This window comes from Emys orbicularis, chromosome 5 (assembly GCF_028017835.1).
Source record: "Emys orbicularis isolate rEmyOrb1 chromosome 5, rEmyOrb1.hap1, whole genome shotgun sequence".
NCBI classification, from domain to species: Eukaryota; Metazoa; Chordata; order Testudines; family Emydidae; genus Emys; species Emys orbicularis.
In genome coordinates this window covers 131,275,657-131,347,745 of record NC_088687.1, presented here as the reverse complement: position 1 = coordinate 131,347,745, position 72,089 = coordinate 131,275,657, and the positions used below count along the sequence as shown (strand labels likewise).

General features: G+C 45.2%; 1 protein-coding gene across 1 annotated transcript; it reads right to left on the bottom strand.

The window, feature by feature from the left end:
* Positions 1 to 31,141: 31,141 nt before the first annotated feature.
* ATOH8 (atonal bHLH transcription factor 8) lies at positions 31,142 to 54,129 on the bottom strand. The gene is made up of 3 exons (XM_065405787.1): positions 53,479 to 54,129; positions 36,545 to 36,736; positions 31,142 to 31,234 (listed from the first exon to the last, which is right to left on the bottom strand). Exons 1-3 carry the CDS (start codon positions 54,127 to 54,129, stop codon positions 31,142 to 31,144), a joined length of 936 nt encoding a protein of 311 aa, XP_065261859.1.
* Positions 54,130 to 72,089: the final 17,960 nt, after the last annotated feature.

Here is a 72,089-nt window from a genome sequence, read left to right as displayed (position 1 = left end):
ATGTGAGTTTAAATCCAAACAAGTCCTTCCCCAGCTACACAGTTTCTTCAGCCCCTTGCTGGGCTCAGCAGTTCTTTCCCAAGAATGCAGGTGCTGCTGCCTCTGGTTTTCCTCAAGTCTCTTCCCTCTTAAGTCTTCTGCCTCTGCCCCTCACTGCAGGTAGGTCCAGGCAGGCTTCTCCATCTAGCTGGTATGGAGAAATTTTGCCTGTTTTAAGGCTTCTTAAGACCATCCTTCCTCTCTACTTAACGTTGCCAGTGGTTTGTGGTCTTTAGGACTGTATTAGTGACACAGGAACCTCAATGTAGAATCATAGAATATCAGGGTTGGAAGGGACCTCAGGAGGTCATCTAGTCCAACCCCCTGCTCAAAGCAGGACCAGTCCCCAACTTAATCATCCCAGCCAAGGCTTTGTCAAGCCTGACCTTAAAAACCTCTAAGGAAGGAGATTCCACCACCTCCCTAGGTAACCCATTCCAGTGCTTCACCAGCCTCCTAGTGAAAAAGTTTTTCCTACTAGTCAACCTAAACCTCTCTAAACCTAAATGTATTCTGAGGTTTAATTCACTTGAGCGAAATAGCCACAGTTCAGAGGTGGAGGTGAACATGGCTGAAAATCAGTCTGGAAATATTACAAGAATAGGCTCTCTTATTGGATTTCCAGTGCATCTGCCAAGCTCCACAGCTGAATCTGGCCCTATCAAGGCTAAGGGTCATTAGTAGAACTTGTTACAAACATGGGTCAGTGATATTAGAATAAAATTTCTTTTAATCATGAAGACTTTAAATATTATGAATCGATTGTGAAGGGCCTGTTGTTGTTTTTTTCCTTCAAAGACGCTGACCTCCTTCAGTTCCCACTGTCTGAAACAGAGTCTGTGGGAGGTCAGCACCTCTGCAAATCAGACCGTTAAGTAATCAGGGACAGGTTTTGTCTTCCATTACAACAGTGCAAGCCCATTGGCGTCGACAGATTATCTGAGGGCAGGATTTGGCCCTGGTAGATTTTAATTTCTTTCAGACCCAATAGTGATCATTGGATGGAGTGTTTTTTGGGGATAGGGTGACCAGATAGAAAGTGTGAGAAATCGGGACGAGGATGGGGGGGTAATAGGCGCCAATATAAGAAAAAGCCCCAAATATCAGGACTGTCCCTATAAAATCGGGACATCTGGTCACCCTATTTGGGGACCTTCTCACACGACTGTGTACGCAAGCTGGAGATGAAGAGCCCGATTCAGATCATTTGCTTTTCTGATGCTGTACACCTATCAGGGCTATATGTCTTCTACAAATCGAGTTAGCTGGCATGCCCAGTACGCTTGCTAATACAGTTTAGCATAGGCTGTTTCTAGGCCTCATGCAAACAGACCACAGAGGAGCTTTTAATCAAAAAGTGAATGAAAGGAACTGGGCTGAAAGCCCTGGAGATTGACAGCTATTACGTATCCCCACAGTCGGTATCTTCTCCCACACCACATCACCAGTCAGAGGCACTGATTGACTGTGGGTGCTCTGGGGCTCAAGCACCCATGGGGGGAAAAAAATGGGGGTGCTCAGCACCCATCAGCCATAGCTGTTCGGCGGTGCTGCCAATCAGCTGTTCAGTGGCTGGGGGAGGTGCTTGGGGGAGGGCGGAGAGAAGCGGGTGGGAGCCTCGGGGGAGGGGATGGGAAGAGGTGGGGCCTCGGGGGAAGGGAGGAGAGGGGATGGGGCCTCAGGGCGGAGCAGGGTTGGGGCACCCCCAGGGAAAAACAAAAGTGCCTCTGTCACCAATAGCTTTCAACCCTGACCTGGCTGAAATATTGAAATACCTCTATGGAAGGCAGGATAGACTAGTCTCCAAGCCCATTCGATCCTTGGCCTCCTGGCTGACACTGCCAACTCTGGTGACAAATAGTGGTGGCGGGGGTTGTTTTTATGTGGTTGTGTTCAAAGCAGGTCTGAGACCACCGAGCCCATTTCACGCTGGCCACTGAGCAGTTGTCAAAGGGTGATGACTTTTGACCACTACTGTTTTTGTTAACAGGAAAAATAAAACCATATGTTGCATAAGTAGATGTACAAAACTTTTTTTCTCTAAATCCCTACAGACAAACTGTCAGCAGCAGAAGTATTTACTTTGGTAATGCAGCTGGGCTCAGTCCCAGGCTCATTGTGTTTGTGCAAGCCTTTTCACCACCGCGCTTCAATAACACACTGATTGCCAGGAGGGCGAATGAATGCATGCTGTATGAGTTCTGTTATTAGGCCTATCAGTTACAGCACGAGACAAAAGGGCCGGAGTCAACAAAGGTAACATTACATAGATACCGCTCCCGCATTGAGTCTGATGGAATTAATGGAATTCCTAGTCGTCAGTGCCTTCAAGAGCAGTTTGGCCCGAGTGAGGACTGTAGGATGTGGCCTTCTGGACCAGATCTTCAGCTGGTGAGAATGGGAGTAAATGGAGCGGTGGCTGAGTTGTTGTGTGAGTGGTGACGGAACTAGAGGGGGATGAAGGGAAGGTGAATCCGGGTGAGTAGTGAGAGAATGGTGGTGTGTGTGTGTGTGTGTGTGTGTGTGTGTGAGAAAGAGAGAGAGAGAGAGAGAGAGAGAAAGAGAGAGTTTGGCGTCGCATGTGGTAGGTCCCTGTCTTTCTACGGGGTAAATTGAAACCTCAAGCTCTGAGCACGTTTGGATCTGGGGCCAAGCTTCGCTCTACTCACGACATCAATTCAAAAATGTTACATTGGTGTCACAGCTGCCTGACATCAGTGTAAATGTACGGCCATGAAATCAGGACTTCAATGGACGGGCTAGCAGCTGCACCGTGTAGTCTGGTGCCGATGCCATGTCAATAGCAGTGTATGCAAGACATAGATTGACTATATGCTATGCTGTTATAGCGGTATTATGATGTCAGTGGAGCTGGGGTGAGTGAAATCCCATTGTAACATGCTATTGCCATTGCACTGTATGCCCCCTCCATAAAACAATTATGAAAAATCTGCTTTACAAAGTGATCTCCTGGAGCTGTTTTGTTTTATCTTTTCCAGTGAGGAGCGCCACCTATCCACACCAAAAGCTAAGGAGCTATCATGTTTTAGATTTTTTAAAATGGAGCGCTTTTAATATAGCTACAGCTGCATGTAAAAAAAAAAAGGCAGCTGAACTTGTGAGGAAAATCTATGTTGATGGCCTCTCTACACCTTAAAAATACCATAGCTGATTTGAATTCTTTCTTAGAAAACACATTTGTGTTGGGCTTGGAGGAGCTAAGGCCAAGTTTTGGCTCATTGCAGATCAATGTGTTGAGAATCCTAGGAACCAGTGATGCAAAGCTAATTTCGGCGGCTAGCAGGGCCTTATCCTGAGAAGGGCTGTGCTTCTCTTGAAAAGCACTGAGGGCTCCCCTCTTCAAAGGTGATGAATCAGTTCCAACAGAGTGCTTGGTGCATTGGACAAAGACATAGAAAGCCCCTGTCCTGAGGAGCCTACAGTCTCCAAGATAAATACATACATAGAAGATGAGACACTGTGAAAAATCCAGGAATGCAGCTAACTTTGACAAAACATTTTAATTGGGTGGAGTTAGGGCTGGTTGGATATTTTCCACTGGAAATGTTTTTGCATAGAAAATTGGGGTTTTGAATAACAGATTTTTTTGTGAAAAATTTCTGCTTTCCATGGAAAATTTCAACGTTTTGCTGGAAAACTGAAAACATTGGGGATTTTGGCTGAAAATGTTCAGGTTTTGGTGCAAAAGATATATTTTTCCATTTTGTTTAAATTGATCATGGGGGGGAAAACCCCATTTTCCAACCAGCTTTATGTGAAATTCTCAAAAGACTCAGCTTTGGCTTAACTCTGTTCCTATTGAAAGCCAAGGGCGTTTTTACCTATTGACTTCAACGGGAACAGAGTTAGAGCAATGCTCACCCTAAATAATAATTTCATGGAGAACTCTCTGCCACCCATCCCTAATGTGTTCAGGCAGGGCCGGCTCTAGGATTTTTGCCGCCCAAAGCAAAAACAATTTTGGCCGCCCCCCCCCCCGCCCGTTTTTTAATTACCCCACCCCCGGCCCCGCCTCAACTCTGCCCCTTCCCCAAATCCCCAGCCCTGCCTCCTCCCCCCAGGCTCTCAAGCCTAGGGCTTTGTCTTCACTACCCGCCGATCCGGCGGGTAGCAATCGGTTTATCGGGGATCGGCTTACCGCGTCTAGTGAAGACGCGGTAAAATCGATCCCTGATCGCTCTGCCGTCGACTCCGGAAATCCACCTCGGCAGGAGGCGGCAGCGGAGTCGGCGGCAGCGCGGCAGCGGTCGACTTTCCCGCGTCCTCACCGCTAGGTAAGCCGACCTAAAATACGCAACTTCAGCTACGGTATTCACGTAGCTGAAGTTGCGTATCTTAGGTCGGACCCCCGCTGTAGTGTAGACCTAGCCTAGGAGGGAGGGAGGGGGAGAAGCTGCGCCCGCGCCACGGCCACTCAGGATCTCCCCCTCCCTCCCAGGTTTGAGAGCCTGGGAGGGAGGGGGAGACTCCGAGTGGCCGCGCCGCGGGCGCCGCTTCTCCCCCTCCCTCCCAGGCTCTCAAGCCTGGGAGGGAGGGGGAGCAGTGGCGCGCAAAACGGCCGCTCGGGATCTCCCCCTCCCTCCCAGGTTTGAGAGCCTGGGAGGGAGGGGGAGACCCCGAGCGGCCGCGGCGCGCGAAACAGCCGTTTCGCGTGCCGCTGCTCCCCCTCCCTCCCAGGCTTGAGAGCCTGGGAGGGAGGGCGAGAAGCGGCGGCCGGGGCACATTTTTAGGGGCGGCATTCTGGCGCCGGCCATGCCGCCCCTAAAAATGTGCCGCCCCAAGCACCAGCTTGTTTTGCTGGTGCCTAGAGCCGGCCCTGTGTTCAGGTGTATGAGTAATAGAGTGACTTGGCTGATCTCAACACTATGGCATTGGCAGACAAGTGAACTCTCAGCTAATCAAGATCTAAATAATGCACTGCAGGGTATGATGTGTGTGTTTGCAGTAGGGCTCAACAAACAAAGGGCTTGAGTGCAAACACTAGGCAGCGCTGCTTCATTCATGATCATGTATTTTAAACCATTTTAAAGTCTTCTCATTATTTGGCTTGGTTTTCGTTGCTAGGAGAGATTCTCACATAGGAGAGAGTCTGCTTGCATGAAAATAATGAATGAATTAAAATGTTACATGGACATCCTCTGCCCAGCCCAGTGACTGTAAGGGTATCGTGCACTATGATACCATCCATGCTGCATGGAGAGCTTTCCCGAAAGCAGCTGGCAAAGAGAGTACCTGCGTGAGTTTGTAAAAGCCTTTCCACAATGTCTCGGATTGAAACATCCTTTGAACATTCATCATGCAGAATTTTTTTCAATGACATCAAAATAAGCATCAGTCAAGTCAAAGGAATTTGGAATGTATTACATGCACATTTGTGCATTGTTACGAATAGGATTTTAACAGTAGTAGAGACTGGGTCTTCAAAAGTATGGGCCATGGTGCATTCCCCCTTAGCAGATGTAGGCTGAGATATTCAGAACCAGTGAAGAAGGATGGAGCTTCATAGAGGCAGTCATGGCCTCCTACAGATCCCAGAGGATGTGAGCTAGATTCCCAGTCTGTCCCGTATTGGGGGAAAATCCCAGCCTCCACCCCCAATGGAACAATTCAGGAGTAAACACCGGTGACGGTGTGCTTAGGACACCCAGAACTGTGAGCCACTGTTACCCCTCTGACTTAGCAAGAGCTACAGCCAAGCTATGGGTCAGCTCTCTGACACACCAGCCTGCCTGCCTTTCCAGCAAACTCCTCAGGACTCTGCCAGTCTAAACCTTGCCCTGCAGGTAACAATCAGTGAAACCCAGTTCCTGAGCTCCCCAGAGACCACTCCCTGCAGTGTCCAGACCCTCCCACGGGACGCTCATGGAAATTATGTTCCCTGCCTCCAAAGAAGCAGAGCACACCCCAGCCGGTGGGTTTAGCTGAAGGCTCACACGTCACTTTCATACACAGCACTGAGATGGTGTTGGGATACAACAAGAATATGTTTATTGAAAAGAACAGAGGTTTAAGTGATACTGAGCGTCAGGAACTCAGCTGCCTCTGAGCTCGGTTGCCTAGCGACCCAGTGAAATCGGCTGGGCCCAATAATGCCTCACTAAGTGACTGTGCTCCCTGAGCAGGGCCGGCTCCAGGCACCAGCTGAGCAAGCTGGTGCTTGGGGTGGCAGATTGTTCGAGGCGGCATTCTGCCCAATCCTAGGGCGGCACGGCCGCTTTTTTTGTTTGTTTGTTTGTTCCGCTCCGACCGCCCTGTAGGGGGCGGCGGCGCGGAGAACCAGAGCACCCTGCAGGGCAGTCCTCTTCCTTCCCTCCCCGCCGACCGGAGCAGAGCCCTCGCGGCAGGCAGCAGCGCAGCGGGAGGGGCTGCGTGGCAGCGCCCCTGCTGTAGCCCTGGCAGCCCCCTTCTCTCTCTCTCCCGCCCGCTCTCCCCCTCCCCCCAGCCGGTCCCCCTGCACCCGTGTTCCGGCCGTGCCGCAGGTTTTTTTTGTTTTTTTTTGCTTTGCCGTTCTGGCCGCCCCGTTTTTTTTTTTTTGCTTGGGGCGTCCAAAAAGCCCTGTCCCTGAGCAGTCAGAAACCCCACCAGATCCCCATTTAATCCCCGTAGCAACCGCAGCATATTGGCTGCTCAATGCCTGCAGCTGCGCCAGCCCTGCTTCTTGTCTAGCCAGGGCTGGCTCCAGGCACCAGCCCACCAAGCTTGTGCTTGGGGCGGCACCTGGAGGGGGGCGGTGCGGTGCTCTGGCTCTGGCCGCCGGGGAGAGCGGAGCCCCGGCCAGGCTCTCCGCCCTCCTCCCAGGGCTCCGGCCGCCAGCGGAGCTGCGGCTGGCTCGCCGCCCTCCCCCCGGCGCTCCGGCCGGTCGGGGAGAGCGGCCAGCGGCCGGGCTCGGTGCCCTCCCCTGCCGCGCTCCGTGGGGGTGGGGCGGCAGGAGGCTTTTTTGCCTGGGGTGGCAAAAAAGCCAGAACCGGCCCCGTGTCTAGCCCTTGCCTCAACCCTTGCTCCAGCCCTAGTTCCTGCCTAGCTTTGAATTCCTGGCTCCAACCCTTGGCTCATGCCCTGACTATGCCTCCGGTCCTGCCCTCTGAGTCTGCTCTGACCACTAAGCCAGACTTCTGCTCCAACCACTGGGTCTCACTGCCCAGACCTCGGTGTGTGACACTCAGCAAGAGAAAAACAAAACAAAATAAAACACGCTTTCTAGTGACTAAAACGTAAACTTAGGAAGTTACAGTCTTTGCCAAGCAGTTTTCTTTCTTACGTCAAGTTACCAGCATCCCTAGCCCACCAGGCTAAGGGGTCCAACTTTCACAGGCTGGAAGGGTGCTGTGCCATGTGTTCCCACGGTGATGGATAAGTTGATTAAAAAGAACAGAGATTTTGCTCCTCCTATATCTCTGCCTCAAGAGCCAGGAAGGCTTCCTGGGGTGCCGATTCTGTCCCCCGACATGATTGTTAAATGTTCTTCTCCGCCACTTGTTTAGCTTGCTGGCTTTGTTCACCTTATATGTAAATGTACTTTCATTGTCCTCTGTAACCAAACCGGTAAAACAGGTGAATCCACATTCCTTTGTCTAGGGCAGGGTGGGTTCATGCTCTGCCTCCCACACACATTTTAAGAATATATTTCCAGCACACATCTGTGACTCTTTGTACACAATCCCTGTATACATCACACAATGATTTTTCAGGACCAGCATGTCACCAGTTTACATCTCATAATACCTTACATGATGTCTTTAAGATGCATATGACACCAGCATGTTGGGTCAGTGTGTGTGTCAAGCCTGAGGTGAGTTACAATAGGGGGGCCCCTCTGCCAGTTGGCATTGAGGGGCTCCCAGGGTCACAATGCCATAAAAGAAACCTTAACTGCTGCTGCTGCTGCTTTCTTTATTTGTATCACCATGCTGCCTAGGTGTCCTAGCCATGGGCCAGGAACCCACAAGAGGGGGGTTTCCAGGCCCTGAATTTTGCTGATAAGAGGGCAGACCGACAAACAATCTCACCCGTGCAATCACTACTCACGTGAGTAGTGTGCTTAGATAGCACAGTGAAGGATGGACAGACTGATCTTTTGAGTTCAGTAGGACTATTCACCTGAGCAAGCATTGATTCCATGAGTCTGCAGGTTCAGGCCATGGATAGAACGATCAGGCTTCCAGCTATTTGCAATGGGGCTTCCAGATCCTTTGTGAAGTTGGCAAGGTTGTACTGTGCGTGCAGCGTGACACTATGCAGATACAAGTTTGACAACTTTCAAGTTCATGAGTCTTGTGCAAGTAAAATATTATTTAGAAAAGCTGCATTCATATAGGGTTTTTTGTATAATTTACATCTTTTTGAAGAAGAAAAGAATAAGGAAGGAGCTAGTGGATTTATCTGACTGTGATGGTTGCATTTGGTTGGTACTATGTTATTTAGATTGTAAGCTCTTTGAGGCAGGGACTGTTTTTGTTCTGTGTTTGTACAGCGCCTAGCACAATGGAGTCCTAGTTCATGTCTGGGGCTCCTAGGCGCTATGGTAATACCAATAATTAATCATCATCATAATTATCTGCTTTGTTAAATAGTTAATGCTAATAAAAAGTTTGAACTCAGAACAAAAAACCCATAGTTTGCATGGTTTGGGATTGTGTCCCACCTTATAGAACATAGGAAACTGAATAGACAGATAGAGCAGAAAGGTTTCAAGAGGTGCCAGTCCTCTGCTGATATTTTCTGGTAGGGAAATAAGTGTCTTAGAGTTAGCAAGATAGTATTAAAAATATATTTATACAAAGCCAAACCATTCTTCCTTCCTCGAACACAATCTTTGCTTCCTGGCACTGAGCACCACCTCTGTTTTCAAAGCAGTCTTTACCTGCTCTCTAAAATCACAGGCAGGCACCATTTTTCAGTTCTAGTATTTTGAACATGCTAACCCTCAGATTCATGCTCTCAAATCGTACCAAATGCAGCTTGTTTGAATCTGCTGTAGGCACCTGCATGTGAAGACCTTTGCACCACTCCGAAGTGGAATCACAGTTTTGGAGGCAGCTTTGGAAATATTGGCCCTATGTCACTTATTTCCCATGCAAGTTGTTTAATCCATTAGGGAAATTTCAGTTAGTGCTACATGATTGCGTCTTCATTATCTGGGAATAGGGGAGAGGCTGTGAGCGGGGGATAGCTGTCCACTCCTACGTAAACCCATCCTGAACTGATTAGTTACCAGAGCAAAGGAAATCTTCATGATTTTTACATTAAGGATCTAAGGGTTTGTTTTTTTTTAATTTTTAGTTTGTGCTGTTTTAAATGCTTGAAGTGGAAGAACACCTTTCAAGTGTGTCAAGCACATGCTGTCCAGATATATTCAACTACAGGCATCTGAAATCCCCAGATCTATCATTAGCAGGTGGCTCAATTTCCTGACAGCCCCACTGTTTCTTTAAAAAAAAAAAAAAATCCATTCCCTTGTTCTTTATTACAAGCCCTCAGTGGTGAAAGAACAGGTTACGGACTATTTAGAAAAGCTGGACATGCACAAGTCCATGGGTCCAAATCTAATGCATCTGAGGGTGCTGAGGGAATTGGCTGATGTGATTGCAGAGCCATTGGCCATTATCCTTGAAAACTTGTGGCAATTGGGGGAAGTCCCGGATGATTGGAAAAAGGCAAATAGTGCCCATCTTTAAAAAAGGGAAGAAGGAGAATCCGGGGAACTACAGACTGGTCAGCCTCACCTCAGTCCCTGGAAAAAATCATGGAGCAGGTCCTCAAGTAAACCATTTTGAAGCACTTGGAGGAGAGGAAGGTGATCAGGAATCGTCAACATGGATTCACCAAGGGCAAGTCATGCCTCACCAACCTAATTGCCTTCTCTGATGAGATAACTGGCTCTGTGGATATGGTGAAAACAGGGGACGTGATATATCTTGACTTTAGCAAAGCTTTTGATATGGTCTTCCACAGTATTCTTGCCAGCAAGTTAAAGAAGTATGGATTGGATGAATGGACTATAAGGTGGATAGAAAGCTGGCTAGATCGTTGGGCTCAATGGGTAGTGATCAATGGCTCGATGTCTAGTTGGCAGCCGGTATCAAGCGGAGTACCCCAGAGGTTGGTACTGGGGCCGGTTTTGTTCAACATCTTTATTAATGATCTGGATGATGGGATGGATTGCACTCTCAGCAAGTTCACAGATGACACTAAGCTGGGGGGAGAGGTAGATACACTGGAGGGTAGGGATAGGGTCCAGAGTGACCTAGACAAATTGGAGGAATGGGCCAAAAGAAATCTGATGAGGTTCAACAAGGACAAGTGCAGAGTCCTGCACTTAGGATGGAAGAATCCCAGGCACTGCTACAGGCGGGGGACTGACTGGCTAAGCAGCAGTTCTGCAGAAAAGGACCTGGGAATTACAGTGGATGAGAAGCTGGATATGAGTCAGCAGTGTGCCCTTGTTGCCAAGAAGGCTAACAGCATATTGAGCTGCATTAGTAGGAGCATTGCCAGCAGATCGAGGGAAGTGATTATTCGACATTGGTGAGGCCACATCTGGAGTATTGCGTCCAGTTTTGGGCCCCCCACTGCAGAAAGGATGTGGACAAATTGGAGAGAGTCCAGCAGAGGGCAACGAAAATGATCAGGGGGCTGGAGCACATGACTGACGAGGAGAGGCTGAGGGAACTGGGCTTATTTAGTCTGCAGAAGAGAAGAGTGAGGGTGGATTTAATAGCAGTCTTCAACTACCTGAAGGGGGGTTCCAAAGAGGATGGAGCTAGGCTGTTCTCAGTGGTGGCCGATGATAGAACAAGGAGCAATGGTCTCAAGTTGAAGTGGGGGACGTCTAGGTTGGATATTAGGAAAAACTATTTCACTAGGAGGGTGGTGAAGCCCTGGAATGGGTTGCCTAGGGAGGTGGTGGAATCTCCATCCTTAGAGGTTTTTAAGGCCTGGCTTGAGAAAGCCTTGGCTGGGATGATTTAGTTGGTGTTGGTCCTGCTTTGAGCAGGGGGTTGGACTAGATGACCTCCTGAAGTCTCTTCCAACCCTGATATTCTATGATTCTATGATTATTGATGGTTGATTCTTAATTTATGTGAGATGGTGGCACCTGTACTGTAGGTGTGTAAATGCACATAATCTGCTGAATTCAGTACAGATATGAAGTGGTACCATCCCTGCCTTTAATATACATATATATGTGCTACATTATCCACAACTAATTGTTATCCGCAACCACATCTGAAGTTAAACAGCACACAGCAAGGTAATGTCACAGTTTAAGATAGGAAGTAACAAATTCTGCACATAGTTGAAATTGCAGGAGGGATATATGGTTTAATTCTTATACTAAAAGAAAAACTTCCACCATTTAATTGTAAATGCACATAGATATACCTGTAAAGGTCTGTTTATTTAAGTGCCAGTTCTGCATACACTTATGCATGTGCTTAACTTTATGCATGTTAGAAGTCCCTTTGATTTCAGCAAGATTACTCACAGGCATAAATGTTTGCAGGATCAAGACCTTAGACACTGATCCTCACTTGATAGATAGCAATGACTCCAATGGTGTAAATATATTTTACAGTGCATGATAGGAGCTTTTAGCAGTTTGTTAGTAAAGCGTACTGTCCATGTAGTTTATTGATGAACCTCATGGCCAAACTCTGCTCTCCCTTTCACTGACCAGTGTACATCTGGAGAAAGACCACTGAGATCAGTCGGAGTTTATCTGGATTTACACAGGTGTGTCTGAGAGCAGAATTTGGCCCTGAGTACCTGGGCAATTTTGGTCACTCTTAAAACAAAGTCACATTAAGATCCTTGGATGATAGCTGCAAAGTATAGTTACTGATAATGAAACAAAAATGTAACTAGGAGACGTCTACCTTTTAAACTGCTGCCTGACGTAGCTGGAGAGACGTGCCAAAGACTCCATAGAAGTCCATTAGGGACTTTGCTATTGCTATTGATTTTTATATGGAAGGTGCCCAGATACTATGGTGATGGGTGGCAGGATAGAACTTTTAGAGAGATGGTCTTGAAAAACTCTCGACTCTTGGACAGAGAGGATAAATTAAAGTCAGTGCTAATATTTACAACTGATTTACAAAGGCCTGAATACACATTCAGGTTTAATGACCCCGACAGACTTTTGATCTAGAATTAACATTATAAAATATTTTCTTTTTAGGGTTTTTTTTTTTGCTTGTTTTTATTTAATGTGGTTATTATGATTTTTTAATCCTTTGGAGCGGACCAGTGAGCTTGTGTCATTAAGACCTAAGGCAGAGCAAGGCTTAATGGTAGTGGGCCATCTGTCCCAGCTCCTGCCAGTGTGATAATTACTGAAAGCAACTTTAGCAGAAACATTCCTCAAGTCTAATTCTACCTGGATCACTACCTCTGTCACTCCCCCAAGTCCTGATGCATGTTTTACTCTCCAATCTCACTCACTGCCTTCCTCTCATCATTACTGCTATGTAATCAGATGGGTTTGGGACTCTCTGATGATCAAAGAACAATTTGCCTGTCCCCCTAATAATGGCTATTCTCTGGTAGTGAATGCTCTGGTTGGTCTAGGGGGCCCTGTATGTAGCATAATTTTCTATAATTATCTCAATTTACACCGCAATCCCAAGGCTATTATATAGGGTGTAGTATGTGATTACATATATAACATATTTGGACTTAAGAACAGCATATATATCATTACACAAATCATTCATGTAACCATGCTGGTACCTTTTTATATAGGGTAAGTACATAAATTGCTAATCATTACGATACAGTTATATTACAGCTGCAGTGTAATTAGTGCCCCTGTGACATATAAAAGGAATAAATGAACTCCACGTAAAAGCTACAAAGACCATTGAAGTCAGAAATACTTTAGAGTGTGTGAAACATTCAAGTAATGAAAATCCAGGCAAAATAATATACCCTTACATCACACATAAATAATTGTATACATCATACTAGTCTCGTTGTTATATTTTGCCCTTCTATCTATTTGTTGTATTTACCTGTTGTGTCTCATCTTACTCTTAAATTGCAAGCAGGTTGGGGCAGGGACTGTCTTTTTGTTCTGTGCTTATACAGCACCTAGCATAAAGCAGGGGTTCTCAAACTGGGGCTCGGGACCCCTCAGGGGGTCACAAGGTTATTACATGGGGGTTGCGAGCTGTCAGCCTCCACCCCAAACCCCGCTTTGCCTCCAGCATTTATAATGATGTTAAATATATTTAAAAGTGTGTTTAATTTGTTAGTGGGGTCACACTCAGAGGCTTGCTGTGTGAAAGGGGTCACCAGTACAAAAGTTTGAGAGCCACTGGCATAAAGGGTTTGGCCTGTTAGGTGCTACCACAATAGAAATAATAATAATAATTAGTATACAAACTGCTGTTAGTAGGTAGTGTTCTGGCAGCTAATTAGTTCAGTGAATGACCAAACAAGAAAACAGGGCTGGTTAAATCATGGGTCAGCTCTTCCAGTCTGTCTAGGCTGTGCTTGGCACAAGATCCACTCTAGATGTGGGGGAAAGGTGGTTTTAAGGCATTCTTATGCTCCCTTGCATCCTGGCAGTGCAGATGCCCGTCTGATCCTTGGCGAAGTTAGAGCAGCTTGTGAGAGGCAATGCAGCTGGCATGGGACCCAGGATCTGGCTCTACATGTTGTGAATAAATTACCCAATGAAAGTAGTAGCCCTTGTATCTGTCTGGGAATTATTTATGAACCAATCCTTATTTCCGCATATGTGCCTTTTTGTAAATATTTGCTTCATAATTTATGGAAATAAATTTCAGCCCTTGGGACATTCCAAACTCAGCCACTTAGGCTATTTGTGATGCTTTGCTTCTGCTGGGTCACTGAAGAACTCATTGACTTCACTGGAGCTAATACGGATTTGCACCAGTGGAAATGAGTGGAGAATTTGGCTCTGAGTTTGTATTCTGTGGCTATAGACTACCTAGAGCCATGGAGATACTTGAAAAACACATGGAAATGCAACAGAGAAAAATGATGTTTTAAAAACAGAGGGTCTTCAACGGAGTTGTGCCAGCAAAGACTTTGGCTCAATGACTGGACTACATCAAAAATGTTAATGTTGATATCTGCATTATTAATACAAAAGTATATTAAAATTGGTTTTGAATGGAATAGCTGAAGGACTAGATTTAAATTACATTTCCAATAAATAATGGAAATGTATGGGGCCAGCTTGTGCTCTGTCACATCAGTATAAATCCAGAGTGACTTCGTGGTCTCTGTGGAGTTACTTCATATTTATACCAGCGGAATCTGATCCCTTAGATTTTTATGTTCCACGAATTGTCTAAGCTCACTGTTTTCATTTAACCAGGATTTTATCAAGAAGAATTTGCCGGATCCTCAGCTGGCATAAATGAACATGGCTCCATAGATGACAGTGGAGCTACCCCGGTTTATACCTCTTGAGGATCTGGCCCTCCAATTTTAAAGGAGGATTTGCAAACTAGAAGAATAATGAAGGATTGTTCTGATTTTGCTCGAATGTGCACCACTTTTACATGGCTGTAACTTGCGTTAATTTCAATAGAATATATGGGTGGAAAGAGTCAGAGGTGGTAACTCAACCCTGTTTCTGTACAGCATTCACAGTTTTAAACGAGGTTTGGAGTTCTGAGTACAAAGACCTTGGCCTGTTCATTACCATGGTAAACACACTAGAAAATTCATGCCAAAGGTTAGAATTGTATTGACTGAGACACACAAAAGGAAAAGAATAAAAAAGAGGCAAAAAGCATTGAAACCGAAATTGAGTGAGTATGCAAAGCAAACTTAATTAAAACCTATCAAAGTCTCTTTTTAGAACGAGGGAATATTGATTAGAGTCTTTTATTCTGTCAAGCAGCCCTTCTTGGGGGGGAAGAAAGGGTAAGTTCTGCTGTTCAATTCTCAGATATTACCTCACCCACCTTGTCTCTCTCAGATCCTGGGCCTGACACAGCTACAACAACCCTGCGTTCAGTTCTCAGTCAGGAATTATAGTCACTTTCCTGCTTTCGACACAGAAGGGCAAGAAGAGAGAGGATATTAAAAGAAAGGGAAATGCGGGTATTGTTGATAGTCTCAGGATACAGGGTGGATGGTCAATCACAGATGCTTTGGGCTGGCAGGTTGGCCAACTCACCTATTTTTCCTGTTTCTCTGGATCTCATCTTACCTCCCTGGACAGGGACATTATTTAGTTGGTCTGGTCAGGTCCTTCTCCTTCACTAGTTCTTCTCAGGCTGAGCAGGGCTAGTTGGGTTGCTCCATCTCGTTGTGCTGGTGCTGTGCGGTGTAGTTGGTTTCAGAATTAGAGAGAGCCGAGAGAGGAGGAATACGGTGTGGGGAAGGGGGTGGAAAGGGACACATGAGGTATGGGAAAGACAGAGCAGGATCTCACCTGTATCAGGCTGGGGTGCAGTGTCGATGGTCACTAGTGCAGTGTCGATGGTCAGGCATTCCCACTGGCTAGAAGTAGCAGTGTAGACATTCGGGCTCCGGCTGGAGCCCTGGTTCTGAAATCCAGGGAGGGAGAAGGGTATCAGAGCCAGGCTCCAGCCTGAGCTTGAACGTCTATACTGCTATTTTTATCTCCATAGCGCGAACCCTGTGAGTCTGAGGCCTGGTCTACATTATAGGGTTAGATCAATGTAAGCTCCCTTGCGTCAGCCTAGCCATTGAAGTGTCTTCACTTAAATTTGGCTCCTGATTTAGTAATATCACCTCCACGAGTGGCATAAAGTCACGGTTGATGTAATTAGGTCAGTGTAGATGCTGCACTGCTTACATCAACTGTTCCTGGCTTTCAGGTGCCATTACACAATGTCCCACACTGACAATACAATCGATACAAGCTCTCCTGGTGATGACGCGCGCCACCAACACAAAGAGCCAAGCGTGCACACACACAAGTGATTTAATAACTGCGGTGGCTGTAATGCTGATGTCAGGTCGACATCATCTTGTCGTGTGTGTAGACATGACCTAAGTCAGTTGACCGAGCTTGAGATTCGCTGCGGTGGGTCTTTTATTGCAGCGTAGGCATACCCTCAGATACTGCTGAGGTTTCAGAATTAGAGAGAGCCATAGTAATGGGGGCCAGGTAAGGACCTAAGATTAGACTTGAATATGTCAGCTGAGCATGAGGTTGAAGGGAATGAAAAATCCCATGGAAAGGAGAACGTTGAACCCTAGTAGGTGGAGAATATGATTCTTAGTCTGTGTGCACTTTATATATAGATTGCTCTCTGCTTATTGTATTTCATCTTTGATGTACATCAGAGGCTCTGAAATGGGAATTGTTGACAGCATGCAATATGAACACTGCATTTTCAGAGGTCCATCCACCTGTCTTTCAATCTGAAAGAGTTTGTCCTTTTTTCTATAATATTATTTCTCTCTTGGAACTAAAAGTGGTGTCATGCACATTGGAAAACATAATCCCAACGATCCATACAAAATGATGGGACCAGATTTTTAAAGGTATTTAGATGACTAAAGGTGCTGATCGGTGCCTGGTGGGATTTGCAAAATTCCCTATAGGTGCCTATCTGTACTGTATCTTTAAGTGCTTAAATACCTTGTAAAATCTGATACATAGTGCTGGATTCTCCTCTCTTTTACAGGGGTGTAAATCAGGGGTACTCCCTTGAAGTAAATAGGATTATGCAGTAGGAGAATCAGGGCATTCTTCCTAATGTTATGAGGTTTAGTTAGAATTAGGTGGTTCTTAGAGTTGCTGCTTAGATACCTTGGTGCTAAGTGTCTTTTATATACATGAGATTAGATAGATGCGTCTCCCTAGACACATTGAATCTGTTTCCTCTATGGCCAGATGCTCCAGCCCAAAAGCATACAGAGGGCTAAATCCATCCTAATTTACTGATTTTCTCTGGTCTCAATGGGGTTGCACAGGGTGTATTTCAAGACATTATTTACCACTAAACTTCCATGCCTGTGGAAGCACTAAATTTCTTCTCTGCTATATGCAGGATTACAAACCTCAAGCATTCAAAAATCATGAGTCAGGATCCCCCAATATGACAGGCTTAAAAATCATGAGATTTAAAAAAATATTTGGGGTTCATTCCATTTGCCATCTAGCTTTGTGTCCTTAGGGTGTATTGGGTTCACACTTTCAACCTTTTCTCTGTAACCATTATGTCTAGAAACTCTTTTTTTTTTTTTTTTTTAATGAAAGATGAGATTTTCACCTAATTACATCCCTTCAGGGGCTGGGGCTTTAAGAAAACCACCAAATATTGCAAGACTTGGGATAAAATCATAAGAGTTGGCAAAACTACATTTGCAACCTGGGGTCTCTTTACTGAGGTTGTCCTTTTTCTTCATGAGTGGTTTTACAGAACTGTTGAAAGAGGATTTCTGTATTGAGGAAGGATTCTTATCTTCCGCCCTATTCTTGTATGTGTGCTTTTACATTATGCATGAGATACAGTGTTAGTATACAATGTATGGAGTTCTGCTGAAGTCAATAGGATCTCCTGAGACGTAAATCATCCCAGAATATGGGCTATATTCTGCCCTCTGTGAGACCAGTGTAAATCTGGACTAACTCCACCGATTATAGTTAGTTACATACCAGGATAGCTGAGAGCAAAATTCGGCTTTATATCTATAGCTGCTGCTAGCATCGGCATTCTGGTACAAGACTAGGTAACATCTCAATGAGTTGTTTGTGTCAAAACATTTATTTAACATGCAGGTACAGTAGCTCTCATGGAATGCTGCTGTGAATCCTTTGCTATTGAAACATACAACCTCTGTTTGTTTCACATAGTTTAAGGTCCATTTCACGCCCCCTGAAAACTCACAATGGGGAGATGGAGGTGATAGTGTTGTCACATTTTTAAGATCTGCTTTCATTGTTAAATATCTCTGAAATCTTCATGGTGGCTAAAGTCATTCAGAGATCATTTAGACCTGAGTGGTACAGTGCCTGACCAGGGCAGATGCTATCATATACTAGGGGTGCTGTGTGAACACTTACAAGGTGTGGTGCTTTAAGTACAGATGATGTGTGCTGTTATTGGCATGGCATACCTTACCTTTTGCATTATAGTCCATAACACCCAGGAGGCCAGAATCTGATCTCAGGTACAATATACTGGTGTAAATCTGCAAAAATTCCATTGACTTTACTGTAGTTACTGTGCTCTGGATTTAAACTGCTGTAATAGAAATCAGAATCTGGCTCCATGAGCCTATAGTGGCTAGATTTAGTAGTCCTGGTGAGCACCACTCTGTGCTGTAGTAAATGCGTTATCAAACTAGAAACCCTTTTGCCTGGATCAGCTCGTCATTACTTATTGAACATGTTGTCGCCTCTTTCCATTATGGAAGTTCATGGTCAATTACAGTTGAGTTCTGGCAAATTGTTCACATGTAAATTAAAAAGACAACAGTGTCAAGGAACAAGTTCAGCTTCAGGGCGCACAAGTAAGCAACCAGGAAACATGCAGCTTCAGGGCTGTGTCCTGTTCTTTACTTTAAACCCTGCAAATGTCAAGATTTTGTGTAACTGAACCCAAAAATTGAAAATAAGGGCAAGGTGGGGGAGGGCTCTCTTTTAAAATTCAGATACGCACAGTTCGTATTCCCATTTTCCCTTACCTTCAACACATGTATTTATTTGGGCTATTGCAAGGGAAAAGTCCACTTGCCAATGGAATTTCCCTTCGGATATGCTCTGCAGAGTGCATGGTGGTGTTAGGCACATATGTCATCTCTTAGATCAGCTCACTGAGATAGCATTACAAATGTGTAACACCCAATGGAGCGTTTATATTAAGGCTTTGTCTTCACTGGCACAAAGGTGTCTTTTTTACAGAGAGATAACAAACACTGGGTAGTTATCTCGGATAAAGCACTGGTAGCCTTTACCAGGAGGTAGCTAGTCAAGGTCAGCACTATCCTATCCTATCTCCTAGAACTGGAAGGGACCTTGAAAGGTCATCGAGTCCAGCCCCCTGCCTTCACTAGCAGGACCAAGTACTGATTTTGCCCCAGATCCCTAAGTGGCCCCCTCAAGGATTGAACTCACAACCCTGGGTTTAGCAGGCCAATGCTCAAACCTATGGGTGACCTTGCCTAATTTACCTCACAGAAAAAATTCCAGTGCCTTGTCTCCACTATGTTTTTACAATGGCATAGCTCACACATGTGTTAGTTATCCCATGGTAAAAACTCACGTTCATTCTCAGTGAAGACATGGCTTAGGGCTATCAATATTGCCATATTGCTAACTTTGCTGGCAATGGTGTTGTAATGCGGTGGTGTTGGGCAAGAACTATTGTAGTTCCCTAGTTTTAGGTAAATGTATCCCATTGAGAGTCCAGAGTAGAGCTGAGTGAACATCTACAAAATATTTTATGGACATCTGAAGACCTGACATTACTTTTGTTCTGGCGGTACTCCATTAGTATTAGCTTTTGGCGAACATTCCTCTGCAGGTCTTTATGGCAGGAGCAGCACATTTAATGTGAGTGGTAGAGAATATTAGAAGAAAGTGAGTTTTGGAATTTGTAAGTCTGAATCCTGATTCTATCTTCCCCCTAATCAGAGCACACGCAATACCATGTGACCTAGATATCCAACCAGAATGCAGCAGTACAGCTCAGCTTGTGACTCCTGCATATTTGCAGCAAATTGCTCATGCACTAGTTCCTGAAAAAGAACTATTCGCAAGCAATGAATAATGAGTAATTAATCATTAGTAACTAACACACCTTACAAAATGGTGAACTGCTTCTGGACAATTTGTGATCAGAAAAGGAAACTAAATTTCTTTAAAAAGTGCCCACTCTGAATTTTTCATGCAACTCTACTCCAGATCAAACAGAGAACTGGCTGTGCTACCCCAACTACATCTAAAACAGCATGGGCTGACTGTGTCAGTCTTATCTCCCACCGGTGGTTCCAAGCCGAATTCTGTGCATTTACCCAATGGGAGGGCAGGTTTACTGCTAGTTGAAGCAGAGTTTGTCGCTAGGCCCCAGAGCAAAACTTCCATCAGCACCCCTAGGTAACCACATTCACTCATGTTATGGTGTTCCCTCCTCCCTGCCCCTCAATCCTTCAATTCCTTCCCAGTTTTTCTATCAGCTCCGTTAATTCTCCTCTACTGTACTAAATCCATCAGTTCATACCTCCCCCTCCCATCTTCCTGCTACCTCTCAGCAGTGGATCTTCAAAGCTGCAGCAATTCCCTCCAGTATCCCTATAGTGATTGCTGATAACAACCCACAGGAGATTTCTGGGTGGTTGCTCCGCTTCTGGTAGCATTGCTCAAGTATGCTGGGACTCCGAAGCACTGTGCGGGCTGTGGGAGATGTATTTATACCCTTGAATGGGAAGTATCATGCAAGGGCGCCTCTGGCATTTCAACTGGGAATTCTCCCATGCCCTCACTGGAAACCTGCATTCCAATGAACAAGCCCTCAACCCAGAGTCCAGTGCTCTGTCACGGAGGGTCAGACGCTCTTCAGGGCGGATACCATGTAGCCACTTAGCCTTCATATACCACCTTCTCAGGGGCCACGAAAGCCAGGAGAGGTCTCTTTAAGTTGGTGAGCTCAGACAGAAAAATAAACAGATGGCAACTGATGAGTTCAGGATTTTGTATTGATATCAGGTCAATGGTTTAGTAGCACAGAGTCTGATCTCCCCTCTGCACACACGCATAATTCCTGCTGAGGCTGCTAAGAGTTACATGTTCATATAATGAAGAGAAGAGACCCCCCTCCCCCACGCAACTCCAGACATACACACACAGGGCCAGATTGAGATCTGTTACACTGGAGTAAATCAAGCGTAAGTAAACCTGATTTACACTAGTGTAACTGAGATCTGAATCTGTCCCCTGAGGTATAACCTTTACCCTTAAGTGAAAACAAAATATGTTAATCTCCTTTCTTTACAAACCCATATTCTTTTACTCCGACACTGAATTCTGTCCTCCATCACTAGCAGATGTCTTGCATATGAACTGCATTACCTATAAAGTTTGCTTACTCCAAGCAAATGGTTCTTAATTTTTTTACTTCAATTTGAAGCGAAAAATACAGTATAGGATTCAAATGCCTTTGCATTACATGGGTTTTTAACTACTTTAAAAAAAAACAGCCAAAAATGACTTCACAAAACCGAAACAACTACTAAATTGTTTTGCTACACACCATGCTGCCTATCTGAACTGTCTTATTGATTTTTTTTTAATTGCTTTATGTGGCACTTTTTATTTATTGATATATTTATATTTAAAAAGCATAGATCTGGTTTCAGCTCTCACTTTGTGTCAATATTTCTACCCTATGCACGTGTTTCCCAGCAGGAAGAAAACCAGGTAATTGCCAAAAAAGTAGAACAATGAAATTGTTGGAAGAAAGAGAGATCAACTCTGGAGCAAGTGTTGGTGTGTCCTGGTTTTTTCCGGCTGTGAATGCTGGTTCCAGGGCTGCAAGTAGATAGATATGAACAGGAGAAAAAAAAGAGGAAACTTTTAGAGAAGGATTCAGAAATTCAGATTTGTCACTGATTAAACTGGCCCACTCAACATTACCTAAACGGAATTTCTGAGTTTTCTTTGGCTCAAGGATTTAACATTTAAGGCAAAACTAGACACAGTGTAGAAGCTCCATCAAGTCTTTGGCACAACAGCTACAACAACAACAAAATGACTGTACAACATGAGCCGAGAGGGTAACATTTCCCAGTTAAGCAAAGGGAAAAGTGCTAAATAAATTGCACATACTAAAAGGTGGCTGGCTTAAAAAAAAAAGACATCTCCATTTTTTTTTTTTTCCCAGAGATTGAGAAAGTCCCACTGCCAACTCTCGTCTTGAAAAGGTGTCTTTTCAAAAAGCTGCAGTCTTCATCTGGATCATGCAACCTTTGCCAAGAATGGATGGAACTCTGGTTGGAAAGTCTTCTGAATCCTCCCTCCTGGTTATTACTCCTGGAAAGAAATGAGACATCACAGCGGTAAACATATTGGTGAGTGGGGGATTCTTTCAATGACACCAGGTGCTTGTTCTTTAAAGGCCCAATCCTGTGTCTATAAAAGTCCATGGCAGTGCTTCTCCCATTTACTTCAGTGGGGCAGGATCAGGCTTAATTGCTCTGAGAAGGAAAGGTTAGGTGAGCTCAGCAGAACCTGAATGATATGGTGTCCCAAGGATGGAGGCACAGAACGTTAAGGGCCAGATTCTGCTACCGCTATTCCCAATGAGTAGCATCTTACTGAGCAGGGTGTCCCCTTGAAATCTGTGGGGCAGATGGTGAATCCCAAGCTCACACTACCGAGCAGTCGGTCTCGGGGGAGCCCCCAGGCTCTGGCTGACTTCAAAGCTTCATTGTGAGTAAGGAGTTCACAGGACATTTCACAGAGTGACGTACTGCTCAGAGAGAGCCAGGGTTACAGAATCATGCCTGGATCAGATCCTTGTTGAGCTGGTTCAAGTTTTTCATGAGCCCCCCCCCTTTTTTTTTTTAAATGAAAAGTGACCTTTAAAAAAAAAACCAAAAACTTTTCCATGAAGTTTTTTTTAATGTTTGATTTTTCACCAAAAAGAGTAAAACTATTTTTTTCATATTTTGTTTTTCCTCTCTTTTCCTCCCCCCCTTTCTAGTGGCAAAATGGAAAAAAGGGGGGACATGAGGAAAAAGGAATGAAAAGAGGAGCCTCCTTCTCCCAGGAAACTGAAAAATGTTGGGGAAAATGGTTTTAGATTTTTTTGCAAAACATACTTATTTTTTCATGCAGCTCTCTTGATTCCCCCCCCCTACTCATCAATGCTTCTGCCCCTACAATGTCTTTCCCTTCTTCCCCTCAACCTTTCTTTCCTCCTATAAATCTCATTCTCTCCTCCCCCACAAATCCTCTCCATCTCTTCTTTCTCCTTCCTGACCACTGTACTCAGAGCGGCAAGCCCCAAAGTCCCATGGTAAAATTCAGGGCTGTCTTGCCAATTGTATTTCCCACTTTCACATGCACAAACTAGGGGTTCCTCTTGGCCATGTGCCAGATGGGTCCCCAAAAGCAAATTTATACTGAAAATGAGAAATTATTTGCAAAGCATCGAATTGTAGACGCTCAGATACCACAATGATGGGCGAGGCCTATGAGCTTGGATAGAACAGAACAGCATGGAATAGGACAGGCATCTTGAAGAGTGAGTGTATGTGTGTTTTTAGGGAGGGACTGTGGCAAAGGATAAAAGTGCTGAATCCAGCTACAACTGCTAAAAGCTGAAGTGATTTTAAATACAAAACTCATATTTGAAAAGCCTTGTGAATTTTCAAAGACCTCTCGGGATCTGTTTTAAGTTTCAGAAGTTGACCATGGATTTATGAATGGAAGGGAAACTAAATGGGACAACCTGGATTTGTGCGACAGAGTGACTTGAGTTACTGCATTCATCTTTCTGGTTGGCGTGCTTCATGGCCTTCAGAAGTGAAATGTCCCCCTTACATTCGTTTGTGCATAAATCTGTTAATCACACGAGTGACAGACCTAGTTTGGGAATTTGCACTCAGCTGTGGAACGTCACTGCAATGTTTCATTACTGCATCACAATACACAGAACTCAGAGCTGTGGTTTCAAACATAGAGAAGTTGCTCACAAACCCACTGCAGAATACCCACTCTGCATTTCCAAACAAATTTTAGTACAACGGAGACTTTTTGTTACTCCCAGTCAGGCTCCTAAATTTCATTTTCAAAAGTGTCTTAGGAACTTAAGGGCTAGATTCACATTGGTAATGGGTGCCTAGCTGCCTCTTTAGGTGCCTACATCCAGCATTTAGGCATCACGGACATTCTCAAAACCACCTCTTAGCTGCTACCTACCTCCGTAGACACCTAAGTTTCTTCTGATGGGCATGTGCAAAGCCACCTAAGACCTGATGCTGACCCACAGCTCACAAGTAGCTCAACCAAAGCCCAAGTGGGATTCTCTTACTGTGTGTCCCCCGCCTATCTCGCCAGCAGGGCCTGATCCTGAAGGAGATCTCAGAGCATGCGTACAGGCTCTGGCCTCCCTCACATGACAGTTGATGTGTCATGTTGAATATCCAATAGCCCAGTAGTTAGGGCACTCACTTGGGATGTGGGAAACCCATGTTTGAATCCCCACTCTGCCAGATATGGAGCAGGGACTTAAATTTGAGTCTCCCACATCCTATGTGAATGCCCTAATCACTGGGTGTAGAGTCAATCTCTCACTGAGATGCCTTTGAAAATCCCACTAGGTGCCCATCTTCAGATTTACAAATTCATTCTGGCTCTAAGTCACTTTTAAAAATGGGACTTTGGATTCCAAGTCACTGAAGCACCTTTGAAAATTTTACCTTGAGAGTTAGTGACAAGAAATAAAAAACCCATAAGAACAGCTGCTGTGGGTCAGACCAATGCTCCATCTGACCCAGAATCCGGTCTTCTGACAGTGGCCAGTGCCAGATGCTTCAAAGGGAATGAACAGAACAGGGCAATTATTGAATGATCCAGCCCGTTATCCAGTCCCAGCATCTGGCAGTCAGAGGTTTAGGGTCACCCAGAGCATAGGATTGCATCCCTGACCATCTTGGCTAACAGCCATTGATGAAACTACCCTCCATGAACTTATCCAAATCTTTTTTGAATGCCATTATACTTTCGGCCTTCACAACATCCTTGGGCATTGAGTTCCCCAGGTTGACTGTGCATTGTGTGAGGAAGTACTTCCTTATGTTTGTTGTAAACATACTGCCCATTAATTTAATTGGGTGACCTTTGGTTAATTTGTTATGGGGTAAATAATACTTCCTTATTCACTTTCTCTACACCATTCATGATTTTACAGAACTCTATCATCTCCCTCTCTTAGTCATCTCTTTTCTAACACGAACAGTCCCAGTCTTTTTAATCTCTCCTCATATGGAAGCTGTTCCATACCCCTAATCATTTTTGCTGCCTTTCCCTGTATTTTTTCCAATTCTAATATAGCTTGTTTGAGATGGGGTGACGAGAACTGGAAGCAGTATTCAAGGTGTGGGTGTATCATGGGTTTATATAGTGGCATTATATTTTTTGTCTTATTATCTACCGCTTTCCTAATCATGGCTAACATTGTTAGGTTTTTTTGAGTGCTGCTGCACATTGAGTAGATGTTTTCAGAGAACTATCCACAATGACTCCAAGATCTCTTTCTTGAGAGGTTTAGACCCCATCATTTTATATGTATAGTTGGGATTATGTTTTCCAATGTGTATAACTTTACATTTATCAACATTGAATTTCATCTGCCATTTTCTTGCCCAGTTTTGTGAGATCCCTTTGTAACTCTTTGCACTCAGCTTTGGACTTAACTATCTTGAGTAATTTAGTACCATCTGCAAACTTTGCTGCCTCACTGTTTACCCCTTTTTCCAGATCATTTATGAATACGTTGAACAGCACTAGTCCCAGCACCGATCCTTGGGGGACCCCACTATTTACTTCTCTGCACTGTGAAAACTGACAGCTTATCCCTACCTTTGTTTCCTATCTTTTAACCAGTTATTGATCCATGAGACGACCGTCCCTCTTAGCCCATAACTGCCTGCTTTGCGTAAGAGCCTTTGGTGAAGGACCTTCTCAAAAGCTTTCTGAAAGTCCAAGTACACTGCATTGACTGGATCACCCTGGTCCACATGTTTCTATGTTTCTAATTCTAACTGATAAGTGATGAACAATTTCCCTTTACAAAAGCCATGTTGACTCTTTCCTAACATATCGTTTTCATCTGTATCTGATGATTCTGTTCTTTACTATAGTTTCAACCAATCCACCAGTTAGGCTTACTAGCCTATAATTGCCAGGATTATCTCTGGAGCCTTTTTTAAAAACAACTGTTGTCACGTTAGCTATCCACCAGTCATCCGGTACAAAGGATGATTTAAGCAATAGGTTAGGTACTACAGTTCTGCAATGTCATATCTGAGTTCCTTCAGAACTCTTGGGTGAATACTGTCCAGTCCTGGTGACTTATTAATGTTTAATTTATCAATTTGTTCCAAAACCACCCCATTGACATCTCAATCTGGGACAGTTATTCAGATGTGTCACTTAAAAAGAATGGCTCAGGTGTGGGAATCTCCCTCACATCCTCTGCAGTGAAGAACAATGCAAAGAATTAATTTAGCTTCTCCGCAGGGGCCTTGTCTTCCTGGAGTGCTCTTTTAGCACCTTGATCATGCTAAAGGAGCTCTCAACTTCCACTGACTGCACTGGGAATTAAAGGTGCTCTGCACCTCACAAAAAGAGATGCAGGACTGATCCCTTACTCAGAAGGTACCCGAACTGGAGTTCCAGTACTCTCTAAAAGTGCTTAGACTTTACAGTGAGAAGTGACATATAAATGTAGGTGCATTGGTAGGAACATAGGAATTGCCAGACGGGAGCAGACCTGAGATCCGTTTAGTCCAGTATCTCATCTCTGACAGTGGCCAGTACCAGATGCTTCAATGGAAGGTGTGGGAATGCTGCAGTAGTAGATGTGGGATAATCTGCCCCTCGCATTAGGTCTCATCCTGATCTCATGTACTTAGAGATTGGCTTAAACCCTGAAGCATGAGGTTTAATATCTTTCCACAATTTTTGTTATCATTAACTATGATAACTCTGGATAGTCTTGACACCCATATAAGGGTCCAGTCCTTTTTTGAATCATGTCAAGTTCTCTGCCTCCAATACTCTCCATGGCAGTGACCTCAACTGCATATTGAGCAGAGGTTTTTATTGAGCTGTCAATAATGACGCCCATGTCTTTCTTGAGTTGATAAAGATAGCCCTTATAGGGCTTCATAGAGCTTATCACTGAAGAATGGGGGCTTTCTCTATTCCTGACCTAGCCAAATCCCTAACCAGTGACACGTCTGCCTTGAAATAGGCATAAGATACAAAAGATAAAACCGGTGATGCTGGATCAGACCCAAAATTTACCAACTCCTGCATCTTGCCTCACTGTCCGGCAACAAACAAACAACTCCAGAACAACAGCTGGATTAGCCAAACAGCTGATTGCGCTCAACGCATAACTTCCAGAAAGGCCTCCAGTCTGATTTGAAGATATCAAGAGATGGAGAATCCACCATCTCCCTGGATAGTTTGTTTCAACATTTAATCACCTCACTGCTGGAAATCTGAATTTGCCTGGTTTGACCATCCAGTCAATGGTTCTTGTTATGTTTTTCTCCACTGGATCAAAGAGCCCTTTAGAACATGATATTTTCTCCCTGTGAAAGTACTGATGCACTGTAATCAAGTCACTTCACAATCTTCTTTTTGATAAGCTAAATAGACTAAGTTGTCAGGCATTTTCTCTTGCCCTCAAATCATTTTTGTGGCTCTTTTCTGCATCCTATCCAATTTTTCAGGATTGCGTGCTATATCAGGGATGTTATAAGGGTATCAATATTTTCTTTTATATTAGCAGTATTGGAAGCTGCGTGTGTGACCATCTGCTACTGCATACTGTGCAAGCCCCTTTACATTTCCCCTTTTGTCCTGTATATGTGGGTATACAATGCACATCAGGGCCCATTCTTGCAATAAGGTCCATGCAGGCAAACCCATGTGCTAGCACAGAGATGGTTTGAAGTCACTAGGGCACTGCATGTATGCAGTGATCTGACCACACAGAGCTCAGGTTATCTTAGAAATGGAGCATTTCCTATTAACTGATCTTGAGCTCATCTTTAAAACTAAAGCTGGGCTTCAAGCTGCAAATTTGTATCCCGCATCTGGATTTTTAATGCCCCAAAGTTTGGGGGAATCTGGATCCAGGGTTTTAATATGGCCCATTATAGAGCTACTGGCCAATTGCAAAAATTAGATTCAGTCTCGGTTCAGATTGTGAAAACTCTCATATTCCGGGGTTCTGGTCAGTTGCATCTCTATTCAAAATGTTTAACAAAGCCATCACATAAATGTAATTAAATTCTTCACAATATGCATTTGTTTGTTTTCTACACTGAAAAAAGAAACAGATGCCTCCCTAAAGTTCTTTAGGGCAATGAAAACACAAAGAAATAGGAGAAATTACTCAGTCAAAATATTCTATTAACAGATTAAATGGTAACATCAAGAGCTCAAAGTGAAAACGTTTTTGGTGCCACTCAAAATGTTTTTTGGTTCTTGATGAGAATGAAAATGTAAGGATTTGACTAGGGAGAGGCAGGATCTCTTATTTTAACAATGATGAGCTCAGTTTTCAAACTTGGGTCTCCAGTTTGGGATCTGAGCACTCACCTCAACATGGAGATGCTTACATCGGCTTTTATGGCACCTAAATGCTGATTTGAGTAACACAATGTAGAACAAGTGCCCTAATTTAGTTTTGGAAATCTGAAAGTTGTGATCTGAGTTTTTGAATAAATTAGTTTTTGCTGGCAGAGGGGCAGGCAGACAATTGTATTTACCTTAAACTATTTGGTAGGAAAATCACCTCTTATTCTGTGTTTGTCAAACAATCAAGACATTTTATGACACTAAGTAAATATAATCATTAATAATTACCACAACAACATTTGGTTGCTTAAAGACTACATCATTCCTTATGGAATCAAAACATAAAACAGGAAAGGGGGCAGGGAAACCCTGGAGAAATGAACTACCTCAGTAATGGACAGTAGAAAAATAGATTCTCTTTGAATCCCATGCTGTAACCTGTAACAACAATCTAGTAAACTAGACCTTTTCCATTGCAGAAATGAATTATCTAGCAATAGTCTTTGGAGAAAACAAAAGGGAACAAAGTAGGGAACCTTGCTGCCTGGACATCAGAGGCGTTCGGCTTGAAAACAGGCTTGCAGGACTGGCAGCCTCAGATCCTAGTCCAAAGCCCACTGAAGTCAATGGCAAGACTCCTCGTGGCTTCAGAGGGCTTTGGATTGCTGAATTTTGTCAATTAGTAAACAAATTGGGATCGTAACAGGTTCTGCGTTCATTGGTTTTGACCCACTGTCCTTTATATATTACTACGTAATGCACCATTAATAGATGTTGTGCAATGCTGCTTTAGTAACAGGAGATCTCGCTGCAGGTCTTTGCTATGAAATCTTTGCTGAGAGGCACAGAGGCCAGCGATATTTATGTGCAAATGAATGGATTAGCCAAGTGCAGATAAATGACGTTGCGAATGCAAAAGGAAGGCATCCTATGTGATTTGATGTTGTAGGAGCTTTGTAGGTTACACTGGCATTCCACTGATTCAGTGTAGCTACTCCTCGTTTGCATTGGTCTAAGTCAGATCAGAATCAGGCTCATTTGTTTCCCAGCCCTCCCTCTCTTCTCACAGTAGTCAGAAAGTTCTAAGGCTGATTTAATTAATAATACTAATAAAAAACCTCACATGGACGTCCCCTAATTCTTGAACTTGACAATTTGACTAATGACCTTAGCAAACGGGCATTGTTGGGAAGCATTTCAAATGAAGTGGTTGCAATAGATCAAGATGCCTGTGGAATCTGGTTGGTTTGTGTTCATTAACTTCCGCATAAATGAGGGCCAAATCCTAGACCCAGTGCACAGTCTATGTAAAAGGGACGTGTGTGAAGGAGATACATGAAGAGGTCAGGGGAGAATCCTCAACACCCTGCTGTGGAACCTAAAGTTACAGGAGACCATGCAGCTGCTGTATTCCCTCTTAAGCAGGGATATTGTGATTCTTTGATAGATCTACATAGATCACCAGCCTTGCTCTTGTCTATCCTCCACTGGGCATAGGGACAGCCTGAGGAGCTGTGCTTATTGGCACTTGGGGTATGTGTGCGGGCTCTCCACATCCTGTCTTTTATGCAGCGGAAAGACTCCAGTGCTAGCCTTCTGCTCAACATCATTGCATCTTGAGTTGTTGATGGAGCAGAAGGGATGTGATCTTGAAACCCCACTGGGCCAGTGCAAATGTGACGAGTGCAGCAATGGAATCCATAGAGATATGCTGGAGCCCTGAGAATCCACTGCCCGCAAAGGGCAGAAGGGCTAAAGAACTTACTTGGACTCCACGCCCTTACTGCCCCTCTTCTACAGACAGCAAGATCAATGATGGCAACTAGGATCACTTACAGCATCCAGGTGCTAGACCAGTTCAAGACAGAAGAACTGCTGGAGCATCTTAAGTTAACGCTGGCTTGCAGCAATAGCATGGGTTGTGCTGCATCCTCTTGGAGTGGCTGCTCTTTAGCGTTATCCCCTTTGGCACCTATACTGCTCCAAATCGTAGGTTTATCAAAAATGCATGATTGCCATGGAAGGGCTGCTGGTGGCTAGTTGCGCGGGGGGGGCACATCATTGTGTGTAGCTGCCTGGTCTCTCTACCTAATTCAATGGCTATTTTGTCCCAGAGTTGTTGTGGCTTTGTTCCTGGGTGTGCAGCACAGCAGATGAAGGTATAACATTTTAGACAGTGGAGCCCAGGCTGCCCTGGGGTGTCTTGGGATGGCTGAAAATTTTGACTCATGTGGGATTGGGACGGTGAGGAGAGCCAGCTCAGGGTTTCTCTACAGCCTTCAAAGGCAGCTTGTGCTACTTTCCCAGCTGTAGACAGCTAGGAGAGGTTCCCCATGCCAAAGTGGACAATTCCTCTTTTAGTCATGCTAAGCTGCCGACCTCAGGGAAGCAGAGTGGTTATTTTTAAAGAGCAACCTCCGCTTTACTCAAACAAGGGAAAATGGGAGCCTGAACCTTACTTACCAGAAACCCCCAGGCATCATGAACCTCCACTGAAGAAATGGAGTTCAGATGATCAAGGCTTCACTGCACCTGGTATTTAGCAATGTGACCACTGATACGTGTTACAATCATCAATACCTGTGTTTACTATCAGAACAGCAATCATCTTCATAAATCTCTAAAATGAGTGTGATAGATCTTCAAGGGAAGGAGCCGTGGCTTTACGTTGGGGCTGTGTCTCCATAATAGTGCTAATGCATCACATCACAGTATCTGAGAACAATTCATCTCTAAGCAAAATGTTTCAGCGCCATACGACTGGTGCCTTGCGCTACCTATTCCTTTTATGTTAGAAAATCACCACTCGTTCGTCCCAGGAGTGGGGGTAGGGAGGCTGCAGAAAATGCTGCCTAAAAATTGGAACAGAATTGCCTGTATTAGAGCTGGATTCTGCAAAGGAAAAATTAAGTGGCATTAGAGCATGGCAAGAAAATCACTATGTATGTCTGTCTATCTATCTATCATTAATTAATTTTCTTGCCTTATATAATTTTAACATGATTATAGTATAATATAGATACATTTTATTTTTAATTCCACATATACATAGATACAATTGTAATTATATATATATATTTAGTTTCTAATTTTTAATGGTGTGTGTACACACATATAAACATATATAGGGAATTAAAAATATGAAGCTAAATTCCAGCAGAAAACTTTTTTATTGAGCTCCAACTGTTCTGCTGTTATTCATAACCCAGTTTCCTCTCTCACAAAGAGACCTTTTGCATGGTTTTTCCTTCTGCCTCTATAACAGCTGCTCTCAGTGTTGTATCCTGAGTGATGATGAGGTTCTGAAAGTGTTTTTTTGGAACAGATGGCCAGGAGAGAGCTGGGGAATGTGCCAGCAGAAAGCTGGGGAATGTGCCAAATCCTGCAGTGACTGAGTGCTTTGGGTTCCAGCTCGCGTGCCTTTCCCCTGCCCTCTGCCCTAAGTGGCGCCAGCAGGACTTCCCAACTAGCACTCTGAACATCTGGAGTCTGCGACTGCCAGGAGAGAGAGGCGGGGGGGGGGGGACCCTCCCTGCTCCAGCTTAGCTTCCATGTACTCAACAATGTTACTGACTAACAGAACAACTAATCAAAAACAAAGAAGAGGGGGAGGGAAAGAAAAAAGAACCTTGCAAGCTAAACAGCTGCAGCCGCACAGAAAAGCAAACTTACCCACTGCATTGGGTTAACAGTTAACATTATATTCAGAAAGATAACGAAACAAGCTCGGCTATCGTTCACAAGTTTGAGCGGGTGGTGGTGGTGGAGCTGCCACTCTCCTGTATGCGAGGGGAAGCCCACCCAGAATTGTGTGGTGACTTATTTGTGTGGGATACTTAGTGAGGTACCCTGTTCCTGTGCCCCACAACAGGCCCTGGAGAGGCTGGCCAAGGGGAATGCCACCGCCGCTGTGTGCGCCATGGAGCTGTGCTCAGGGGTTGGGGATGAAAGGGGGTTTGGAGTGAAGTCTGGAGAGAAGGCAGCAGCATGGCTGGTGTATCCACAACTTGGTAGATCCCCTGGTGAAATCCTCTTGCAGAGTCAGCAGCCACAGTACAGGTCATGAGCTAGAACAGCAGCTAGGTTAGTGCTCTGTGGCCTGAGATGAGGATACGACCCCCATGAAGTCCCTTGTGCAAAGCCATTTACTCAGACTTTATGTCCCAGGCACTGCCTGTTTGTAGGGATGAGTGGGGGAGGAGGGAAAAGAACAATAAAAAGGATCATTTGTGTTAGTGGTAGGTCATGACTGTGTAATGAATGAAGCTTGTTTGTATTGTGTGCCACTCTTCTACACAGTGTGGTTAGCACTCTATCAGGGCCTGCTCCAAAGCGCACTGCAATCAGGGGAATCTTTCCATTGACTTCAGAGGGCTTTGGATTGTGTTCTGTAGGTGTGTGGAATGCCACACAATAGAGAAAAATATAATACGTATTCTCTTCTCTGACCCGCCCTCCGCAGCTTTTACGTCCACAACGCTCACAATAATGTCAACGGAGAGTTCTGCCTATGACTACAGGATATTCCCTATCCCACTGTGTCTGTTTCAAAGGAGCTTATTACCCCATCTCTGTAAGATACGGAATTCTGTGCCGAATTCTGCCCATGGATGAGCATCCAGGTCTCCCATTCACTGGGATTCGTGCATGTGCCTTCAAGAGCAGGAGGTGGCTCAAATGATTTACATAACAGACTGAAAGGCAGTTTTAAAAAATGAAGACGTTCATAAGAATCCTCTCTCCCCCTTTGCTCCCCATAGCCCATGGCCATTTATTTTACAAAGAGGCATTTGAAGTCTTTCATTTTACCCTTGGTTCCTTTTAAATAGGATCGCCAAACACCCTTAGTCAAGTCTCAGCTAGAACAGCAGCATAAATTGCCAGATCACCTTGTGTTTTAGACTCGTTAAGAGGAGCATTTCTAGCATAAAAGGTTTCAAAGGATAAATCCAACTCTTCTAATTAAGACAATGGAGTGAAAAGAAAAAAATCCATTGTTTTTCCTATTGCAACAGCAAAGTCTGAGCAATAGTCTAATGTCCAGAATAGCAGATAATTCAACATCAAAAACAAAGCAAAAGGCTACATATCATCAGCAAATTCAACATCTGGAGCCGTTGCCTGTCAAAACAAACCCCAATCAGCTACTTTGTGTGTGAAAAGCTCACTGTGCCATAGCACATTCTGTAACCTGCTTGAGAATTGAGAGTGACACGAGAGAAGGAGACAAACCACAATAAAATAAAGATGACAGTAGATAACGGTACTGGGGGATGGAGTGAAGTGAAGGACATGGCTTGGGGACTTGACTGTCTTTACTTGGCTCGTTATAACTTTAAAGAGCAAGGAACAAACAACCCAAAGTCGATAATTCAGCAGAACTACCCAGTGAACTGCAACTTTTGAAAACTGATTAAAAACACACCAAGATCTTGGAAAACGTGCCGACTTCAAAATTAACAAGAGAGCAGTGGTTTCAGTCCAAGACACTGTATCCTCATCCAACAGTTTAAGGAAGACCCCCCGCAGAAGAGAGATCTTTTTACACCACCTGAAGTCCAGAGCTCAGTTCTTTTATGAACAAATATCCCAGCCTTTTAATTTAATAATGATTTCAGTGTTTTCATATCTGATATTTACACCGCTATGGATTATGGGGCTAGAGGGAAGGCAGAGGAAATTAAGCGGATTCTGATTTTAGGTATAAAGAAGTGGGTTTTTCCTACATTTAAATAGCTTCACCTCACTCCATTTTTAAAGGCTAAAGATCACATTCTTGTAATTTAAAGGTCCCAATCCAGCACCCTTTGATGTCAAAAGGAGTCTTCCCATTAGTTTCAAAAGGTGTCAGATTTGGCCCTGACGGTGACAAAACTGTCCTTGGGTGTACTTTCATTGGCACCAGGGGGAGCTTCCAAATTCTGCTAACCAATAGAAGTGCTGGTTTGGTCTCAGCGCTCTGACTGGTTGCTGGAATTATTGACTGGTTAGTGTGTCCAATCAATGCCTCTTAGTTTTGTCCTTCGCCTTGACTGAGCGCCTTCTTGCCAGCATATTAGGAAATACTGACCAGGATAACTTGACACTTGTTGATTCAGCTGGACTAATCTGCTTTGCTGGATAGAGACTACGGGCCTAGTTCTGGCCTTGGATAAACCTGAGGATGTTTCCTGAAATGTTCCCCTTCCCAGCTGGGACCTCTAAACGTAAACATTGTGTTTGTGAGACTCTGAAATAGAAACTGATCAGTCTGGTATCAATGTGTAGGAGACAAAGCCCCCCCTTCTATTTCTGAGCAGGCATTTGGGGAGGGCTGGGCTTGCGTTTCTTTGGGAATTTGAGGGTTAGGAAGATTTTGTTTTGTGACGTGATTATTGTTGCTGACTAGTGGTTGTATGTGAGGGGGGAATGTGCTGCTGTCTGGTGAGAGTTTCTGCAAATGGGAGAGATCTTCTTTTATGTTCGAGTGAAACCGAGAGAATAAACAGCATAAATGTCAGGATTTAAATGTTTAGTTGTTTATTAAAGACCAGTCCAAATCTAAACCACAGCTCAGAACACCCATGAATCTGGAGCAGTTTGAAATCTGGAACTTTTATTTCTTTAACCCTTCTTTTAGTTTCCATAATCTTGGACACTGGTTCTCAAACTATTGGAGATCCATCATCCAAAAAACTGGTCTGCCATCCACCATCTCCTGATCCTTTGCAGCTTGCTGGGGTGCTGAGTTTGGGGCAAGTGGGGCACTGGTTCTGGGCTGTGCTTCTCTTCTCTCGCCCCACCAGCACTATTTGAAAAGGCTGTGAAGTTGACTGTCCTGTCCTCTGCCACAGACTCAGCGCTATGCAGGAGAGGAGGGAGTAAGGGATGGGACTGCTGCCCTGTGGGGCTGAAGGGGATGGAGCAAGGGCAGGGTGACAACAGGAGGCACAGAGAGGTAGAGAATTGGTCTCTTTCTGCCCCTGCCATGGTTCCTTCTCACCATGAAATTATGCCATTTTTTCCCCTTAACCTGTGGGATAAGACCATCCAGGTGATCCCTTGCAACCCACCCCATTGGTTAAGAAACAATGACGTAAAGTGTTAGCAATATATGTAAGGAATGTCTAAGTCGACTCTGTCCTCTGGACCTTTCAGTGTGTCTCAGCCTGATTTCTGTCGGTATTTTAAATAGTAACCATCTTGGAGCATGGGTTTTGTCTTTTTGTGTATGTCTTGTATGGGACAGAGTACAAAGGTGTGCAAAGTCATAAATATTAATCATGTCAGCTAAAGGAAGAGGCCAGGAGAGTGCAATTCTGTTTTATTTATAAATTGGGTTTCTGAAAAAAGTATTTGTTGGGAAAAAATGAGGAAACCTTTCTGAATCAGAGGTAGATCTTACTACAACCGAAGAAGGTGAATACTGCTCAGCTTAGCTGTCCGTTCATCCATTAAAGTCCTGCTGATTTATTATCCTGCATGACAACTGGGTACAGAATGCGGAGGGAAGTTCAATTCAAGTTTACAAAACTCTTTTTGTCGTAAGACTCTGAACAAAGACATCAATCACTCTTTTAATTTACCCATGTCACTTTCCTAGAGGAAAACTGGCAGAATGCTCAGTTTCCTCTTTAACGCGGCTTGATGATGATTTCCCCTAATTGGTTCAATGTTAAGTAACCTGAAGGAATGCAATGTGTAATTAGATTTAGTGTTGTTTCCCCAAGATACCCATATGTTCTTCAGGTCAGACATCTCGCTAATGTGTTTATATGTACAGTGTCTCCATTAGCTACTTCTTTTTTATTTTGTTGTCAGACGATTTTTTTTAGAGATAAGCGTTCGATTAAACAAAACAGAAAACACAGCTGAGTGATTGTGTTTTATGATCTACAAAAGGCGACCCAGGGCTGGTTTGTTTTAACAAATAACAGCCACCAGACAATGCTAATAGGATCGTGGTCATGTTAAAGTGTGTTGGGCAAGTAGCGAGAGGAAGAGCTTGGCCCAGAGAATAGGAAGGATGGAAAAGTTTTTGATTAGAGAGGAATGTGGTTGTTACAAGATCACACAGATTGGGGGGGGGGGGGGGAAGAGGAGGTGAAGAAAACCAAAAAATGGGGAAAGAATAAGGAATAAAAATAAGGAAATGTTCAAAGGATGGAGAAAGAAGGAAACCACCTTGGATTATTTGTGTTATTTTGTTCTCTTGAAACATACCTTCCTTTTTTTAGATCTTCCTTCTGCCTGCAAGGTCCTAGTGCACTGCTCCACGCATTCTGAGAAGCTCATGTTACTGTGGTCAGCGCTGTAATCCATGTCAGCTAGTCTGGCCAGGGAAAGGATATAGTTACAGGCTATTCTCAAAATGGCCAGTTTGGACAACTTTTGACCATAAGAATAGCAGGGAACCTAGAAAGGGTAACAGGAAAAAAAAAATTAGGCCAGACAAATAAAATATCTGTGCTCGAAGGCATGACAAAACAATTGTAGGTTATTTATTTAGCAGTTGTTTAACATAAATAGGAGTTTGACTGATAAAAGGCCATATGGTGCCATCAGTTTTTTTTAAAGAGAACTCCCCTGCTGATCTCCATGGGAATGAAACCAGTGTGAGATGTCTTGATTTCAGCAGGGGCAGTTCTGCTTAAAATCTGATGGCAGGATATGGCCCGGAATGTTTACTCTAATTCGGTTTTGTGCTCAGTTGCCTGGCTGGTTTCATTTGGATACTGCAACCTTTGCGCCAGATTCTGATCCCCTCACTCACACTGAGTAGCACCCAGGGGCGGTGCCAGGGTTTTTGCCGCCCTAGGCAGCAGCGCTCCCCCTCTGAGCATTCGGCACCGGGGGTCCTTCCGCTTTGCGTCTTCGGGGCACTTTGGAGGCGGGTCCCGGAGCGAGTGAAGGACCCGCCGCCGAATTTCCGCCGAAGACCCGGAGCGGAAGGACCCCCCGCCGCCGAATTTCCGCCAAGGACGGCAAAATGCCGCCCCCGCAAATCTGCCGTCCTAGGCGACTGCCTAGAGTTGCCTAGTGGAAGCGCCGGCCCTAGTAGCACCTTACTCCACAAGCAGCCACACTGACCTAAGTGGGACTCCTCGTAGAGTACCGTACTATAGTGCGAGCGAGCGAGGGTATCCGAATCTGGCCCCTTGAGCTTTGACAACAACAATCAGCACTTACAGCAGATGTAGATGCAAAAATACAGCATCGTTGCCGAGTAGAACTTTGAGACAGTAATTCTCGCTCAGGTAATCCACACGCCATAAATCTGATGAAAGACCCAGCAGTCTCACCCCATTTCTCAGCCAAGATTTAACAGCAGAGGGCTGTGGTGAGGTCTTATATTACGAATAACTTAAGACTTTCACAGAACATACTCCTGAATGTTTTCTAGTATAATATGAAATATTTGAATAATAAAAACTAATAACTAATAATAATAAATTAATAAAAGTAACTGGCACTTGTATAAATAAATAAATTACAATAGCCTTGATTTATTTAAAATCATGGTCTTGCAAAACTCTTAAGTACATGCTTATCTTTAATACATGAGTAGCCCCACTGTACTCAGGTCCAATTTTAAAGAGAACTCTCCCAGCTGAAGTCAATGGTATTATTCTTGTGCTTTGCTGGACTCACCAATTTACAGAACTGCCAGTGGGCCTTGCACTCAGAGAAAATCAGTGAGATTCTCCTGCATACAGAAAATTGGACTCTGAGGCCTGGTCTACACAACAGAGTTAGGTTGATGTAAGGAAGCTTATGTCAACCTAATTATGTCAGTGCACACACTACAGCTTTGCTCCCGCCGATGTAAGTGCCCTACTACGCCAGCATCATAACTCCACCTCCACGAGAGGCGTAGCGCTTATGTCGGTGTGGTTCGGGCAACGCAGCGTCTGTGTAGATCCTGCATTACTTAGATCAGCTATTGGCTGTCACCCCGGGGCAGGTGGGAGGGCTGTAAGGGACCAGGGAGCCAGGGCGGGGGGCAGCTGGGCTCCCGGCGGGGAACTGCGAACAGAGCCCCCACACTGCCTCTCTTAAGTCAGTGGAAGCGCTCCTGGTGAGGATGTACACCACCGACAGAAGAAGGGCAGTGTGGACATGAACCACCACAGTAATTACTGCGGTGGCTGTAAGTTGACCTAACATAGGTTGACTTAAGTTTGTAGTGTAGACATGCCCTGAGTTATTTATCTGAAACCCATCCCTGTACACTAGTTACCCAGGCTGGCTGTCTTTCTGTCAATCTAAGATTTTATACTATACCCATCACCGGAATACCTGAACTCTTCTGTAGCGTCTGACTGCCCAGCAGAGTCCCTTTCACCCTGATCCTGGGGGTGTTAGACAATTGGGGAAGTTTCCTTTGTGCTTTTGCCCTTCTCATCCATGTCTCTCCCCCCAGGTTGTCTCCAGGTCCGTGAGCAGATAATGCAGAGCGTACAACCAATACTCTGAACCAAATTCATCCCTGGCGTAATGCTATTGATTTTAATGGAGGGATTCCATTGGCCCTCCATGTCCAACATGTTTGCCAAACACATAGTCTCTCAGCTTGTAGGATGTGGGTTTGTATGATGAGACCTCAAGGAGTATCTTGCACTTCTCCAGAAACAAGCCAACAATCTTCACAGGATTTTCCTCAATTTTTTAAAATGTATAGCACAGTATTGGTAATACTGGGGATGTAGGGAACCTGCTCTTCTCTCTCTCTCTCTTTGGAAAACCCGTCTTCCACTTGGTGGCATTCTCACAGCACATGAATCAGGGACCCGCTCTAATGTTTACTAAGTAATAGAACCACCTCCTGTGTTCTGTTGTATAGGTGTGCTGGGGAGCAGTCTCCTTCCTTTATGCCAAAAGCAAGCCAGGATCACTCTATAGGAGCACTCAAAACATTCTCATGTAAGAGTCATGTTAAGCATCGTCCATAATGCTCCCCAGTAAATCAGTGGCCTGGCTACAAATGGAACACAAGAATTCTATTGGCACTTAGGCCTGGGCTACACTAGCGGGGGGGTTCGAACTAAGATACGCAACTTCAGCTATGCTATTCGTGTAGCTGAAGTCGAAGTATCTTAGTTCAACTTACCTGGCCGTCCTCACAGCGGCAAGTCGACCGCCGTGGCTCCCCCGTCGACTCCGCTTACTCCTCCTGCTGAGGTGGAGTACAGGCGTTGATTTGGGGATCGATTTATCACGTCTAGACGAGACGTGATAAATCGATCCCCGATACATCAAATACTACCCGCCAATCCGGCGGGTAGTACAGACGTACCCTTAGTCTTGTGTTCTCTCCACTAGCCCACAATTTCTCCCAACAGCCTGTTTACTTGGCTTTCAAGAGCTCCCTGCCTACTCTCAATCCTTTGTTGACACTTGCAGCTACTCACTGTGCTTCACTTCCAGTAGCCCCTTGCCTACAACTCCACAATGGACTTAAGCTGGGCATTTTTCTTGTTAAAGGAGAATCCATGGCAGCGACAAAAACAAAATATCTGTTATCATTGGAAGGATATGATGGGGCCAACGAAAATCTCAGATCAAACAGAAGTCACAGCTGATGATCAAAGCAATATGGAGAGCAAAATGGAAGGTTTCAGTGAAAAGTGGGAACGATTTCAAAGTTAGAGCAAGAAAGTTAAATCAAGTGGAAGTAAAACGGACCATGAAATACTTGAGCCTGATGCACACATGTCCGCCAGTTACTAAACAAAAACTGGAGGAAAATATTTTTTCCCTCCTTTGCTTCCCCTCCCCCTCTTTTGTTAAGGTTTTTTTTTTTTTTTTAAAGAATAAATTATTTTGTGAGCCATGTTTGTTACAAAGTTCAAGAAAGATCCCCGTGTTAAAATCCTAGAGAAAATCACCAGCTGGGATTAGAAGACACTTTTTTCCATACACTGTGACAAGGTATAAATTGGAGCAGCCCCGAGAGAAGGGTTTATTCAAGAGTGTGCACACCCGGAGAATTTCAGCTTTTCAGAGAGGATCGGAGAGCAGGATGGTGCATGCAGTACAGGAACACAGACAGATATGGGTTTTCTCTCTAGTAACAATGTTAGAATAGAGGTTTCCAAGGAGCACTTCCCATCTTGACTCAAATTTAATGGGGGAATTATAAAGAGGCTTGTGCGTTAATTATGAATAGATCTGAGACACAAAGTTCAGATCTGGTCTGGATCCAAACATTCCCCAAAGAGGGGGAGTTCAGATTGGGGTTTTGGTATTCGCCCAACTGTAAGAGAAAGCCAGAAGTGGGCTGCCGGGCATAGGTGTTGCAAGCTCTGGCTATGCACATGTGGTGGGGAAGGACTCTTTCAAGAGCAGGTTTAAGTGTCAAGAACAGGTTCTATATTAGAGTATTTCGAGATTTACGGCCTGATTCTGCTCTCACACTGGTGTAACACCAGTATTGGTGTCAGTGATACATTGATTTACACAGGCAGGAGTGAGAGCAGAAGCAAGCTTCTAATTTACTCTTTTAAAGAGAGCAAACCTTTTTTTGCAGCCACACCACCCTTGGCTCATCAGATCTCAGAAGCTAAGCAGGATCAGGTTTAGTTAGTGCTTGAATGGGGGACATACAAAGATTTAGGATGAACATAAGAACAGCCATACTGGATCAGATCACTGGTCCATCTAGCCCATTATCCTGTCTTCTGACACTGGCCAGTGCCAGATGCTTCAGAGGGAATGAACAGAACAGGGCAGTTTATTGTCCCTATTGTCCAGTCCCAGCTTCTGGCAGTCAGAGGCTTAGGAACACCCAGATCATGGGGTTCTGTCTCTGATCATGTTGGCTAGAGCCATTGATGGAACTATCCTTCATGAACTTATCTAATTTTTTTTAACCCAGTTATACTTTTAGCCTTCATGGCATCCCCTGGCAAGGAGTTCCACAGGTTGACTGTGCAATGTGTGAAGAAGTACTTCCTTATGTTTGTTGTAAACCTACTGCCTATTCATTTCATTGGGTGACCCCTGGTTCTTGTGTTATGTGAAGAGGTAAATAAGACTTCCCTATTCACTTTCTCCACACCATTCATGGTTTTATAGACCTCTAGCATGTCCCTCCTTAGTCATCTCTTTTCTAAGATGAACAGTCCCAGTCTTCTTAATCTCGCCTCATACTGAAGCTGTTCCATACCCCTAATCATTTCTGTTGCCCTTCTCTATACCTTTCCCAATTCTAATATACCTTTTTGAGATGGGGTGACCACAACTGCATGCAGTATTCAAGGTGTGGGTGTATCATGGATTTATATAGTGGCTTTACGATATTTTCTGTCTATCTATCCTTTTCTTAATGGTTCCTAATATTCTGTTAGGTTTTTTGACTGCTGCTGTCCATTGAGCAGATGTTTTCAGAGAACTATCCATTCACTATGGGTGAGTTTACTCATAAATGCATGGGCAGGGGGATTTCTAAATTTCAGGCTATGACAGACACTTAATTAGAATGTTCCCTTAATCTCTCTTCCCCCCGCTGCTTCCCAGCTAGTAGCACAGCCTCCAATGTTACGTATAGAGGAGTTAGGAAGGAAGATTTCTCTAATATGAAAAATGCTGTTGTCTGCCAGAAAGGCAAGGAAATTGGCACTACCCTATATTTATCTATGTTAAGAAGACACTGGGCTGGTATCCCAATGGCAGCTGAAGTTTGGGCCCTGGGATTAACTAGTTAATGTTTGTAAAGTTTGTTGGAGTCCACAAGGGCTAAGTACTATTATTGTTTCCTTGTTCCCCAGACAGGCACAGGCTGGAAGCAATGCAGAGAGCACACTGTAGAAAATGCACTGTAGGAAATAACTCTGCATTGGCAGGAGGATGGATGGGATCTGATGTAACAAGTCTGTTCCATCTCTGATAGCTATGATTCAGAGGCAACGCTTTTGGAACCCAAAGATGCTCCATTTGAAGCCAATGGGAAGTTTGGCATTGGCTTCACGGGATTAGGACCAGGCCCTCAGCCAGCTCTGTGCTCTCTTGTGTCCGATCCTGTCCTATCCCATTAAAGAAATAAAGTCTGGAAGATGCATCCCATCCCCATCACTGGAGGGAAAGATGCTGTGACATGAGGCCACTGACAGTGGTGTGGAGCAAAGTAAGGGGAAGTCTACACAGCTAAAGCTACACACGGGCCACCCTACCTGAGCTAGCTTGAATCCAACTACCAAGGGTAACAATAGCTGTGAAGACAATACAACACAGGCTAACGAGCTGAGTGTGTACCCTGGGTCTGGGACGGGCTTGTTCTACCTGTGCAGCACTGTCTTCACTGGCATTGTTACCCACCCTAACTGGACTCAAGTTAGCTGGGGTAGGCTAGCTTGTACACAGCTTTCGCTATCGACTTACCCTAAGTGGGGAAAGCAGTGGGTACAGGATCCATTAACAGCTCCCTCAATTAGTAGGACAATAGATATAGTCACAGTCACAGGCCAGATCCTCAGCTGGAGTAAATTAGAGGTGCTCCATTGACTTGGATGGAGTTATGCCAATTTACATCAGCTGAGGATCTGGTCCAATATTTCCCTTCCATTATCAAAAGAACATGTTCATTTTCGTACAAATACATTATGAGCTCATACATATAAACACTATGGCCTGGTCTACACTAACCCCCAAATTCGAACTAAGGTACGCAACTTCAGCTACGTGAATAACGTAGCTGAAGTCGACATACCTTAGTTCGAACTTAGTTCAGACGCGGTCCACACGTGGCAGGCAGGCTCCCCGTCGACTCCGCGGTACTCCTCTCGCCGAGCTGGAGTACCGCAGTCGACGGCGAGCACTTCCGGGATCGATTTATCGCGTCCAGACCAGACGCGATAAATCGAACCCGGAAGTTCGATTGCCAGCCATCGAACTACCGCGGTAGTGTAGACCTGGCCTATGACTCCCGTTCCACTCTCTCTTTTCACTGGTGTAAATCAGCAGCAACTCTAGCGAAATCAGTGGAGTTGCACTACTATAACGCTGCGTAAGTGAGAGAAGAACCAGGCCCTGGGTAGAGCCGATCCTGCTCTGTTGCACTGCTGTAAATTTGGACTAACTTCGCTGCCTTGCATGGACTTGCTCTGGATTTACATAAGTGTAAATGGCAGCAGAATTTGGCCCCATCTGTAGAGTTGATAAGGCAACGTTAGGCAGCAAAACGTACATGCTTACACTATAAAGCAAGACCTCCTGACAGCAAACTGCCTCTACAATGTGCCATAATAAGCTGCTGAATTTGCCTAGCTTTTAATTCCTTTGGTTTATTTTTGTGCTGGGAGTTAAAATATTTTAGAGCCCCACTGGGAAGGTAGTTGGCTGGCTTTTCGATGCGTCCTTTTAGAACACGCAGTGTAACTTAACTGTCTCATTGTTTGTGTTGAGCAATATGCCAAAAACATTTCCAGAAGGTTCCCATGACTGTCTAGTGCTTAATAGCACTGGCTTTATTATATCACTCCTTCCAACCTGAGATGAGTTAGTGTTTCCACAAGGGTTCAGCGACCTCACTGGGGTACTGGCAGGATAGGGGAGTGAGGAGGACTGTTTTTAAGCTCCCACCCATGTCCATTGCTGGGTCTGGTGGGGAGAACTGTTCGCTGGATTTACTCCTAGAAGAAACTTCCCTACTGCCTCTCGCTGTTGCATAATTTCCCTAGGACTTGGAGAAAGGCAGCATCATGCCTGGGACAGCAAAAGAGAGAGCTCACCACCTTGACAAGTTTAAGAACATGTCCAAAATATCATCACATGTTCCCAAATTGTTATTTAAAGGAACATGTTATTTGAAAAGGGCTGAGGATGAGCGTGTTTGGTTTTGTCCGATAGCACATGCAGGTGGGTGAGTGTGTGTGTGTGTCATGAAATGGATGTGTAAATAAACAAGAACGAGCACAAGCCACTGATTTTTTGTTTTGTTTTGTTTGTTATAATTCTCTGGATGTGGATTTTTTTTTACAGTTCCATTATCTGCCCTGATTGCCCCAAGTGCGCCTGGGATCCCAGACCGTGATTTGTTTGTATTACGGCAGTACCTTGGAGCCCCTGGCAAGGAGCTGCGTCCCATTGTGCTAGGTACTGTGTAGGGCTGGTGAAGAATGCATGTGCACGGGGTTCACATATTCTAGATGAGCTGGTGGTACCTTCTGGATTGTGATTCTGTGAGCAAGGATATCTCGAGTGCTGCAGCCCTCCCACTGCCCTATAAGAGCTTTCCCATAGCTAGACATGTCTTATGCATGTCCAGGTGATTTACAGGTACAAGATGGCAAGCAATGCTATATAGTGCATAGGATTATTCCTACGTAGCAGAAAACCCTGACGTTTATTTCAAGTATGGGACTGGGCCCTACTGGTGTGTCTACACTGCAGCTGCAAGTGTGCTACCCAGCCAGGGTAGACAGACTCACTCTAGCTCAGCTCAAGCTAAAAATAGCGGTGTGGACGTTGTGGCACCAGGAGCAGCTCCAGTGAGCCACCTGAGCTTGGACCCAGGGGGCCAAATTCAGCTCAGGAGTAAGCGATTAAGCATCACTGAAGTGGCGCCTGTTTACACCAGGGCCAAATTTGGTCCCCCTGATCCTTCTGACTCATTTGCCAAACCTGGATTATTGTTCTGCTTCTCTGTGAGCTGCTCTGGCCAGTGTCCCCAGGTGTCTGTCAACAGAGCACCTCCTGGAAAACAGCTTCTCAGGCAGTGCTGGCTGCCACGTGGGAAAACCCTACCCTCTCACTGAGGAGCAGGGTCCTGCTTCCCTGTGCCTCCCTCTGCATATGAACGCTGCTCTCCAAGTTATGCCGGGGGCAGAATTAGATAGGACTGGGTGATAACACTAACGTTATTGATGAATCAAGCTGTGGCCAACACACAAATTGGTCAAGGGACAAAGCACACGCAGGACGTGAATGAAGGTGCTGACAATAACAGTATTGATGATTCGGTGCTTGCGCACTGTCTCACCTCACTGCCACCGTAGTTGCTGAAGAGGATAATCTGAGAGCAGACTAGGGTCAGGCAGGGACTGGGGGTTGGATCCAATACCCATTGATGTCAATAGGAGTCTTTCCTCTGATTTCAGTGGGAGTTGGATTGAGCCCTAGGGGAGAGGGAAGGATAACTGACTGTGTCTACAGCAGAAAGAGACAATACATATTGTCAGTCACAGGATTTTGTATCAGGTGACAAAGCCAATTAGACATCAAGCAACAACAGGCACAAGGCTATGTTCTTTGTGTAACATTTTTCCTTAGTTTGGAGAGGTGTGTTGGGAGTTTTCTCTGTTTTCTTTACTTTCTTCTCCCTTGTTCTGTTGCCCAGCTTTGTGTTATCTGTCTAATTTAGATTGTGTGTTGTTCATGGCAGGGGCCTTGTCATCTCCCTTTGCTCTAAAGCACCATGTACTCCCATGGCACTGGAAATCATAATAGTGTAACTCGGAAATGGTTTAAACCACTACCGGGCCAGATTAATGTTGCGAAGTTCCGTTGCCACGCACAATGGAAATGCTACACCTGTAGAGCTCTGTTGGGGGATGCACCTTGAAGGCAGGGATCCTCCCTTGGGGGCACATTCAGCTCTTACTGAAGTCAGTGGGAGTCTCTCTGCTGACAGCATTGGAGCCAGAACAAACCCTGTCGGGCCGGCTCCAACCTGTAGTAAAGTCAATGGGAGGCTTTTCAATGACAGCCGGATCAGGGCCTCAATCTGCTCCTGGTGACACACACTGTAAGTGACCATCAGTGGGCTGAAGAGTTAAGTCCTGTGGAAGTGGGATCTCTTTTACACTCATTCAACTACCAGTGAATAGCAGCCAAGGGAGGGACATGGACACCAGCAGACAGCAGTGAAGGAATGCGAAAGGGCGGCAAATTCAGCTCCCAGTAGCACAAAAAGCTGTGAAAACCGTGAGTAAAACATCCCTGGGACACCCATCAGCCTGGAGAGTGGGCCTATCAACTGCTGAAGAGAAAGAAAAGAGTACAAATGTGGTGGTGGAAAGGTTTAGAAAAATGCTGACCTAGCTGAAGGGGAGGAATGAATCTGTGGAAACATCTGCTCCCAGCATAGCGACTCCAACTCACTGGGGCTCCATGGACCATATTTTTGAGGAGGAGTTTGAGAGGCGAACATCAAAAAGCTGCATATGTGCCAATGTGGGCAGCTCTCCAGATCAGACAGAGAGATGCGGGCTTCCCCTCCTATCAGTGGAAATCTTGCAGCCATTTGAGTTTTCTCAGCTCTTAAACTGGCTGTTCCAGAATTCAGCACCAGTGGGATGCAAATGAATGACATGGTGGAAGACTCTGCCACTTATTCTGGCATAGGCACCTCTTGCTGCAAAACTGAATTTGTAAACTGAAAACGGAGACACTGCTGCATTGTTGCTGGTTACTGAGCTAGCTTTCACAGTGTCTCCAGATCCTAGCCCAAATAGTGGCGTGTTTGAAAACATGCTGGCATGGGTGTTTCATTCATTTTGATACCATCATTCTGCCTCATTTGAACATGGTTTGGCCTGTTCTGATCTCTCTCTTACTCGAGGTTTACAATAATGTACCTTCACTGAAGCCATTGGAATTTCGCCAGCATAAGTGAACTCAGAATGAGGTGAGATGGAACTTTGTTCTCATTAACAAAGCACTGGAAGCATGTCTTCTCCCTCTATAGCATCTGGGCTCCTGAAAGACAGTGGCCACCAGGAATGATAGGGGGTGCAAGAGAGTCTATGGAAACAGAGCCTTGTCATGTCACATGCTCAGATACCATGGTGATGGGCGCGGTATAAGAACCGGAATAGAATAGAATAGAAAATGGCCACGCTGACATCACTAGGACAGGCAATGGAAGCCGAACGTTTTTCAGGATGGTGAGCTGTGCATTAATGGGGGAAACGCCATGGCCCTATATTTGAGGGTCTATAGCAGGAGTGGCCAAACTTACTGACCCTCCAAGCCGCATACAATAATCTTCAGAGTTTGAGAGCTGCAAGACATGCACAATCTGCCCCTTGGAGCAGCACCTGCCGGGGCATGGGGCTTCTGGCCCGATACCCCCACGGGAGTCTAAAGCCCTTAAACCCCCCTCTCTGCAGGGCAGAAGCTCCGAGTCCCACCACAGGACAGAAACCTCAAGCTCCCCACCCCCCACACCCAGTCTGGTAGGCGAAGAATGGGGAGGGGGGTTGGGGAGGCTCCGTAAACCACACTTTAACTGTAAAAGAGCCACATGCGGCTCATGAGCCACAGTTTGGCCACGCCTGGTCTACAGGTTGTAGCCCCTCTCTGCCATCTGTGAGACGAGGCAGCAGCAGCAAGAAAAACGAGCAAAAGCGTTTCCACTATTTTAAAGTGTTTTAGTGCATGCAGATAGTGAGGCCCTTTTCTCATTATCCCAGCATGGAGCAGGAACTACCCTGTCGATCCCAATAGTCTTTTGTATTAGTGGGAAGATGTTGCTCTGAGGAAAGAGCCACAGATATCAGGGAATAACTTTTCCAGTAGCCAGTACCAAGAAGTCACTTGTGGAAATCTCTAGGGAAAGAAACTGCTATTCGCTTGTGTACCACTCCAGTAATGCTCTGACAGCATTGTCGTCTTAGCAGCTAGATACTACAGAGTGGCTAGGCAGTCTGGTGCCAAGATACTATAGTGATGGATGCATTAGAAATGCAGAGAGAGAGAAATTCCTGCTACTGGTGGCACAGATACAAACAGAAGGGACCCAGTGTAGTGCAGCAATAACCAACTGCTGCTCTCGTTTTAAAAAGTGGAGTTGCTTTCCAGAATATACAACTGCCCTTCTAACTCCCATCTCGGAGGAGAAGTCTGAACAGGGGAGCAGAGTGGGGATAGCTAAGTACTTAACAACATGCCTGGATTACTCTCTCCTTCTGCAAAACAACTGTGGTTGATTCTTCTCCCCACCACGCAGAAAAACAGCCTTACTGCCATCTGGATAGCTAGCAAATACAGCTGAAACATGTGTGCCATATGTGCACAGCTGTATAGTGTACGTATGCCGCTGCCCAGCATGCTGCATGCCAGTTGCTTGACTTAGGGTGGGCTGGGAAGGAGGATTCAGGAACAGGATGGAAAGAGAGAACATATTGCAGAGAAGCAGCATTTTTCTTCTCATTTCACTGAATTGGGCCCCATGCGGCTGAGTAGCTATGGGCCCAATCCTGAAGCCTCTGCTTACGTGAGCACTTTAGCTGAGGCTGGTGCAGTGTCTTATATGAGATAGGGCTGCGGGATCAGGCCCTGTAGCCCCAAACGATTACTTCATAGTCGAATGGACTGAAACTCTGGTGAGCAAAGTCTATTTAAATCCATTTCGCCACAAGCACAATCTGAACGTATAGCTCTGTTGCACTTGCTTTCCAGCCCTCATCTCCCAGTTGCTGGTGTACAACATGACACCTCTGCTTTGATTTCAGAGCTCCTGTTCCCTTCCCAAAGAAGGAGCGTAGGGCTGGGAAACAGAATCAGCAATGGCGACTCTCTTCTGCGCCACTTGCCGCCCAGCCTATGGCAAGGTATCGGTTTCAATGCTTCAGGGAAAGAATCCCAGCTGCTTAAGAGATCGCTGCGTGATGACAAGGAAGGAATGGAGGAATAACTTAACAAATAAACTGAGGTCTGTGTGTAACCTTCTCCTAGTGGGCAGAGTATGGGGATTACCTCCTGTCCAGCATGCCGGGGGCAGGCATTAAGGCTTCACTTAGTTGAGATCTGCCAGTTTAATCTCTACAAATGAATCTCTGTATAATCCCTATCTGAGCTCTTTGCCCAGGAATGCAAGAAATGTCAGGCAGTTCCTTACCTATGGATGCCTATATCATGCCACAATGGAAGCACATTAAACTTGCTCTGTCCTATATTCAGTACAAAACCGATCACCACAGCTTGAAAGCTGAGTTCAAGGGCGTAGGAGTGGGAAGGGGGTTACTAAACTCTGTCAGATTTGTTCAGATAGACAGTGTGGGCCTATCCTCAGCTGCTGTCAGCTCCACTGAATTCAGCATGCTACAGAAGAAGTATCTGCTATAATTTCCCAGGTCTATCTGAATGACTCCCGGAAGGCCTTGCTCTTTCGCCATCAGATTTGATACGGGTGATGCAAGTTGGAAGCCAGTGCTCTGCACATGGGCAGGATGGTTGCTCATCTGTTGGATCTTCCCCCTTGTCACATGTAGTGCCAAGCACGTTGTTGGCAGTTAACGAAAAACAAATCAAAACATCACTAAACGATGATCCATTGACCTATCCCTTCCCCGCATTGAATTGCCAAGAAAACCTGCCAGTGCTTTTCTTAAGGGAAAACAAACCTCGTCTGGGGAATTACCGCTAAATTGTCTCTCCACAGCCCAGGCACCAGCCTGTTCAGAGTGCTTCAGCACTGACTTGGGGGTGAGCGGAGAGCTCAGGCTGCTCTCCATGCTCACTTGTTCCTTGCACTCTCAGCTGAATCCAGGGCTGAAATAATTTAAGGAAATAGGGCCAAACTCAGGAGTTTAAGAACTTTGCATGAAATGCCCAGTTCCCAGAAGAGTCGGGCCTCAGTGTGCTGCTCGCTCGGTTTGTGCTTAAGGTCGGCAAAGATGGAGACTGCCAATGAGTTGGGAAATTAGTGCCACTTTCCATTGTGTTTTGTTGTTGTTGTTGTTGTTACCTGGATGTCTGTCCATTGAGAACTGGACTGACACAGACATATGCATTGCACACCGGTCACTGAACAGCCATAATGGGGCAGCAGTTTTTGAAAACAAAAATATATCAAGTGTCTAGTTTTAAACTTACAAAAGGCTTAGTTTTGCAAGACTCCCTCTTACTATGTGTATGCACAGGGCCTAGCACAGTGGGGCCACATTCTTAATTGAAGCTTTCTGCTGCCTCCACAATATAATTATTAATAATAATAATAATAATATCTTAACGTAGGGACAAATGAGTGACTTTACACTGAAAAACTGCCCCATGATGAGCCTAATCTTGTTCCATGGAGATCAATGGCAAAACTTCTGTTTGCTTCAATGGGATTAGCAATGGTCCCTGTGTGTTCACAAAAGTGGATAATAATGCGGGGGGAAATTAACCAATCACTCTGGGATAGGCAGCCACCCACCCTTAAAATCAAAATCATCCTTCAGAAGCTTTTCAGGCAGCAAAGCTAGAAACTTCACAAGATATTCCTTAAAGGGAGAGCACAAAGTAACCATGTACAGAAAAAACAGGCCTGATCCTGAAGCCCTCTCTCAGGTGACCCAATCCAACAGTTCACATGAGTAAAGGCTGCAAGATGGAGCCCAAAGGGTCTGATTCAGAAACCCTGCAAGTCTCACTAACACCAATGGGCCTGTTCATGTAAGCAAGGGCTGCAGGACCAAGCTAAAAGGACCTTCTCCGTAATGTGAATGTTCAGCACCTTGCAGGATCAGACCCCTGCTATGACAGGGAACCTTATGTGACCCTGCCTGCTGTATCCTTCATATCCTTGGAATGCTCTTACTGGCATTTACAGAGAAGGCAAAGGAACAAAAGCTGGCCAAGCATGGGGAACTGTTGTTTAATGGCTCTCTGCTTTCACCAGGCAGGCCACTACAGTGGAAAACAATTTAATTAGTCAACTAAGGGGAAGACTAAGCACTGAAAAGCGCTATTTTGGGGCTCACAAAATGTGATAGGTCAGAACCTCCCGTTTCATTGCACTCCTGGGACTGGTTTTGAGAACAGCTCAGCACTCATTGCAGGCTCCAGTCCCGGCTCGCTCTCCTCTCTTTCACAGGACCTGTCTACTCAGCACATTTTGCAAGGTCTGGAGGTCATGTTATAACCCTCTTGGGTCTTTCTTGCTGGTGCAGACAGGACCAAATGATGTTCTAACTGTTATAGCCCTGATCTCTACAGGCACTAAACTACCTTAGTGTCTCTGTAGACACATCCCAACCTACCAAGGGTGCTGCGAGAATAAATTCATTGACTGTGGAACTCTGCCAGAGGATGTTGTGAAGGCCAAGATTATAGCGGGGGGAGGGATAGCTCAGTGGTTTGAGCATTGGCCTGCTAAACCCAGGGTTGTGAGTTCAATCCTTGAGGGGGCCATTTAGGGATCTGGGGCAAAAATCTGTCTGGGGATTGGTCCTGCTTTGAGCAGGGGGGTTGGACTAGATACCTCCTGAGGTCCCTTCCAACCCTGATATTCTATGATTCTATGATAGCAGGTTTCCAAAAAGAAGAAGATAAGTTCATGGAGGATAGGTCCATCAATGGCTATTAGCCAGGATGGGCAGGGATTATGTCCCTAGCCTCTGTTTGTCAGACGCTGGGAATGGGCGACAGGAGATGGATCACTTGATGATTCCCTATTCTGTTCATTCCCTCTGGGACACCTGGCATTGGCCACTGTTGGAAGACAGGATACTGGGCTAGATGGATCTTTGGTCTGACCCTGTGTGGCTGTTCTTATGTACTGGGAGGTGCTCAGATACTGTGGTGATGAACACCATAGAAAACCCTACAACTAACTAACTAACATGAAAGGCTTCACTTTTGCAAGATACATAAGCATGTGGACCTATTCAAGGGCTTAGAGTTAGGCACACGTGAACCTTGCTGAATGGGCCTAGCGGCACCAGACGGGCGGATAGAGGTGCTTCCTTCTCACTGAGCTGCTTCACTCAACACCATGTTCGGAAGGTGACCATGTCGTAGCGACATTGTCCTGAGCATTATTTAACATTTCAGATGTTCTCTTCTGCGCTTGGAAAAAGTTTATATTTCCCATTCCGGCAGGATGATGAGGATTTTATATGCTTTTTTAAAAGAAAGCTTGTTCTTCACATTGGCTTAAAGGGTACCTTGAAGATGGATCATGTAGAATGATGAACTAGGCTGAGGATGTCAAAGAGGCCTAAGGGGTTTAGACAGCCAACTCAAAAGTCAATGGGAGTTGATTTCCTTTACTCCCTTGTGTCTCTTTGAAAATTCCCAGCCCAACTCTTCCAGGTAAACAGCAAGAGTGAGGTTAGTCTCTAAGGTGCCACAAGTACTCCTGTTATTTTAGCAAGAGTGAGGTGAGCTATTGTGTCATGAGGTGGGATTTAGGCTTCATTGTAGCTCACAACTTTGGCAAACAGTTTGCTACAGCTCTCTCTCCCACCCCCTGCCTGATATGAATAAGCTGCCCGTATAAAAAGCCAGTGTGATTTTGGGGGGAGGTTTTTAAGAGTCAATTTTCAATCTCTCTCTCTCTCCTTTGCTGCTCTAACATTTAAAAAAAAGTTTTGATAACCACTGACCAGCCTGGTGAGCACTATTAATGGCTCTTGCACTCTGCCCTTATCCTTCGCTCCACTAAATCAGGCTGTATTTGTATTGTAATAATAACTCACGGAGCGAACGCAGGCGACCCCAAATAAAGTTGAGTTTCAGAGCTTGTTCAACACACAGAAAAAGTAAAATATCTCTGGGAAAATGATATGAGTAAGATGAGGTGTAATCAATGGGACAATGGGCTTGATTTAGGAAGATATCGTTTATCCCCAGCATGAAACCCACGTGAACTCTTTTGATGAGAGGAATGCTGCATCCATGAGCAGTTTTTGGTGCTGAAAAAACGCAGTGTTAGATCCAAAGTTTTAAACTGTCCAGTAATTCGCTTTATCACACCCATCCTGTGCAGCATTAATACCCTATATTCTATCAAACTACCTCCTCGACTCCCCTCCCCTCCTAATCTCATTAGGAATTAAAACAAAAACTCTTGCGCACAAAAAGTTTAGTGACCTTTTGGGTGACGTTAAGTGTGACAAAGGTCACTGAAAGCGCCCCCACTGCGTGGAATGCCCCAGCAGCAGGGCTCAGGGTATCTCCCGCAATCCGAGGCGGATGTATTAGCATTTCAGGGGCAAGGAAATGTCTTTAAAAAGACAAGCGGAGAGGCGCACCCCGAAAGCCCCCACTGCACCCAGCAAAATCAGGGAAGAGGCCGAAACAGCACGGGGGGAGGGGGTTCACTTTCTTCTCCTTTGAAGTCAAACTTCTTTGGGGGAAGGGGGGCAGACACGCAGCGGAGATGGGCCAGGCAGGAGCTTGCATGCCCGGGGTGATTGATGAGCAGAGGGGAGGGGGGGTGCGAGTACCTGTTTTCGCAGCGCCTCGAAGGCTGCGCTGATGGTATGCACGCGGGTCCTCTCCCGGGCGTTCGCCAGCAGCCGCCGGGTCTGCTGGATGGCTTTGATCTCCGAGGAGACGCCTGCCGGTTCCCCCAGCCGTTTCCTAGGCGATGCGGCGGACTCGGGCGTGCTGTTGTAAGCTCCATGTGCGACCGAGGCGTAGGCACTTTCCAAAGGGCGCTGCGGCGGCGGCGGACACAAGACGAGCCTGGACGGGAGGCTCTGCTCCCCCGGGCACGGCTGGAGCCCGTTCAAAGCGGCCGGGGGCAAGCAGGGCTCTTTGCGCGGGGGCTGGGAGGCGAGTCCTGCCGCCGGGAAAGCGCCTTTCCGCATGTCCAGCGCCCCGGCGGCGCTGCCCGCCTCTCTGCCGCCCAGGAGCGGCGGGGCCGCTGCCCCCTGGGAGCTGCCCGCCGCCCCGCTCTCGGGCACCAGGCTCGCGGGTCTCTCCAGCTGCCTCCCGCCGGCCGCGCGCTCGCTGACTTTCAGCGCCACTTTGAAACTTTTGTAGCCGTTCGCGGGCGGCTCTTTGTGCTTCCGCTTCAGCTTCTTGAGGCCGCCGAGCTCCTTCACGCACAGGCTTTGCCACGGCTCCTCGTCCAGGAGCTGCATGTTTCTCATGTTGGGAGCCTGTCAGTGAGCGCCTGCCTCTCTCTCTCGCAGGTCGCTGGCTCCCCCCCTGCAGACATACACCCTCCCTCCCCCTCCTGCTCCGCGGCCGCAGCTGGGCTACCACGCGGCTCGGCACAGGCAGGGCGGCGGTGGGCTCGCCCCTGGAGCAGTCAGAATGTCAGCTGAAGTCCCTGCCGCATTGGCCGCATTTCTGGGGAGTGCACGCTGCGCTCCATCTGTGTTTGTTTAGCCTCAGTTTACACAGAAGCCCCTGTGAGTGAGATCAGTCAGCGCGCCGCCTGTGACAAGCTGACTGCCTCGCACAGCCAAGAGACTTTCCAGCCTTGCAACCCCACAGATGAGCTTTAAAGAAACAGGAAGCATTCCCCGCCCCCCCCCCCCAAACAGCTGTGCTGCCAATCTCCTTTGTTCACTCCCCCCCCCTTGCTGTTTTATAATAGTCTGTTTCTTCCCGACGCACAGGCAGAGACAAACTCCCACCCCTAATAGAGACACATACTTGCTAAGAGCAATTCACGATGTGCTGCTTTTTACATGGAACAGTTCCCCCATATCTTCCTACATTAATGGTGAGATGCCTGGTTTCCTGCAGTCCTTTTCTCCTTCCCTTCCCCACTGGTCAGGGGTCTATTTATTTATTTTTATTTGCTAGCTGAAGAGGGTTGTCTTGGTTCTAGGTCCCGCCTAACGCTGCTAGCAGCTTCATTGATCATTCACATACAAGGGGAAGAAACTGATCTATAGGGTATGAGAAGAACTCTGGCCGGGGAGGTGCTTAACTTGACACATTCTTCTTAATTATGCCAGCAGGAGTTATTCGACCTGAGGGAGTGAGAGCCGAGGCAGCCCTATGATTTAGCAAAGATCTCTCTGAGACAGGCGAGGCATTTCTGTCTTCTTACTTCTCAGATCTCTCCTGCTGCTGCTGCTTTGGTACTGAGTTTAACTCTGCTTTTAAGCTTCTTCTACTGCAAAGACCATTTTTTGATTTTTTACAAACAAAACCGAGGAAGCCTTGGCGAGTGAGTGACTTATTGATGATTATTATTTATTAGCACCCCGGTGGTAGGCACTGTACAAACACATAGTAAGAGACAGTCCCTGAAGACCATACAGCCCAGACAAGCTAAAGGAAGGGTATTTCCCTCAAACCAGAGGTGTGTGGTGAAGAGACTTGCCCAACGTCACATCAGTGACAAAGCTGGGAATATAAACCAAGGGTAAAACCTCTTCAGAAACATTTAAATGACTTAGCATAATTACCATTTTCGCAAGTTGACTTAGACACTTGGGAGCTTACGTCTACACTGCAATTAAAAACATGTAGCTGAGCCATGCCGGCAGACTGGGACTCCCCAGGCTCGAGCTAAAGGGCTGTTTAATTGTGGTGTGGCCATTTGGGTTCTGGCTGGCACTCAGGCTCTAGGACCCTGCGAGGGGGGAGGGTCCCAGCACGAATGTCTGCATCGCAGACAGCCCCTTAGCCCAAGCTCCACGAGGCCAAGGCAACTGGCACGGGCCAGCCACGGGTGTCTAATTACAATGTAGACATACCCATTGGAAGTCAATGGGACTTAGGCTCCTATGCCACTTAGGTGTTTCTGAAAATTACCCCTGATGTCTTGACGCCCAGTCCAATGTCCTGCCTACTAAACCACACTGTCTCCGCTATTAAAACACAAGACCCAGGAGTCAAAAGAACTTAGTTCTGTTCCCACCTTGGCCACTGTCTTGCTGGGAAAATTGCTTTAATTCTCAGTGCCTCAAATTCCCTATGCAGATAGGGAACTTCTCTATCTCATGCACAGTTGTAAAAGTTAAGTGATGCCTTTGAAGTGCTTTGAGAGCCTCAGATGGAACATACACAGTATTATTACTAATTAATAATAGATAATGTAACATAATACTTGTAATTTTCTCCCTATTTTTGACTTCTGGTTCCTGTTTCTTTTAAAGATGAAGGCTGATGTAGGGATTTTCTCTGTAAGCCTGGTTTCCCCCAAATTCCCCAAGTGTGTGTGGGGTGTGTGTGTGTGTGACGTGTTCTGTCACGGAGATCCCCTGGGACTGTCACCTGATGTGCTGAAATTACCTCTGAGCCCATTTTCCCTGCCAGCTTGGGACTTCCAGAACCCCGTCTTGTTGAGCCAGACATGCTAGCCTGCTGCAACACAGACCCAGAGTCTGGTCCTTGCCCCCAAAGCTGCAGACTTAACTGAAAACAGCTCAGCAGGTTACCTGTCTCCAGCACCCAGGCACCCAGTTCTCAATGGGATCCAAACCCCAAATAAATCCATTTTACTCTGTATAAAGCTTATACAGGATAAATTCATAAATTGTCCACCTTCTATAACACTGATAGAGAGATATGCACAGCTGTTTGCTCCCCCAGGTATTAATTACTTACTCTGGGTTTATTAATAACAAAAGTGATTTTATTAAGTATAAAAAGTAGGATTTAAGTCATTTCAAGTAATAACAGACAGAACAAAGTAAGTCACCAAGCAAAATAAAGCAAAAACACCGAAGTCTAAGCCTAATACATTAAGAAACTGATTGCACGTAATATCTCACCCTCAGAGATGTTCCAATAAGCTTCTTTCACAGACTAGACTCCTTCCTAGTCTGGGCCCAATCCTTTCCCCTGGTACAATCTTTGTTAGATCCAGCAGACATCTCAGGTGGTAAGCAGGGGTTTTCTTATGACTGGCAGCCCCTTTTGTCCTGCTCCATCCTCTTTTATAGCTTTGGCACAAGGCGGGAATCTTTTGTCTCTCTGGGTCCCTACCCCTCCTTCTAAATGGAAAAGTACCAGATTTAAGATGGATTTCATTATCAGTTGACATGGTCACATGTCACTGTAAGACACCTAGTCTCCATTCTTTCTGGGTTGGCCCACACATATACAGGAAGGCTGTCCTAGTCAATGGGAGCCATCAAGATGGTAAACCACCATTAATGGCCCATACTTTGCATAATTACAATAGGACCTCAGAGTTATACTTCATATTTCTAGCTTCACATACAAGAATGATACATGCATACAAATAGGAGGAATATATTCAGTAGGTTATAACCTTTGTTATGATACCTTACAAGAGACCTTTTGCATAAAGCATATTCCAGTTACATCATATTCACACTCATAAGCATATTTCCATAAAACATATGGAGTGCAACATCACGGGGGGAGGGAGTGGGGTGATCTCACCAGCAATTCTCTGCATGCTCTACTTTAAAAGTTACCCTATTAATTCGCCCAAGAAGTCTATCTTTCAGCAGAGGCGTAACACCAAGTTTTTTGTGGTCATTGTAGATTCCATGCACTTTTCACAAAAGTAGAGGAGTAAATCTGCCTACCTAATTCCCACTGCTGTTACAACTGGACTCAGTGGACCATTTTCTCTGTGGGTATAAATTAGCACATCTCCATTAAAATCAATGGTGCTGTTCCAGTTTACACCAGCAGAGAACTTGGCCTTGTATTCTTCTTTGCTCATTGCCCTAGCTGAAGTGTATTGGTTCTTTGTGCTGTTAAATAGCTGTTCCTCCCATTTGAGAGGTGGCTAGATTGCAGACAGCTTCTAAGAAGAAACAAACCTAAACATTCCAAATTATACAATTTTGTGTCAAACCATTTCCCTCTGTGCTCTAGTATTATTCTTTGTATCACAGGTGTGCTGTGGGGGCAGAATCAGGGTTCCATTGCGCAAGGGGCTGTACATACCTGTAATAACAAGAAAGTCTTTGTCCCATATGTAACTCACTGTTCAGTGAGTGCTACAAGTCCCCATCTGAGCCTGATCCCCAGAGGATACAACTGTGACTGCTGCCAGCTAAGGGACTTAGGCCATGTATATGCACAAATTTGCAGTGGTTTACTTAAATCAGGTTAGCTCAATTGGTATGGTTAAACCAGTGCAAGCCCCTGTGTGGACACTCTTATTTTAGTTTGAGAGTGGCTTATTTCTCTTTAGCCTAAACATGAAATAATCCTAGTTTAAGCCAAAATAAGAGTGTCCACAAAGCCTTCTGCACTGGCTTAACTAAATTAGTTTAAAAATACACCTTAAATTAAACTGATGCAACTCTGCCTGTCCTTTAGCTCAAGCAGTAGCTGTTAAAACTCCAAACCCTGAGTTATCGGTGATAAACATGATGATGATTTTTATCTTTGCATGTAACAAAAACTAGATGGAGAAATCACAGTGCCTATAGAAGAGGAGGGGAGTATAACAGATAATATAACCCTTTGTTGGTCATTTAACGTCAGGCTTGTCTACATATAGAGTTGCACTATTTTAATTTAAAGTGTGATTCTAAATGGATATTGTTAAATTGGTGCAAAAGACTGTAGAAACTTTTATTTCAGTTTTAGCCTGGTTTATGTCAATTTAGTTAAAGTAATTAGGAATCAGCTTAGCTAAACGGAAATAAGCCACTCCTAATATCCACCCAATTTTGGCTGAGTTAGAAGCCTCTGTTAATTGTTTTGTGCACATTCTTAGTAGAAGTTTATTAGAATTTGGCAGCTAAACTCTCTGAAGAGTCCATCTGTACTGAGCATGCTCCTGCTCAGGGCTGCAGGAGCCAAGCAGGACTGTTCCTGTAATTCCTCCTCCTGGCTGCTAAGTGTTGCCTCAATTCTGGGCCAGGCACTGAAAGCAGGGAGGTTAAGGCCTGTGCTAGCAGCGCTCCTCCTGCCGGTGCCCAGGCAGTGTGGAGGAGAAGGAGGAACAGCCTCACTTGAATGCAGAGTGAGGACAGGCTGGGAATGAGGTGGGAGAGGAAGACTGGCTGGTGGAACAGGAGCAGGGAAGCTAGGCTGATGGGGATAGGAATAGATGGTGGCAGGGGCTGGTGGTGATAGGAGCCAGGGGAAAGGTAGCAAAATGTACACACTGGAGGTGGACATTCTGGGGGACAGGGACGGAAGGTCTATGGCCAGGTCTTTAAAGGTATCTAAAGATGCAGACAGGCGCCTAATGGGGTTTTCAAAAGTGCCCAACTCTCCTAGGTACTTTTGAAAATCCTAGTAGGTGTGTACTGCATCTTTTAAAATCTGCTAGTCTGGCTCTTGAAAAATCTGGCCTTTAGTATGTAAACATGTAATGAAAGACTGTACCATAAATGCAAATGCACCAGGGAGCCAAATTAAAGTTGTACAGACAACCCTAATTTCCTATCTTTTGAATATTTGACTTTGCAACCTTGATGTTCTGTTAACATGGTTCTTTTTGGCGTGTAATTATTATTTAGAATGATTAAAACAAACACTTTAAGCTGGTTAAAAAGAATATTTTCCAAATGTTATCTCCTTTTAGTAAGTGATACACATTCACTATAAGACATGCTTCCACCCCTAGAATATCTGGGGAAACCCTTCATTTATTCATACAGGTCTAGTCTGCTGTTAATCCTTATTGCCTCACATTTCACTCCCTCTTGCCCCTCACTGCTCTACTAACTTTTATGTTTTTCTCTTGGGGTCTAATCAGGCCCTCCAACTTTCAGAGATTCATCAATTGTATGGCCAGAAGGAAACATTATGATAGTCTAGTCTGATCTCCTGCATAACATAGTTGATAGAATGTCACCCAGCAGTTCCCACATCAAGCCCATAACTGCTGGTGAATTAGAGCATATTTTTAGATTGACATCTACTCTTGATATTTTTGAAGTTGTTGACTGGCTTACTTCTAATTAACATACTAAGAAGGAGGTGTGAGATCATCAAAATAGCTATCCCCAGTATTACACTATTGTCCTTCACTTTTCAAAAGACTCCATACTTCTAATAAGTACGGTTTAAAATATCTAAACATATTAGTAAAGTTGCTTTATGGCAGTCTTATTAGAAATGAATATCCTTGATATTTATAAAGAATCATGTCCTTTTTCAGGAGTCTCTGAATGTTGAACATATAAATACTAGAGACGGTTAAAAATGAGGAGGAAACAATTTTCTAAATTTCACTAATTTCACCACACACACACACATTTTTTCATTGAAATTCAAAATGTTGACAGAAATTTTCATCCAGAAATCAAAATTTGTCAAATAAATGTGAACTAGCTATAATAAATACCCTTTTATTCTAACTCATACTAGTTGTGTTTTGTTTTGAGACACTCAATTGCTATTCTAGGTATCAACAATCTTTCTTGAAAACTCAAAGTTGGTTACTGATATCTGTGTAATTTTATCAAATTATATTTCTATGCCTTGCCAAATATTTTGATCAAAGTTGGTCTTAAATGTATAGGGCTGGATGGCTCAGGGAGTTAGTACCAGGTAAATAAGTCTAACACCTCTGCACATCATGGTCAACTTCAAGGCAGATGACGCAATGAATGTGTGCTAACACAAGAAGGGAACTGCCTCAAAGATCTAGAACTGGAGCTGACTAGAAGGGAAAGGATAGCTGACCTTTATTGCTGCCATGCTGAAGAAAAGGAGTGATGATTGATGAGAAGCCATTTCCTGCTGGGAGTTCTCTGGTCAACTGCCATCAAGAAGGAACGGACTGAAATGTTTGGAGGACAATCTTTATATTTGAGAGAGTCTGGCTTGTACTGTTACTCTGCTACCACTGCCTAAGAGCTATGGGAGTTCTGCCAATCTCATGCTAAGGAGCTAAGACTCCAGAGTGAAAATCTGAACAGATGGTATCTTTGGAGAAGTACTATTCTATTCATCCAGCAGCAGAGACGCTGAATCACAGAGATGGTAAAAGAGATACCCGAAGTCACAGAATAAGTCTGTAACAGAGCCAGGAATGAAATCTAGATCTCCTGACTGCTGGCTCTGGGCTTTAACCAAAAGATCATCCTTTCTTTCCTGCTTGTTAGCCAATCACCTAAATTAATGGAGATATCCTATCTCCTAGAACTGGAAGGGACCTTGAAAGGTCATCAAGTCCAGCCCCCTGCCTTCACTAGCAGGACCAAGTACTGATTTTGCCCCAGATTCCTACATGGCCCCCTCAAGGATTGAACTTACAACCCTAGGTTTAGCAGGCCAATGCTCAAACCACTGAGCTATCCTGCTTTCATAAAAGGCTATCTGGGAAAAAAAAGTGGGGGGCTACGCAGAGCACATGCAATTCTAGAAGCCGATGCTGGAAAATGAATTCTTCTCAAAAGAAACAAATAATCTAATGCCAGCCTAGCAAGATTTAGTAGCAGGAGCTCATCAGGATGTTCTGAAGGATCTTCTTCCAATCCCATTGCAGAGTATATGGGCCAGATTCAGATCGGCTGTAAACAGGTACAATGGAACTGATTTAAAAAATAAACAAAAAGCAAATGCAAACTAACTGATGGAATATACATCACAACAAAGCGATGCAAATGTTTCAAAGGTGATTCAGTTGAAACATTTTTATTCTTTCTTAAAACCAGAGCACAGTTCCAAATCCTAGGAAAAATTAGAACTCCGCTTTCGTTAAAAGAAATGCTGTACGCTCGTATATATTTTTTTTTCAACTGTCCTCCTTAGACAGGGATATTTTTAAAACACTGCTGGAGAGCAAAAACAGTCTGATCTGAACTTGCACAGTGGGTATGTCAATGTGAAGCAGAGTTATCAAAGTGAGACTAATACTCCGTCTTAATTTTTCTTCTTTAACTTTTAATTGGGGTGCTATGCACTGTGACACTGTTGTTAGTAGTCTGACAGCATTTGCATTTTAAAATCCTTTTTCCGAGGTTATAACATTAATATATCTATATATAAAATGAGAGTGGGATAACTTTTTTCAATATAAATGCCTTCAGGAGCACATTATTTTATTATGAAGTATTTAAAAAAAAAAAAAAAAGGTATTGGCAGCCTTCTAGTTGTCCAGTCCTTGATCTAAAACAACTATTTTTATAGTGCTATGAAAAATACATTCATAAAATCAGCAATTTGAGACTATAAAGAGAGAGAGAGAGAAAGAGAAAGCTGATGAATCACACAATTATTATTAATGAAAAGAAAAGAAATATCTCCCACATTAGGAGAGCCCTTGTAGTATTGCTAAATACCCATAAAAAGTAGAGTGAAAGTTGCTAGAAAGTGTAAAGTCAATGGTCTCTCATCAGTGGGTTCTTTTTTTTTTATTTTTTTTTATTTTTTGTTTTTTGTTTTTATATTTTTAAGCTATCTGGAGTCTTGGCAAGCATACATGGGCAGGATTATAGAATAAGCCACTTGGATATATGAAACTGTGCATGGACAGTGAAGTGAGGTAACAAATGAGCACTATTCACACCCAATATATATTGTATTCAGATTTGCCATGGATCTAACATCATGTTTCTTTTGAAATGCTTGCTTTTTACATGATATATTCAATATCCATTGAAGAAGAAAAGGCTTATGACTGTTTGCAGTCTGGTTATATTATCTCTTTATTCTCTTATACTACATTATGAGATTTTGTCCTACTTGCCTGGGTTATTTTTCTTTTTTGGCTTTGCTTCCAAGAATGAAATTTGGCCCATTTTTTCTGCAGTGGGATTTGAAGAAGGCAAATAGGAGCATCTGCAAAACATACATATTGGAAAATATGACTTCTAATGCTGAAAAGGAGGCAGAGACCAAGATTTTAGAAAATGGGTACCCAGTCTTGCAAGATGAGGTGCTATATCCTGCAGTGATGCTGAAAAGTACTCAGGTGTCATGGTAGATAGTCAGGTGAATAAAAGCTCCCAGTACAATGACGTAGCTGTAAGAGGGCAAACGTGGTCCTTGGGTGTATAAACGGTGCAATATCAAATAAGAGTAGGAATGAGGTATTATCTCTGTAGTGAAACAATTACTAGAATACTGTGTCCAGTTCTGGTGTCCACACTTCAGAAAGGATGTTAAAAAGTTAGAAAGGGTTCAGCAAAGAGCTTACAGGAATGATTTGCAGACAGTCTGGAATGTATGTTTTATAGTGACACTCGGATAAGCTAACTATATTCAGCTTCTTACAAGAGAAGGTTAAGAGGTGCCTTGATTGTGGTCAACACGTACCTACATGGGGAAGAATTTTCTGACAGTAGGAGAAAAAAGACATAGCACGATCCAGTGGCTGGAAGCTGAAGCTAGACAAGTTCAGATTAGAACTAAGGCATACATTTTTAATATTGAGAGTAATTAACGTATCTTGGCACATGCTATAGCTCAAACAGAAGTTATGAGCTTGATGCAAAAAATTACTGGGTGAATAACACTGGTCTGTGTTATTCAGAAAATCAAACTCGATGATCATAATGGTCTCTTCTGGGCTTAATAACATAAGCTCCTAAACCCCCTAAGTCCTAAACAACTAAGTAAATGGCCTGTTTTTCAAAAGTGCTAAACATCCACATTTACTTCAGTGAGAGTGGATGGGGGCTTGATACTTTTAAAAGTCAGGCAGCTTATTTCCTAGGTGCCTAAATATGGCTGTAGAAGTCTAATGTTAGGCTCCAATTTTTGAAATCTGAGCCTGAAGCTTTATAATACAATCTTTTAACCGGGGTAAACTGAAATTATCAAGTCTCCATTGGCACCAATACTCCTACTAAAATGAGAGCTGCTGAGTTGGAACCCAGGACACCCATAAATTAGTAGCTGCTACCTCCCAGAAGGTTTAGACAACCAATACCGACTTAGGCCTGGTCTACAATAAAAAGTAAGGTCGAAGGAAGCCGCCTTAAGTCGACCTATTAATGTATGTGTCCACACTACTGGGTCATTTACGCTGACCTAAGTCGCCTCTAATGTCAACTTCTGTAATCCAGCTCTGCAAGAGGCGTAGCACTTAATTCGATTTTCATGGGTCACCTGCGACGTAGTGCAGATGCAGCGTTGTGTAATTCGACTTAATTGGCCTCCAGGTGGTGTCCCACAATGCTCATCCGTGACCGCTCTGGAGGTCATTCTCAACTCTGCTGCACTGCAGCCAGGTACACAGGAAACAGCCCCTCCCCTGCTAAAGCCCCAGGAATTTATGATTTCCCATTTCCTGTTTGATCAGCATTGGGAGCATGCCAGCTTGAGCACAGCTGATCATGGAGACTACATGTCCCAAACACACTCCAGCCTGGTCTGCACAGGAGGTGGTGGATCTCATCGCTGTGTGGGGAGAAGAGTCTGTGCAGGCAGAGCTCCGATCCAGCAGAAGAAACGCTGACACCTATGCGAAGATTGCTCGTGGAATGGGGGAGAAGGGCTGCATGAGGGACACACAGCAGTGCCATATGAAAATAAAAGAACTTTGCTAAGCGTACCAGAAGGAAAGGGAGGTGAACAGTCGTTCTGGTGCTGAATCCCACACATGCCAGTTCTACAACGAGCTGCATGCAATTCTCAGGGGTGACTCTACCAGCACCCCCACAAGCAACGTGGACGGCTCACAGGTGTGTGAGTATAGGGACAACAAGGAGAATGATATGGTGGATGAGGAAGAGGAGAAGGAGAATGGGAGACAGGTAAGTGGTGGATCCATTCTCCCTGAGAGCCAGGAAATATTTTTAACCCTGGAGCCTGTGGGTAGCAGGACATCATGGTGGCCGACCGTGATGCTGGGGAAGGCACCTCTGGTGAGTATACAGTTACAATCAAAGTCCAGTTAAACTTTAGCGGGCACACACATTCGGTGGTATTGCATGTTTACTGAGAAGAAAAAGCGAGGGGCTGTGGTTCTCTGCTTACAAGAGGCTGCTCCAGCTACACAGAGGGTGGCCCCCAGAAAAGACTGTTTATGGGGGCTGGGATAGCCTGGGAATCCTCCATGGATATCACTAGGAAACTTTCATGAAGGTACTCTGCAATCCTTTGCAGAAGGTTTCTGGGCAGGGCAGGCTTATTTCTTTCACCATAGTAGGACACTTTCCCACACAACTCCTGAATTAATTCTGCTGGCATCATTGCGGTATACAGCATAGCAGCATAAGGACCGGGTCTGTACCCAGACGCTTGCAGCATCTCCTTCCTTTCCGCCGCTGTTACCCTCAGGAGACTGGTAACACATAGAGTCGCCTAGGGGAAACAGGAGAAGTTCTCATTAAAAGTGCTCTTACAAGAATAAAAAGGGCATGTAGACCCACCCCACTCCACCACATTCTGGATTGCCAACCACACGGCCGCTAATGTGCCTTTTACTGTGCTTGGCATGGGTCGGCAAGTGGTTTAAAGTGGCAGATAGGGGACTGGGGCCCCACATGAGAGATTCAGCAATTTGGGAGTGAAAACGTTTCCCTTCCCTCTGCCCCATTCGTAAACAGCTTCCTGTGGTGCTATGGGGGAGGCATTGTTCAACTAGCTACCTCTGCTCCCAACAGGAGCATGCTATAAACATCATTAAAAGTGCGGTCACCCATGACCTGGGGGTGGGGGGGGCTACTCACCATGGCTGGAGCAGCAAAACGGCACAGTGAACAGTTACGGATTCTGATTATGTTATGGCTTGCACCTAGTGTAATAAGGGTGAGTTTTTTTAATGAAAATGGCCTTGCTATGGAAACATTTTATTCATGTACAATGGCTCCTTTATTTTTTCCCGTAACTGACAGCTGGAAATGTGACCTTCGGCGTGTCATCAACACCTGAAAGCATCCTTTCGCTGATTAGAAGGAGGAGAAAGAGAACATGGGAGGACATGTTCACCGAGATAATGAACGCCTCTGGGACAGCTGACACAGAGCTGAGAGCATGGAGGATTTCACTGTCCAAGAAGTTAGACATGGACATGGAGAGCAGGAAAGTTCCGATGAGCAAGAGTGTGGGACGTAGGATGAGATGCTTGGATTATGAGGGACCAAGCAGACATGTTGAGGTGTCTGGTTGAACTGCAGGAACAGAAGCAGGAGGGTAGAGTCCCTCTGCAGACCCTGGTGGATGGCCAGCTAGCATCGTCTGGCGCAGAATCACCCTCCTCCATGCGTTCCATGAGACGTGGGTGAAAAGTCCATTATCCCTTTCACTTAACTCAGGGGGAGGATACAAGGAACAGAAGGTGCCCATTCACAGACCTTTGATGGTCTGGAATGTGGTGGTATGTTACACAGCTGAAAATGTTTCTCCCATTCCAACTTCACAACCCCTTTTCCCCAAGGTTACCTTTTTTTTCTGTTCTCCCTCTTTACTTATGTTTGTTAAAGTAAATGGATTCGAGAAATAAATGTTCTTTATTGAGTAGAAGCAGTGGGCTTGGGCTGGGGGTTGGCTTTACAGGGACAGTGATACAAGCCAGGTGAAGGTTTGGGGAAGCACAATGCAGAAAAGCAGCTCATGTTACTGTGACTCATTATTGAAACGGCTTTTCAAAGCCTCGCGGATACACAGCGCCCCTTGCTGTGCTCTTCTTATTGCCCTGGTGTCTGGTTGCTCAGAAATGGCTGCCATGTGATCTGTCTCAACTGCCCACCCCTGCAGAAAATTTTCCCCCTTTTTTCATAGATATTATGGAGCACACAGCAGGCAGCTATAACCATGGGGATGTTCTCTTCACTAAGGTCCAACCTTGTTAGTAAAATTCTCCAGCGCCCTTTCAATCTATCAAAGGCACATTCAACTACCATTCTGCACTTGCTGAGCCTATAGTTGAACTGTTCCTTACTGCTGTCCAGATGGCCGGTGTATGGCTTCATGAGTCATGGGAGCAAGGGGCAGGCTGGGTCCCCCAGGATAACTATAGGCATCTCAACGTTGTCAGTGTTCATTTTGTGGTCTGGAAAGTGTGGATTGCCACGGGCACGCAGGGGCGAAAGAAAATGCAGGCCTGTTATTTACCAAGCTGCACGTGGCAATAGACTATATTGGTAAGGGATGCAAGGAGAGTATGGGTCACGATGCAAACTGCAGACACACACACAACTAAAATTAATCAATTTAAAGTTTTATTGGGGATAATTACAAGGGGTAAGGGAGCAGCGTTTGATTAGCTAATAGAGTTAATGAAACTTAAAACACACAATGACTAAAATATCTACTAACAATATTTATAAACAAAGATGCAGCAATTAGTAATAACTGATACTTACAAATACAAACCAACGCATAACGACTGGCAAACGTAGAAACTCTGTTTGAAACACGTGAGCTGAGAGAGAGGCTTCGAGGTGATCAGGCTCGGTTACGGGTGTACACAGGATACACAGGATTCATTTTTCTTTCTCCTCTCCCTGCCTGCACATGGCAGGCAGGCCCATAAAGTACCAACTATGACATCATAGAAGTGTCATAGGGGACGGGGCCCAAAACCTGTTTGTGTTCGTTTCTGATTGGCACAAGCAAAGTTTACACCAAGTAGGGGAGCAGGTGCCTCAAAGTCTGGCTTCGCCCCCAAAAGGTGAGGAAATGCATATTGTTTTAGAATGCGTGCAACACTGAATGACAAAAGAAGAGGCCAGGGCAATACCGGTATGGGCAAGTTTTACAGGATGCAGACAGGAACTCATCTCAACAGAAAGAAAGTCCCGGATTGCAGCTTTTTGAACAGACCCAAGTTCCTAAAGCTGCACACATCATGAACCTTTCCCGACCATCCTACGCTGAGGTCAGTGAAATGCCCCCTGTGATCCACCAGCGCTTGCAACACCATTGAAAAGTATCCCTTTCCGTTTATGTACTCTTTGGCAAGGTGGTCTGATGCCAAGATGGGGATATGGGTGCCATCTATTGTGCCATCTATCACCCCACCGCAATTACGGAACACCGTTGCAGCAAAACCATCCACTATGTCCTGCACATTTCCCAGAATCACTACCCTTTGTAGCATAAGTCGATTAATGGCCCCGCACACTTAGAGCACAGCACCCCCCACGGTTGATTTACCTACTCCAAATTGATTCCCCACTGACCAGTAACTGTCTGGCGGTACAAGCTTCCAAATAGCAATCGCCACTCGCTTCTCCACTGTCAGAGCGGCTCTTATTTTTGTGTTGCTGAACTGCAGGGCGTGGGAAAGCTCTGCCCAAAGTTCCTGGAAGGTGGCCTTCCGCATTCGAAAGTTCTGCAGCTGCTGCTCATCATCCCATACCTGCAAAACGATGCAGTCCCACCAGTCAGTGCTTGTTTCACTGGACCAGAAATGGCGCTCAACAGAGTGCAGCTGCTCTGTGACTGCCAGCAGCAACTGTGAATTGTTTTTTTCAATGGCTTGCAGCAGGGCTGCTTGCAGGACATCGCTATGTTCCGCATGGTAGGCCCTACTTCGGCTCTGGAAATACTGCAGGAGAAGGCACGAGGTGTTTGAGATGCTCACAGCAAGAGTGCACAACTGCGCAGGCTCCATGCTTCTGGGGTGATGGCATACGCGCAGCGGTTTTAAGGCGCGAAAACCACTGGGTTGTTTGCCATTGAGCACAGTGCATCATGGGATGCCAACACAATGTTCCCATTCCCCTCTGACAATGTTTTGGTCCCATGAGGCATTGCACAAACTTCCCAAAACACACTGCGGCAAGTTGCATGTTGGGATAGCTACCCATGATGCATTGCTTTGTGCATTGATGCAGGCACTGCTAGTGAGAACTCACTCCATCAAGACAATGAGCATGGTGTGGCCACGCACAATCGACTTAATTAATATGGAGGCTCAAGGTCGAATTACATAAAGTCGACTTAATTTTGTAGTGTAGACAAGCCCTTGGAATCCTGCTTCCACTAACGTGAAGGACAAACCTTCCATTGACTTCATTATAAGCCAGTTTGGGCTCCTACACTGTAGCAGCACAAGATGTAAGTGATGCTGATTGGCAGGGGGAAATAGCTTTAGGACTTGACAAAATTTTGACTGTTCCTTCAATTGAGAGTCAATTAATTGACTTACACAGAATTGCACCCTGCTTGCTGTCAATCTGAATTTGGCCCAGTGGAAATCATTATATAAGGCTAACTATTATTTTATTCTATATTGGATCAAACTCTCCATCTCATACGTCTCCCATTCCGCTACTTATCTGCCTCGCGTGAGAGGATTAATCAGTGAATGCTTGTACAGTGTCATGACTGGATTTAAGTCCTGATCCAGCTTGCTTTCACATCAATGGGAGTCTTTCCATGGACTTCAATGGGCGTCGGATGGGGCCGTGAAAGTGTTCGCATTCTCAGGGCAGGGATTGTTTGTCAACTTTTAAAAATAGAAACGAATGCCATGGTGTCACAGCCCTGCGGGAACCCCCCCTGCTGAACACTCACCAGGCTGCTATGTTGGACCCACACACTGGATCCATCTGCTTCTGAGCTCCCTTATGTCTCAGCCCGTGTCTCTTTCTTTGGCCTGTAAGCTCATTCCTTGGGCACAGACTCTCTGTCTGAAACCCCTTCTCAAAGTGAGATCCCATCATGCAGCTGCCCTAGCCCTGGGATTGGTGCTGAACCCCCCAAGACCTCCGTAGCTTAAGCACGCCCTCCCCAGAACTCCACCCTCGTGGGTACTCTGGTTTACAGTTTAACCCTTTGGTGACATATGATAATTGACGTCAATAAGACACAGACTTGGCAGAGGGATCTCTACACCAATCACTCTTTACTTTTAGACCGCACACGAGATATACAGATCCAAGCAAAATAAGAAACACCTTACACCATTCCCTGCCTCTGTTTCCTCATCACTATGAAGTGTTCTTCAGGATTTGGTCAGGTATCTTTCAGGGTTCCACGTCCCCTCTCCTGGACTTCACTCCTCCAGTCCAGGTTCCTCTTTTTGTTCTGGTAGGTGTGAGAGCCACTCTGAGAAAATGTAGCACTTCTAAAACTTCCAGTCCCCTCTGCCATAGACACAATACAGCAATACAACAAAAAAAGAAGCCAAAATTCACTTACTGTGAGCGGGCTTGGCAACACCTGATCAGCCTCAAGTCCCACTCCTCAGGTGATCAGGGACCCCTGTCAGGTGATCTGTTGCTTGGTTACCACCTACCTAGATTCTGGACTTGAAAAATTGGTTTGTTGCAGCTTTGGTCACGCTCTTTAGCATAACCATTGTTCAGCCAAGGAGGGCCTTTTCAGTTGTTGATTGCACTCAATAACTGTCTTATTCAGAAGCAGAGAAGCAGGCACCACTTCCCCACTTCCTAACACAAGAAGTGTGACGCAATACTACAGCAAAAGACGGCCATAAGACCTAAACCTGTAGGAAGTTCATAAAAACAGACAAACAGCGACATAGAATTGCTTATAGTGATGAAAGTGATATAGAAACCTATATAGACTAGTTTGTACAGAACCTAGCACAATGGGGGCCAGATGTCAGGAGTAAGGCCCTCAGCTGCTCCTGCTCATAATGGCCTAACAAGCTAGCCAAGCTTCCTGATGGACTGTCCTGCCTGATTGGCCGAGGAAGCGAGCAGGCCAGTTCTTAAAACTCAGCAGCTGCAGCACCCTGCAGGGTGCTCAACACATGTGCCTTTTCTACTTCCCTGTGCTTGTCTCTCCAAGCCCTGCTCCTGCTTTGCTCCTCCACTACTCCAGCCCAGATCCTGCCTTGCAGCCGGCTTTGTTCCCTTCCTGTTCCAGCCTTGCTCCTGGCACAGAACCAGCCCTGCTTCTGCCTTCCCTGACTCCTGGTAATCCATTTCTGATGTTCGGCTCTGATGCTGTCTCAATCCTAGGCGTGACTCCTGCTCTGACCACTAGGCCTGACTACCTACAACCCGGTCCGCTGACAGTTTGAGCAGCCCAGAGTAAACAGAGGGGAACTAGGCTAACAAGGGACCCAGACCTGTGGCTAGTATGGATCCCTCCCTGGACAATATTCCCTTGCCAGAGATATGGGGGGGGGGCCAGGCCACTATGCTGCAGGCAGAGGTTGCTGCCCTACAGGTATAGAACTTAGTACTGCTCAGGCAGGCAGCACCACCCTCAACTCCTCCACCCACTCCTCGTGAGCCAAAGACTCCCCAGCCTGATAAGTTTAGTGATGATTGGGGCACATTTGGGGTGTTTCTTAATGCCGGCTCCTATTCCTGCTGTGCTCACAGTCATTCCCCACGCACCAATGCAGAGTGGGCTGACTGAGGAGGGTGTAGCCTGGGCATCCCCACTCCTAGAGAAAGCAAGCCACCTCCTGGGCAAGCTTGAAGACTTTATTCAAGCCACGGCCATGATCTTCGATGGCCCTAGTCATGAGTGTACAGCCAAGACTCTGCCCTTTGGGCGTTGCAGCAGGGATGTCGGCCTGTTGCTAAGTATGCCGCAGAGTTCCACTGCTTGGTAGCAGATACTGAATGGAACGAGGTCATGCAGCATTATAATTTATGCTTCGGCCTAAATGATGACATTAAAGGTGAGCTGGTAAGAGTGGACTCCCCACCCACTCTGGATGCCTTGATTGACCTCAGCATCAAGATTGACAACCGCCTGATGGAATGCCACCAAGCGAGAAGATCAGCTTCCCAATTCCCTTGCCATCTCCGGCCCACCAACCTGGGGCGCCTTCCCCATAGCCTGAATCCATGCAGCTTCACCACATCCGGCCCCACCTCGCCAACACAGAGAAAAGGCAGTGCTGGGCATTGGGGCAATGCCTATACTGTGGAAGACCAGCACACTTTGCGTCAGGCTCTCCTGCTAAGCTCCAATCTACACCCAAGTCAGGGAAGGCCAAACCCCAGCTCCTACCTTGTATCTCTATAATTTTATCTGTCTGTCTATGTTTTTACATTAGCTCCTGTAATTACCACAGCCCCTTTCCTCTTGATTCCTCTTCTCTACTAGTTCTTCCCAGTGCAAGGTTGCCCTTTTGGGGGAACTTTTTCCCAATGTGCCTTTCTGTGGCTGGCCCTTTCAATATGGCAAAGGTGAGCAGTTGCACTCCTAAAGTGACCCATTTTCCAATTTTTGCACCATTTTGCTGCTGGCTGCATCTCCTTCTCTTCCAGATGGCAAGTGCCTGTCACGTTGGTCCTTGTTTTTTTCCTTTCTTAATGTGGAGGAGAGGGCACATTCTCCTAGTGACCAACACCAACAGTAATGTTGAGTCAAT

Excerpts from the sequence above, each read along its gene's own strand:
- ATOH8 (XM_065405787.1), bottom strand. The coding sequence starts at position 54,129 with ATGAGAAACATGCAGCTCCTGGACGAGGAGCCGTGGCAAAGCCTGTGC. Across the intron at positions 36,737-53,478 it reads TCGAGGCGCTGCGAAAACAG|GTTCCCTGCTATTCTTATGG; the intron begins GTACTCGCACCC and ends TACCCTTTCTAG. Across the intron at positions 31,235-36,544 it reads GAAGATCTAAAAAAAGGAAG|AATCCAGCTCTAATACAGGC; the intron begins GTATGTTTCAAG and ends TTTCCTTTGCAG.